At 45.1% G+C, this 60,948-nt stretch overlaps 1 protein-coding gene across 1 annotated transcript; it reads right to left on the reverse strand.

Moving 5' to 3' along the window:
• Positions 1-18,993: 18,993 nt before the first annotated feature.
• On the reverse strand, positions 18,994-57,406 carry PXDC1 (PX domain containing 1). Its single transcript, XM_035126385.3, has 5 exons — positions 52,465-57,406; positions 33,468-33,559; positions 31,530-31,647; positions 26,107-26,218; positions 18,994-21,008 (listed from the first exon to the last, which is right to left on the reverse strand). Exons 1-5 carry the CDS (start codon positions 52,718-52,720, stop codon positions 20,891-20,893), a joined length of 696 nt encoding a protein of 231 aa, XP_034982276.1. The 5' UTR covers positions 52,721-57,406; the 3' UTR covers positions 18,994-20,890.
• Positions 57,407-60,948: the final 3,542 nt, after the last annotated feature.

Raw genomic sequence — 60,948 nt, forward strand, 5'->3', positions numbered from 1 at the left:
TTAGCAGCAATGCAAGCAGGATTATCATCATTTATGCAACATAAATGGAAGAAAGAGTGGATATCACAGAACAGAAATTAGATACAGATATGGATATAGACCTACTTGGTAGCATGCTTGGTTTTGCTACCTCCCAGAGGGATCAAAATTGTGATAACACATCAGTGATCAAAATCTAAATGTCTCTATGTCAGTTCAATATAGTTTAATTGGTATTACAGCCATTCCTAAACCCTGGGATCTTGGATGAAAACAATCTTCTGCAACAAATGATCAATTCTGAATACTGTGTTGCCAATCTGTTATCAGAGCCCTCTTTAGATGTGGGCTGAATCTACACAGATACAGTATTCAAAAATGCTGTGAAAATGCTTTTTTAAAAAAACGTACAGTAGTAAAGTACATACGGAAAATTTGCCATTAGCTGATCAGCACCATCTAGTGTCATATTTGTATAATGTACTTAAAACACACTTAAAACATTATATTTGCAACTGTATAGCTGAGTGCATAGAAGAAAATAGTGTATGCATAATCAGGTATACATATTGGCTGCAGTGTGAAGCCTCTGGGTTGGCTGGGTTGAGTACAAATACTAGGAGCCAGGCCTACTGCCTTTGCCTGATCAGCTCAGTCTGCTGAATTTCAGACTCCAGCCTTTGTGACAGCAAAAACACATCTCCCACCTTGGGAGACTTGGGCTGGAGACCACACATTCAAGGTATGGATTTATGTATTGCTGCCCATGGTTCCTCCAGCCTAGTACTGATATTGTGGATATTCACATACAGATTCAACAATTTGAGAATCTGAGTGCAAAGTACTTTTTTTTTGTTTCTGTACATTAATAAGCAAGAACTGCCAATAGGTTTTGCTGTAAATATTAACCCCTGAAACTTGTTTGGGTGAAGGATGATCAGGGTGAGCAGACACCTACTATATATTTTGAGAAATAGTTTTGACCCCTTGATGGGCATTTTGGACACCTCTTAGGATATTGCAGCTACATTTTGTATTATCGTTCCTGAGATTAAGGGGCAGGTTTGCAGGACTGCAGAAAGCAATCTGGAGCAGTCGATCGTTTCCCAGGTGTGTAATCTGGCAGAAAGCATTTCATTGTATGATAATTTCTGGTTATCTATGAGAATAGCATAACCAAACGATATATCTGCTGTACTTTTTGTTCCTGATGGGGAGAACAAGGTTATATTTATGTCAAGGATGATTGACATGTAGAAGCACAGCCTTACCCTTTTGCTATGTTTCAATTAGGGAGGCAGATTAATGACAGCAGAGGCCGGTATGTAATATTCTAGGTATGTAATGTGGATTTGACTCCATTTTGTGATAGTGGCACAAGCACTATTATGCCCATAAGGCTTTTAGAATTTGAGCTATCCTTTTTTTCCCCATAGCCTGCACCAGGGAAGTGGGAATGTTAGATCCTACACAAGAAAACAAATGATGTGGTTCTCTTCTTATGCTAGCAGCATCTGCCATCTCCCCAGGACTTGTTCTTGCATTCCAGGCACCATTCTTCAGCTGCTTCAAACAGCTGCCTGTAGAGAAATGTTCTCTGTGACTTCCTTACGAAGATGGAACACCTTCCTTTTAAAATTACACTGTCCCTGGGCCCAGAATAGCATTGCCTTCCAAATAAATTTTATTTTTGCAAGTATAACAGGGGGAAAAACCATCGCCAGCTGTGATATTAAGAATAAAAATATTCCAGTGATCTTGACTTATTCTTAAAAATATAAATTTGTATAGGCAGGCATGACTATACATTCAGACACAGATGGGGGTTGGGGAGCTTCAGACCACTGAGCAGTGGGTGTCCATCCTTCCAGCCCTGTAGTATCTTTGCAAACTATAAGGTAGGGTTGCCATATTTCAAAAAGTGAAAATCCAGAAACAAAAGTGGTTGAGGAGGGTTTTTTTGGGGGGGGGGAACGCTACCTCCAATGGATAAATCTCAATTATGTCCATCTGTTAATCCCCACACCACAGGAATATAATTTAAGAGTGTGTGAGCACCTACAAACATCAAGGATCCCCCCCCCCAAAAATACAGTGGTACCTTGGTTCTCAAACTTAACCCATTTTAGGAGTCCGTTCGACTCCCGAAACTGTTCAAAAACCAAGGTGTGGCTTCCGATTGGCTGCAGGAGCTTCCTGCACTCAATCGGAAACCGTGTCGAACATTCAACTTCCGAAAAACGTTCGCAAACCTGAGCACTTACTTCTTGGTTTGCAGCGTTCAGGAGCCAATTCGTTCAACAACTAAGCCGTTAGAGAACCAAGATACCACTGTAAAGTTAATATGGAGAAAAGAATCTGACCAGAAAGGGGACATGGGACATGGGACATCATATATCTTAAAGAAGTGTTAATCAGCATTTCATTGCCAGCATCTGCCTGAACTAGGGACGCGGGTGGTGCTGTGGGTTAAACCACAGGGCCTAGGGCTTGCCGATCAGAAGGTTGGCAGTTCGAATCCCCGTGATAGGGTGAGCTCCCATTGCTCGTTCCCTGCTCCTGTCAACCTAGCAGTTTGAAAGCACCCCAAAGTGCAAGTAGATAAATAGGTACTGCTCCGGCGGGAAGAAGCAGCCAGAAGCAGCTTAGTCATGCTGGCCACATGACCTGGGAGCTGTACGCCAGCTCCCTCGGCCAATAGAGCGAGATGAGCACCACAACTCCAGAGTCGGTTACGACTGGACCTAATGGTCAGGGGTACCTTTACCTTTACCTGAACTAGCCAATAAAGGTGTGGTAAATTTCAGTATACCTGGAATGTTTACTTTTGTTGAATTAATCTTCATTTTAAATCTAAAGAAACAATACATAGAGATGCTAAAGTAACTTTCTATTGACTGAACTCAGTGAAACACTAACTCTCTCTAAGATCCTGAACATCCAATGTACAACATTTCAACAGATGTTTATAAACAACTATTCTGGGTTTTCCTTTCTGCAAAGACACTCCAGCAAAATAGGAGATGCCAATGAACTCAAAGCTGATGGTCCATAAATAGACATCTATATTGCTATTCATCCCTAGCAGGAAAGTGGTACTGTATCTAAATCACATTTTCCTTTGCCTGATTCAAACCAGAAGTGGGAGGCAACTGAGGACAGGGACAAGAACTCAGACTGGAAGGAGGGGTTCGGGGTGAGACTATGTGGCAGACCCCTCTTGTCCCCCCTCTGCCCCTGGACATGCCTGTACCAATTGTTGAGGCAAAAGACCCAAAGGCTGCTCCTTCCCCACCTTGCAGAGGTCAAGAAGGGCTCGGGGGGGGGCAACTGGCACTGATAAGAGAGGGAGGATTCAGAGGGGGAGGCGGGTTTGGTGCTGTCTCCCAGGGGGAGGTGGCACATCAAGATAAAAGAGAGGAGTCCACCTGCAGGCCAGGAATTATTGCAGGAATGAGGATTCTTGAGAGTAGCTGGGCATTCTCCACCTCTGCTTAAAATCTTGGCAGGGAGGTGCAGAAACTCATTGGGACAACTGCACAGCTCCCAAGCAGTCTTGGAATTCTTATTACTAATCTTGGACTCCTGGATCTCGGTCCTTGCTTCTGGGATGAACTTACTGTAGTTATTCCTTTGTCTTGTGATAGTAGATTCTGCTCTTTCCTAGCTGCTGAGTGTGGACTGCTAGACTGCTGTAATGCAAGTTTACCTCTTTACTTGCAAGCAGGTACACCTTGGGGTCAGAGCCAAAACACCTACATATGTTAATGGAATGCTAAAGGAATATCTTACAGCACCAGGAAATGACAAATTATCACAGTTCTATAAACGTTATTTACACTTATTAAAGTTAAGAAGAGGAATGATGCAACTCAAGATGCCTAATTAATTCTGTTTACACACAATCTCCTCTTCTAGTAGTTGGTGATGGCTGATATTTTCAGAGCTGAATGTACTTCCTTTCATGCATATGAATGTCTAAAATGTTCACTGATTAGTTGAAGAGGGGAAACATGCTTTACAGAGTTGAATATGGACTTAATTGCTGTTACATATTCAGCTGCTCTCCAAGGCCAAGTTTTCCTCTCTTTTTTCTTTTCAATTAATTAGCAAGCTTTGTTACACATTAGCTTTACAGGTTCTCAACAACCTCGTTGTTGCTTCCCTTTCATCCTGATGATTAAGGCTTTTACGTGTTTGTAAAAAAAAAAAGCCATTGGTATTTCTTCTCAAAATGAAATACAGTATATACATTTTTAAAAATAAATCATCACCACTATCATATTCCAATGAGGCGCTTGAGGAATACCAATGGGAAGACTCCAAGGCCAGCTCAAGACATTTTGCTGCCTAAGGCAAAAGTCAAGATGGCGTCTCCCCACAATTCCACATACAGTGGTTGACTGGACTGGCAATTACCGTACTTTTGTATGTAAAAGGCTATGTTTTTCCCAAAGCTATGGAAGAGGTGCTGCCTGCAAGAGGCACATCAGGGCGAACTGCAGCCCCAAACCCCGCCAAGGAACTAACCTGAGGAAGTCCAGAGAAGAACCTGGCCTGGCAAGAAAAAGAAGTGACCCTAGCTGAAGTGAATCAGTTCTTTACTGACCCTTGCTTGACCCCCGGCTTGTAGCCAGGTAAGCCCACCCACCCTCAGTGCACGTAAGGAAAAAAGTTTTTTCTTCTTCTACAATACTGTCTTATTTATTTTATAGTACAGTACATAGATTATTGCCTTCTTTTTATGGATCTATGGTCTCGTTAGACAGTAAAATACATGTTAAATTGCTGTTTTAGGGGGTGTTTTTCATCGTCTAGAACGGATCAATTCACTTTTCCATTACTTTCTATGGAAAAGTGCACCTTTACTTACGTACATTTCTAGTTATGACCGGACCTCTGGAACGGATTATGGTTGTAAGTAGAGGTTCCACTGTATTCCCACATGCAGCAGCAAGAATGCATATGCAAGAGGTGTTCAGCTTGATCAATGGCAGTGTTGAAGGGATCAGTCAGTCAGCAGGTTTGGGAACAGTAAGATGCAGTGCAATCCTATGTATGTATACTCAGACATAAGTCTTGTTAAGTACAGATAGAATTGCAACTTTAATGAGAGTTTGGAACCAGTGGCGTAGCGTGGGTTGCCAGCAACCGGGGACACACAGAGGGCGAAGGTGGGAGGGAAGGAGGGAAACAGATGGAGTACACATGTGCATCTAATTGCCTGACGTCATCTGCATCACCCAGGAGATTGCAGCTGCAGAGATAAGAAAAGAAGAGTCTTCTGTTGTCTGGAGAAGTAACTTCCTGGATCACATGGAGAAGCCGTTTTCAATAGACGGAAGTGCACAGCTGTCTGAGGCAGCTCCGGGTGTTGAAATTTTGTGCCCCTAACAATTTTGCGCCAGGGGCAAATTTTGTGCCCCGATGCCCCTCCCCAGGCTACACCACTGTTTGGAACTAAAATCCAGAGAGCCATGCACATTGCACAGCAACCCAACTTACAGGAACCAAAGAACACATTTCCTAGTAGCACCAGGCAGTTTGCAGTATTACTCGTAGTGATGAATAATGCACTCTCTTAGGCCATCAGTAAATGCCTGCAGAACAGTCTCTTTATCAGGCAGATGTTACCTCCCTGAAGGATCATTCATGGACAGTCCCTGTCAGGCAGCAACTGCAGCTCCTGATCAGCCGGAGCAAAAAGCATCAGGCAGTTTCCTCTTCGTCTTCATGCATTCATTTATCAAAGCTATTTGAAGCCATCATTTCTCAGCTGCCGAGCAAAGGCTGTGCAGTTGCTAAATATTTCACATTTGCATAACGTTACAACATTAACACAGTCAATGCTTCTTATGAGAAATGAACATTAAACTGTTGGCAATGCGGAATCTGTTAGCACCAAATGACTGCTCAAAACCTACAGTTTTAATGTTAGCATTCATAATCTCCTGCATGCACAAACACACAAAGAACCTTCATGCCCCTGAATTGAAATGTTTTTCTGTAACATTCAAGGCTGAAGCTAACAGAACGATGAGGAAATTAAGGGAGAAAACAAAGTCACTCAGTCCTCCGGGTCTCTGTCTAAATGACTATTAATGTCTCTGGTTAAATCTCTTCTAGTACCGGTAGTTACATCAGCCATCTATCTCCTCAGTCCCTTGATCATCTCGGCATCATCAACATGTCATTTCCTCTCCAGCAAACAGATTTTCGGCTGTTTGTGGTGTTTCAAGAAACAACAACACCTCAACCCCTGTTTGACTAGAAGTGGCAGTGGGACAAAAGTTTGTTAAAAGTTTGACAGCAACAGCCAATAATTAGAGCAGGTTCCATTCATGCCTTGAAAGTTAACTGATTTTGTGATGTATAGATGGTATTTAACACCAGTTAAATTGGCAAAAATGTATAGAACAAGTAGCAAAAAGTGTTGGAAATGTCAAGAGAAAGATGGTGAATTTTATCATATGTGGTGGACATGCGAAATGGTGAAAAGATATTGGGAAATGATATATAATGAATAGGAAAAGATGTTTAGATACACCTTTCCCAAAAATCCCGAAGCTTTTTTATTGGGTATAATGGGAGGGGAAATTGCTAAAGAGATTGTTTATGTATGCTACAACCGCAGCAAGAACTTTATTGGCCCAAAAATGGAAATTACAGGACTTACCGACAGTTGAGGAGTGGAGGACGAAGATGATGGACTATGCAGAACTAGCTAAGTTGAGCCACGGGATCCGATACCAGGGGGAAACAAGGTTCCAAAAAGAATGGAGTAAATTCGTTGAATACATGGAGAGGAACTGTAGAAGTTTAAGGACACTTGCAGGACTAAAATAAATCCTACGAATTGACTTTGAATAAGTAGGTAAAAGAAACTGCAGGATAAGAGTGGAAAAACAAAGCCGAAGGATGGGAGGGAGGCAAGTCTTAGCTCAGCGGAGCAAATTATATTAAGACAGAAGAGTATAAGATGCAAGAGGTTGTGTTATGTGTGTATTTTGTGTGTGTGTGTGTTTGTTTTATATTTGTTAATTTGTGTGTTTATGTGAAAACCAATAAAAATCTTTAGAAAAAAGAAAAAAGAAAGTTAACTGATTTTGGCAGCAACCCTGAAGATGGTTGAAGACTGCCTAAGGGGCTTTAGGAAGCCACATCAGTGGGACATCTACACCTCTAGAGATCCCTCAGTACATTCCCAGAAAGCTTTGCCTGTATAGATGTCCTAAGAGTGGCCATGGGCCCTCAGTCTCCAAAGCCACCTCACTACCCTGATCCTGTCAGTTTGCATTTCTTAGTGCAGAAAGTATTGATCTGATGTATAGAGATCTTTCCTATTCTACTTAATTCAAAAGGGTTCTGGAAGCTTCTCTGTGTGAAAGAAGCAAGCAGAAGGTTCCTGTTGTTTGGGTTATTCCTTCAGAGAAGCTCAGGACAGCTGGCTTAAACTGGTTCTCTTATCTTTTCTGTCACGGGCATGCTGACTATAAAATGAAGGCCAGGAGGAGCCTGGGTTTCACTTCTCTTTCTATCTCTTTTCCTTCTGTTGTGGTGTTCTGTACATAGTGTGCTTAGCGTTAAGGTTTAGACTTATTCTAAGTTATTGTTAAATTTAAGTTAAGTCTGCTGCAACTGGATTTCTTATGGACAGTGCCAGTCCTGAATGTATTGGATTTGTGACCATTCTGCTCATTTGCCTTCAGTAGCAGTAAAGCTCTGCTGGATAAAATGTGATCGCCTCTGGTCTATTTTTTTGGAAATCCTGCAACGTGTTTAAGTTTTCGCTCTGCTAACTATGCATTGGAATCTGCTCCGGATCAATATTGAGTAGAATTTCATGACACACACACACCTGAGACTATGAGAAGGAAAAAAGAAGAATTCTGCCCACCTCCTCCCACCCTGGCCACAGTGAACTGGCAGGGCTAGGAATATAGGACAGCATCTTGCATTGAGTCAGACTACTGGTCCATCGAGCTCACTACTGTTGATAATGGTTTACAGCAACTCTCCTGGGTATCAGACAGGGGTTCTTCAAATCCCTATCTGGAGATTCCAGAGACTGAGCACGCAGGGTATCCCAAAATGCATGCAAACCCCCACAAAAAAAGAATTGTGTCTGTGGCTTGTATATTTGCTCTCTAGGGATTCTTTATTACTAGCACAGCCATGTCCTGGTTACCATGGCAACTATTGCTCAGTGTTAAATTCCATCAAAGCACAAAGGCAGGCTGAGGGGAAAGGAAAGAAAAAGGAGGTTGCATACAAAAAACTGGAGTGTGAAAGAACTGGAGTGTGTCTTATCTCCACCCCCCCTCCCTCTTTTCTATGTATGCGGTGAGTTCCGTATTATGCCAGAGGAGCAAAAAAGAAGTTATAATGCAGAAATCCCAACCGTGACAAAAAAACAAAAGGATTCTAAATTTAATTTTCCCAGTGCTCTCCTCAACTCCATCTCACCAAGCTCTTCTGTTCATCTCTTTTGACCATGATATAGCTCATGATATATCTGCTGCATTTGGGAATAACGATATTTATATACCTCAGCATTATATGGTATATGGAACAAGCTGAGTTACAGAGCATCTGTTATGGAAGTCTGGGTGTGTAGCGTGGAGGGAACCACAATTTCCTTAGCCCTGCTGGCCTCACGCCAATCAGGGTGGAAGAGGCGGGAGAGGAGACGACGATGGCAGCACCAAGACTGGCATAGCCTGTCTGCCTTGTCAGAAACATGTCCGTGGAATGGGAGAGTTTGGATCCTGTGGATTCACGGTCACTCCTGATGCATGGCTGGTTCTACCATTAGGGAGAGTGAGGCAAGCACCTGAAACAATAGATAATGTAGGTCAAGGAGTGGCAGGAATGTGTTGGAGAGCATATCTGTCATATGAATTGTCCTGTGCTCTCCTAAACTAATCTGCTGTCCTCAGCCACATTTAAGGACACTTTCCCATCACCATGGTTGATTCAACTGCTTCTGAACCCACCAGCTTGTTATTCAAGCTGGACTACTGCAATGCGCTCTACGTGGGGGTACCTTTGAAGGTGACCCAGAAACTGCAATTAATGCGGCAGCTAGACTAGTGACTGGGAGTGGCCGCCGGGACCACATAACACCAGTCCTGAGAGATCTACACTGGCTCTCAGTACGTTTCCGAGCACAGTTCAAAGTGTTGGTGCTGACCTTTAAAGCCCTAAACGGCCTCGGTCCTGTATACCTGAAGGAGCGTCTCCACCCCCATCATTCAGCCCGGACACTGAGATCCAGCACCAAGGGCCTTCTGGCGGTTCACTCATTGTGATAGGTGAGGTTGCAGGGAACCAGACAGAGGGCCTTCTCGGTAGTGGCACCCGCCCTGTGGAACGCCCTCCCATCAGATGTCAAGGCAATAAGCAATTGTTTTACTTTTAGAAGACATCTGAAGGCGGCCCTGTTTAGGGAAGTTTTTAATGTTTGATGCTGTACTGTTTTTAATATTTGATTGGAAGCCGCCCAGAGTGGTTGGGGAAACCCAGTCAGATGGGCGGGGTATAAATAATAATAATAATAATTTATTATTATTATTATTATTATTATTATTATTCACTTCATGACACAAAACGCATTGTTTCCTCTGCTGCTGCTACTACTTCTCCTCCACCCAGGCGTGTAGCAAGGGTGGGCGTGGGGGGGGGCTGCCCCAGGCTCCACTTGAGGGGGGGGATCCACTCAGGGGCGCCCCTCCCCACCCCTCGCCTCTGCCCGCCCGCACCTTACAGACATACCTGGCCCGTGCCGGCTGCCCCGCGAGCGGCACCCCATTACAGGCCGCTGTGTGTGAGCAGCGGCCCGTGGGACCGCCGTGTGCAAGCAGCAGCGCGTACTGACTGCACATGTGCAGCATCCCGGCGCATGCGCACTCCATGCACCATTCATCCTGACACGTGCAGCGTGGCGTCACGGCGCAGGCATCAGGACACCCTGCCCCCAGGGGGCACCTCCGTGTTTGCCGCTCTGGGCAGCCAAGCGGCATCGTTTGCCACTGCCTCCACCCTCGTTGTTAGTTTGATAATTTATTTTTTCAGTCATTAGACTAACTTTTATCTTATGTTTTATTTCTATTTTGTTTTATTTCTATTTTGCCTGCTTAACTTAGGCTGGGTTTCTAGTTTAAGATCTGCTGGGTCCTGGTTGAGCTGGAATAATAATAATAATAATAATAATAATAATAATAATAATAATAATAATTTTATTTATACCCCACCTATCTGGCTGGGTTTCCCCAGCCACTCTGGGTGGCATCCAGCAATATATAAAAATAATAATAAAATGACAAACATTAAAAACTTCCCGATACAGGGCTGCCTTCAGATGTCTTCTAAAAGTTGTGTAGGGATGAGGGAAATATGCTGGCATAACTCTGTCTGAGCTGAGGATGTGGGAGTTAAGCTGCCATGTAGCCTGTTTGTGCCAAGAACCTCCTGGACCTACCAGAGATCTTCTGGATCCTATCTTGCTCATCCTGATGGATCTTGCTATAGGATCACTCCCTGCAAGTGCTTAGACTTACAGAGTTTGCCAGTTGAAAGATAAATAATCAACCAGTCAGGGAAAGAGGAAAACAATGATTTTTTTTGTGGAAACAGACTGTCATTTTCATCTGGCAAATTCCTTAGACAAGTGAGTTATTGTCTAGGAAAGGTTAATTTGCAGGATCCCCATTTTGTAGGGCTGACAGTTGAGCAAGCATGTTTATAAAACAAAGGCACTGTGTATATGATTATGTCAGCTCATCTCAACGGAGGCAGGTTTGGATCTATAGACTACAGTAACAACTACTGAAAAAGATAAAGGAAGGACTTTTCTGGCATTAGAAACTTACACAGCTTTGCAGCAATAGCTTCCATTCCATCCTATCTTCTAGCTGCACCTGCTTGATAGATACCATTTCTATTTTCTCAGGCAGCTTTATTGCTTTTATCTAAAAATGAGGAATTATGAATATATTAGAAGTAGTAATGTCTAGATTAGAGCACCTTGCCATTGTGTGTTAGTTGCTCCATAAGAGTTCCCCAGGGCACAATTAAAACTAAATTGCCAGACTTGGAAAGAAAAACTGTCATTATACATTGCATCATATTGCTATAGAAAATCTTTCGTATGTTGAGGCTGTTTTCATTTCCTCAGCCCTTCCATGATGGAGCCTTATCCAAATGTGCATGTTTGACAAACCACCGACTTTGTTTTCCAGACCTGGAGAGAATTGCACTTGTATGCCTAATAATCTGGAGATGAGTTTGTACTCATTCCCACCTTCCAACACCAGTGAGAAGTCAAGCTAATCCAAATCAATGGCGCATGATGTGTATGGACCCGCATAATGTAGCGTTGCCAGTGTAATAGTCCCATCTCCAGAGTTTGTCACAGATTTAGAATTATTTCCCAGTTCCTTGTTGGCTCGTTGAGCTATATATTTCTCTGTACACACACACAGAAAGAAAGAGAGAGAGAGAGAGAGAGAGAGAGTTTGGCTCATTGGAACAGAATATATGATCGTTCTCCAAGTCAACATTTCAAACAGCTTGAGATGAATACAGAACACACATCAAGTTCATTATGTACTCCTGGAACATCTGTAGTCATCCTGGAGGTTTTGTCCCCCCCCCCCCCCCGCTAACATCTTTTCACAATAATAATCAGACTGCCTGCTGTGATTTTAGTTTCATAACTAATGTCTTGACCCCTGCTGCCTACACTTCTTTCATTTTTCATTCATGGTTTTGCAGATTGCTAAGCATCAGGGAATCAAACGTCATTGCGGTAGATATCTAAAATTGAGGCAACGCTTTGAAACTTTCAGCACACCTCAAATCCTAAAAGCGTGATGGTGATACAAACAGCTTGTGAGACTCTCTTATAAACTCTGCCTAGCACAACCCAAGGTGGGGCAAATTAAGGAAAACCTCCTCTTATAATATTTGTTTCTTCCAGACCCAACATTCCCTTCTAGGTAGGCATAACTGTTTGTGGCATCTCTCTTCTGTCTGTTTCCTCTGGGTCTTAAAGTCTGCCTGGTTAGAAGAGAGAATTATGTCAGGGGCAGCTCATTATGCAGAAATTGGGGGGGGGGGGGTAAGTTTACCTGCCAAAAGGAAGAGTGCCTATGATTTTCAGCTGAATATGACCTCTTTGAGGGGGTGGCCCCCACAAATATTTTGTTGGAGGTGCCAAAGGGATCTTGGTCCCGAGAAGGTGGCTCCTATGCCTGCATGTATTTGCATGTGATTTTGACAGGAGCTACGATGAATGCCAATTTCACCCACCTCTGCCAAACAAGAAAAGAAGATGCAGCTATTTTTGAACAATACCTGGTAGTGAAATTTGTGTGTGGTGGTGGGAATGACACCTAGTGGTTCTTGTTTTCTGAACCAGGCTCTGATTCCAAGCTGAAGCTTCTGAAGTACTTCAGGCCAAGGCAAGCTATTTCCTGAAGTGCCAGGGGCCAAACCAAACTTTACGGCCACTGTAATGCCATGTAACCTTCCGTGTGCCTCTCAAAATACCCTGCTGCCCTTAGGTACCATGGAGGATGAGGTGCCGCCCGTGCTGGAATTAAGATTCAACTCACATTGCAGTCAACATCTCTATGTGGTACCACAAAAGCGGGGGGGGGGGAGAGAGATTTTGCCTACCTCAGGCTGCCAACAACAAAATGTATTTGCTCAGGCCTGCTTGCAAAATTAGTCCTTCGGGTTACTTAGCTCCTTCTTCCACACCAGACCTACTTACAGCTCAGTTAGAGAAGAACACTGACTCAGCAAGAAAGCAAGGGAAAGCTTGCGGATAACTGCTGGAAAAGAGAAAAACTCATCAATCAACCCAAATGTTGCTCGTCAATGGCTGCTTATTTACTTAGGACTGCATTAATTTATTACGTTCTTGTTCCTGCATGTAACTGCCTACATATATATATATATATATATATATATATATATATATATATATATCAGCATCAGCACAACGTTCAAAAGGCTCACTAGGGTAGAGAGCAACCCTGAGGTCATTCACGTTGTACGGTAATAGCAGGCTCCTATTTTTTTCCCCCCTCTGGTGCAATTTTTATTCTGAATGTTAATGGAGCCTCAGTGGGGAAGTATTCAGCAGCAGCTTGTAAGATGCAGAGTAACAAACATATATTCCCTGTGCTAACACACACAACTGGGGAATACTAACAATGCAATCCTAAGGATGTTTACTTGGAAGTAAGTCACTTTGTGTTCAGCAGGGCTTAATGTGAAGTGAATGTCCATAGGTGATTTTTCTGGCAGAAATTGCTGTCACTACATATTCCCTTCAATATTATCAAGTTCTGGTATTGACTTTTTGCGTGTACAAATCCATACACACTAAATAGATCAGTTATGTCTCATACAGTCATAGTATTGCAGAGTTGGAAGTGACCATGAGGCTCATCTAATCCAACCGCCTGCAATGCAGGAATCTTTCACCCAACATGGGGCTTAAACCTACAACCGTGAGATTAAAAATCTTGTGCTCTGCCAACTGAGCTAGCTCCACCATCTGGAGACAGAATCTTGACTCACAGAATCTTGACCCAGCTCTCTTTCTCCTGCAGTCCTGTCCATTCTGCGGAAGACCAGAGATACACGTCTTGTGCCAAATCAGTGGAGAATTATGTTGTGCTATCAAGAGAGATTTATTATGGCACGGGCATTTGTGGATTCGAGCCACTGTCATCAGATGCATGAAGTGTCGTCCTCGGTTGGCAGATATATGCACATCCGGGTGTAGAAGGGAGGGGTGGCATTGTAAATTGTGGGACCAAACAGCCATGAAATGATAGATAGACCATCTGTGGCAATGCTGTGCAATGCTTAAATGTACAGCTGCTGCACTTGGCAGCACCTTTTAGGCGAGGCATCCCCAAACTTCAGCCCTCCAGATGTTTTGGACTACAATTCCCATCATCCCTGACCACTGGTCCTCTTAGCTAGGGATCATGGGAGTTGTAGCCCAAAACATCTGGAGGGCCGCAGTTTGGGGATGCCTGTTCTAGGTGATAGGACTGTCTGATCCTGGCAATGGCGGGAAGAAGGAGCAAGCATCCAGGCATCAGAAGCTTGAAGTGTGTGGCTCAGCATGTCACCCAAGGCACCTGTTGCTGCATCTGGGTTCTCCATCTCTGCCCTTGGGCAGTGAAAAGTCCTCCCATCTTCAGGGAAAGCGAGGAGGAAGCATTCAGTAGGAGAATTATTTGCCAGCCATTGAGAGAGTGAGATAGGATGGAAGGCACTGGGGAAAGCCACAAGGATCTAAGAATAACCGGGAAAGGATGTGCTACCCCGGAGCGATACTATGCATCGTAAAGGAGTAGAAGCCGTCCTGATGTAATCAGATTTCATTATCTGATGTAAACTGCTTTGGGGTTTCTTCTAGATCTAAAGGTGCAATACATATAAGCAGAAAGAAAATACAAGATAAAAAACATTGTCCTATATTGAAAGATTTTTGGCAGAAGGTAACTGAAACCATCAACAGAACTTTGCGGAACAACCTTACATTTAGAGAGCAAAATATCCTCTTGAATTATATACCCAGCACATGGAACCTTACCAAAGGACAATATGAGTGGACTCTCCGTGCCCTTACCACAGCAAAAAGACTGATACTGATGAACTGGGAAAATAAAAATGCGGCTCTCTTCTACTATTGGATTGATGACTTATACAAACTTGCAACATATGAACAACTTGCATATAAACGCAGACTTGCCATGGACAAATTCAATGGTATTTGGAATCCATATTTACAAATACTGTAATAGGTTAAGATCTGGTGAAATACAATAACAACCTTGTAAAATATACAGTTTTGGGTTTTCCTCCCTCCCTCCCTCCCTCTTTATTTTCCCTTATACAATACACAGGTGCTGTTTCTCTCTCTCTCTCTCTCTCTCTCTCTCTCTCTCTCTCTCTCTCTCTCTCTCTCTCTTTTATTTACGTCTCACCATGTTTAGTGCACATATAACTATGTATTTTTTGAACTTTCAATAAAGATGTCGGGGGGGATACAAGATGTGCACAGTGACCATTTCTTTCCAGCAAATGTTGGACTATGGATGCACTTAAGAACCTTTAACTGTCTAAGGCAGGCATCCCCAAACTCGGCCCTCCAGATGTTTTGCAACTACAATTCCCATCATCCCTGGCCACTGGTCCTGTTAGCTAGGGATGATGGGAGTTGTAGTCCCAAAACATCTGGAGGGCCGAGTTTGGGGATGCCTGCTCTAAGGTGTGAGTCCACAATCTTTACATGTTATTGTTGTGCCCCAAAGAGGGTACACTTTATATTTTTTTTCTTTGCTGGTTTGCGCTATATTAAAAACTGAGAAGATGATAGAATGCTGACTTAGTTCTTCGAATACAGCCTTACTGTGAAAGCGAGAGAATATTATATAAAGAGAAAGAGAGATGTGGTTTTCCAAACCTCTCTCTAATAGGAGGCGGTTTCAGCTTCGGACTTCAGACTTTGTGCAATTGCTTCTTTCTGGAACGATGAAAATGGCAGGTGGGTTTTCAACAGTGTTGAATGGATCTTGGTAATACTCACCATAAAGAGATGCTTGACTGAGTGACACACTGGCCCTTTTGACACCTTCAAACCACGCTCATCAAACACATCGGGGCAGGGATCGATCATGCTTCTTCTACCACCTCTGCATATCTAGCAGGAGGCATGAAGGACTTCTCTGTGCATGTACAAAGTGTACATACATAGACTGTGCACAGTTGGAGGCCCAGATTGTGCATGGGTTGAAAATCATGCCCCAAAGCCTCTGTACAGTATATTTAGGTGTGCAATACTCCTTGACACTTTCTGTGAGCGCAGAGAGATTTGGGGTAGATCTAGCAGGCACAATCCCACCCCGTTATCATCCATGTGTTCAGTGAATGCTGTTTGCAGGTTCACATGAACAGAGCTCCCATTTTGTAGGTTACAGTGGTATCTCGGTTTAAGTACACAATTGGTTCCGGAAGTCTGTACTTAACCTGAAGCGTACTTAACCTGAAGTGAACTTTCCCATTGAAAGTAATGGAAAGTGGATGAATCCGTTCCAGACGGGTCCGTGGAGTACTCAACCTGAAGCGTACTTAAACCGAAGTATGAGTGTAATTGCTTCTGGAAGTCCGTACTTAACCTGAAGCGTACTTAACCTGAAGCGAACTTTCCCATTGAAAGTAATGGAAAGTGGATTAATCCGTTCCAGATGGGTCCGTGGAGCACTTAAACTGAAAGTACTCAAACCGAAGCGTACTTAAACCGAGGTATGACTGTACATGCTTTGGTCAGCGAGCACAACTTAAGAATCTGACGGCAATGATTATGATGTAAAATGCATTCCTTAAACACATAGATGTGACTCTGTCTAAAGCAGTTGAAACTGACTGTTAAAGGGAGTCAAGGAATCACTCCCACAAAGGGTTTTACTGATATTATGTTGTTTTCCAAGGAAATGTATGCAGTGAGGCTGCAATGATACTGATGCGATGCACCTGCTGCCATTCTGATGCCATTTCAGCGAGACAAAAGCAAGCGGTTTGTTTCCAGGAAGTTATTATTACTTCATAGAATCGTAGAGTTGGAAGAGACCACAAGGGCCATCCAGTCCAACCCCCTGCCGAGCAGGAAACACCATCAAAGCATTCTTGACATATGCCTGTCAAGCCTCTGCTTAAAGACCTCCAAAGAAGGAGACTCCACCACACTCCTTGGTAGCAAATTCCACTGCCGAACAGCTCTTACTGTCAGGAAGTTCTTTCTAATGTTTAGGTGGAATCTTCTTTCTTGTAGTTTGAATCCATTGCTCCGTGTCCGCTTCTCTGGAGCAGCAGAAAACAACCTTTCTCCCTCCTCTATATGACATCCTTTTATATATTTGAACATGGCTATCATGCTGTCATCAGCTTCAGAAAGCAGCTAAATTCATCTTTTGAATGGTTTCTTTGGAAATAGGAGTCTTGGGTGGCTGTTTTTGTTTTTGTTTTTAAAGTGACATCAAGTACAGTAATGCCCTTGTGTAAAAATGACGGCAGATGCCGAGCTGTCATACGCTGATTTCTGTATGTTGCAGAGAGGGAATACATTTAGGTTCTGAAAACCTAAATGGGAAACAACAAGGGATTTTACTCCAGGGGCTCAAATGAGTCCGCAACATGAATAGACCACAATAAAAATAGATTCTTAAGATGACCAAGAGTTATTACCACAACGTATGTTAAGCACTCAAGCAAAGGAGCAGCTTTTACAGGATGATTTGATAATTACTTTGCTGGCACTGGCTACGGAAAGCCTTTTAAAACAAACACAGCAGCCAACATACTTGGACAATCTCTGGCATAAAGGTACGTAAAAAATAATCCCTGCCTCACTGGATTAGTCAAAAGTGTTGTAATTATATTGCTAATAGTAGCTAGCCAGGTACCCCTAGAAGTTTACAAACAAGACATAGAATGAGATGGTTTCCTCCTCTTGATCATTCCCAGCATGGCTGTTAGGAGGTAGAGTGCTCTTGTACATGGAGGGGCAATGGTGATTAGCTGCAGACAGCTATATCTTCTGTGATTTTTCCTAATCCCTTTTCAAATTCATTATTAAAATTATAATACTTAAGCTAATGGTCATCACACCTCATATTTGCTTAAATTCCACCAGTCATTTCTATGCTGTGTGGAGAAAAATATATATAGCTCCTTTCGTTGTCTTGAACCTACGGCCAATCCCCTTTATTGTATAATTCCAAATTCTAGTCAGTATTATAATGGAAGAAGTCTTTTGCTCTCTGTGCCTTTGTTTGATTGCATTTTTTCACGTTCAAGTCTCTGTCCTCACAAGTCAGCAGAAATAAAACTTTCAATTTCTACAAAGGAGAAGGGAAGCAAAAATTAACCAGTGTGTCGTTTTATTAAGACTGTGGCAAGTCTCCCTGCTGCCGCCGCTGCCGCCCCCTTAAAGAGCTGGAATTTAGTAACATGATTTGACTCGTAATCTGGACATAATACTTAATTATGTAACCGAACTAATGGCAAGAATTGACATAACTTTATAGGTTACAATTGGTTAGTTCTGTACTAGAAACAGCTTGAGGGCAATCCCCAGATTGCTTCACCAAAGACAGTACAGTTAATCCATCTCAACATTTGGTATTGAGAGCAGGATTTCCTTTTGGGTATTAATTACATCGCAGTGCCATTGATGAAGCAGAGAAAACGTGCAGCAAGTTGCCCTATCAATCCCAGGAAAGAAGTAGCTCTGGGTTCTCAAGGGATCATTTTTAGATTTCTCTCCCACCAAGCAAATACATTGTTAGACCTGGGAGACCCAGGCACAAAGCCCTGCTCAGCCAAAGAGCCAGTCGCCTTTGCTTTTTGTAGCATACCTTGCTGTGGGGATGAAATTGTGTAGTACAGGGACAAGGAATCTGTGACCCTTTCAGGGTTGTTAGACTGTCTTTCCCATCAGCTGCAGCCTTCCTGGCCAGGGCTGATGGGAGTTGGAGTCTAGCACCATCTAGAAAGCTGCAGGATCCCTATCTTGAGCATTTCTGAGAAAAAGGGCATGTGGCAAGTGCAAGCCATGGTCCAACTGTCTAGTGATCCAGGAAGAGTGTTGGACAACCAAACGAATACTGAAGGTAGACCATGTTACAAAAATAAGCAACTCCTCTTCAATACATGGCAACCTCAACATCCCATCTCTCTTCCAAGACAATGTGTTGACACTTCTCTGTGTTAATGGGGTCCTGCTTGGTGCCACGATGATGTGACACTCCCATGATGCTGCTCTGTGTTGGAGCGTGCTGGGTTTGCCTTGTTCCTCACAGCCATTCTGTCCTTTAGAAAGCTACTCCCATTCAGAGCAGGAAATACTGTATCAGACTAGACGGACCAAAGGAATACGGCAGTTTCATATGCCAAATACCTTAAGATCACGCTCAACACCAGGTGTTACACGTACAATAATGAGTAATATTTTATTTCATTAAAATATATTGGAAACATCTCTTGCAAAAGAGTTGGGTTCTCAATAATTTATTACTATTTACATTAGCAAATTTCGTTTTACAATCATTATACAAAAGAATACTGAAAGGTTCACAGGAGAAGGGGGAAATGTACCATATTCTTCGGAGCTTGGAGGGGGGAACAAAAGGAGCAAGGAACTTGGAATGTATTCTGTTCTTCATTTCCTACACACAACTTCTGGCAATTCTACTAAACACCTCTATCAGTTTTTTCCTCAGTTTAACCACCATTTCCAGCTTCCTCTGGGAACTATAATTTTCAGTGGGTGTTGATAATACTCTACTGGAGCATGGCTCACAGAAATACAGTTCTTCATATTCCCCCTGAGTAGAAGGAACGACAATTAAACCATTTGAGGCCTATAGTTTAGATGTGCCTTTATTAAGCAGCTTCATCACAGTATGTGGCTGAATAAGCTGCGAGAACAGGTGCTTTGCCATCCTATGAGCTGGAGCCAAAACCAAGCTCAACGCAGCACCATTCAGTAGTTAAAAAGCTTTGAGGCCTGCTTCTGCGGTTACCCCAAATGCTTCATGTTAACAGAGCCCACTACTGTCACCACAGAACCAGTTCTCTCTTCTCATCCATGCCATTCAGGCCTACAGAACTTGTCTCTGTGCCATGCCCTCCTTCAGGGAATGCAAGAGTTGTTTACTCTTTCCCCCAGGCCAGTGGCAAGCAGAAGTGACAATGTGGCTGTCACTTTCAAGGACCTTCGAAATTGCACTTGTTTTCTTAATAGCTGTGCATGGAAGCTCTTTCGGCGCAGCTTTTCCAGGTCCAAAACTTTGCCTGCTGTACAGCTATTTTGGTCAAGCTTCCAACCCCCGAAGGCAAACAGAGGGGGAGGGCTAGAGTCAAAGTGGGCTAGTGGATTTTATAAGGGTGTAGTTGTTGCTGTAGCACAGCTTTAAAACGTCCACATGTAGATGGTTGAAGCTTATTTCTGAATGCATGAGAAGTAAGGGGCCATAGAGGGACATCTGACTCCCATCAGTCCCATAGACTGGGATGATGGATGGATGCTGTAGTCCACAAACATATGGTGGTCCACAAGAGCCTCATTCCTGCCCTAGACAGCCAGCTGACAATTCTAGTGGAAACCCTGCAATAGTGAGAACGGCGAAGATTTCCTGGTTCTAAGACAGGGGAGAAATCCTAACAGCATTTCTAGCAGACCCATCCAAAATTCAGGTACAATAAAAATAAAAAAATAACAATTATGGATTACTTTCCCTTTCCCCCAACTTGGGATGTAACTTGCTTGTTTCCTTTATAATTATTTTTATTATTAATTATTATTTCAAGTGAAAAAGACAGGCCCTTGGATGATTAAATAAAACCACAGGCTTAGAATAAGTTAAATTAATCAATCCATTTATGTGCTTATTTCCTGCAGGCACGCATGACATAAGGCATCTTTCAATGAATGAACCACCATGACATTTGTGAGAAGTTGTCCCTCTGAGGAATGAAAACTGAACACAGGAGGCCTTTAATTGGAAAAGGTTAAGAATGTACTTATGGTACGAGGGAGCTCGAGGGAGAGGAAATGTGGTTGGTCTTTGCAAGTTCTACCGTATATCAGTAAGAACCGGCGCCACTGATTTTTGCACATTCACCAATGATTTGTCAATGGCATGGTTGCTGCTGATTCGGCTGCATGACATAGTTCCTTGGCCTATTACGCTCCAGGTGTCTTTGCTTCATTCCCTTTGGCAAAACAAATGTCTCTTTGTCCATTAGAATAGAATGATGGTGAACCGCCATGCTTAAAGACCGCCCTTCTGATGTCAGCCACAAAGTTCGCTTGGCACTCTTAGTCCAAAATATCAGTTTCAAATGGAACCAGGTGGTAGTACGACAAGTTGGTGACATATGCTGCTGGGTCATCGCTGCCCTCCAGCTCAGAGGTAAATTCGCCAACATTTTCAAACCTAGAATGGGACAAAACAATGCGTTCATGTCATTCCTGCTTGGTCATGCTACTGTATTAAAAAGGAGATGGAATGCACATAAGTAAACAGAAATTAAGCTCCTGAGAAGAGGCAGATGCCCTTGACAGAAAGCACCATGGGCCTCCAACCAGGGATAATATATGGCATGGGTAGGCAAACTAAGGCCCGGGGGGCGGATTTTAATTCCGGCCCACGGACGGTCCGGGAATCAGCGTGTTTTTACATGAGTAGAATGTGTCCTTTTATTTAAAATGCCTTTCTGGGTTATTTGTGGGGCATAGGAATTCGTTCACCCCCCTTAAATATATATATATATATATATATATATAGAGAGAGAGAGAGAGAGAGAGAGAGAGAGAGAGAGAGAGAGAGCACCCCCCCCCACAAGGTGTGAGGGGCAGTGGACCGGCCCCCTGCTGAAAAAGTTTGCTGACCCCTGAATATGGTTTTGTTCTCCTAATCACAGTGCTCAAAAACCATCAGCTCGTTCACAACAATACCAATGGTGCTAAAAGCCTTTCGCAAGGGAGATAACAATTGGGACATGCCCGAGTTTTCTTTGTTGTCCCCAGACATTCTTACGGTAGTATAGTATGGCTGGATTACTTCAGCTGTTCTTCTGAACTAATATAACTGCAGCGATTAAAATACCCGGACGGCTGCAACAATCAAGCCAATCTAATGTTCCACATGCATGCAAACTCAAGAGGAGAGACTGCCACCTACTGAATCAGAAACACCTCCTTCTGAAGGATGTTAGAAATATTTGTCTGCTTCCTGCTTAATTGAAATTTAAACCAATCCCCCCTGCTGCCTTGATCACCTTTCAAGACTATATAGGTAAGGTAAGGTAAAGGTAAAGGATCCCTGGATGGTTAAGTCCAGTCAAAGGCAACTATGGGGTTGTGGCATTCATCTTACATTCAGGCCGAGGAACATAGCTGCCAAGTCTCCCATATTCCCCGGGAAATCCTCGTTTTTCCAGCTGTTCCTAGCTAAAAAATCAGATTTTTTTGTTTTTCCCCGGTTTATTCTGGCGCGGCGGCCATTTTGGAACTGGGCGGAGCATGCTCAGAAGCGACTTTTGATGCTGCTCTGCCCAGTTCCAAAATGGCTGCAGTGTGACTTCTGGCGCGGTGGCCATTTTGGAACTGGGCAAAGCAGCATCAAAAGTCACTTCTGAGCATGCTCCACCCAGTTCCAAAATGGCGGCAGCGCTACTTCTGGTCTGCTACTTCTGCCCGGTCCCTTATTTCTCCGACAGCAACTTGGCAGGTATGCCAAGGAAGCCGGTGTTTGTCCACAGACAGCTTTCCAGGTCATGTGGACAGCAGGACTAAAGCACTTCTGGTGCAATGGGACACTGTGACGGAAACTAGAGCGCATGGAAACGCCGTTTGCCTTCCTGCCGCAGTGGTACCTATTTATCTACTTGTACTGGCATGCTTTTGAACTGCTAGGTTGGCAGGAGCTGGGACAGACCAACGGGAGCTCACCACGTCAAGTGGATTCGAACTGCCGACCTTCCAATCAGCGAGCCCAAGAGGCTCAGTGGTTTAGACCACAGCGCCACCCACGTCCCTACTATATATTCTATGTGCATAAGCGAGTTTGCCTGCTTCAAGCCCCCACTGAAGCTCATCCAGTGTGACTTCTGCTTCTGCCTCTGACATTCATTCATATGAGCAAGAGTACAGTGGTGCCTCGCTAGACGAAATTAATTGCTCTCTTGCCTGCCTGCCTACCCCACCGCCTGTCACACGAAGATCGGCTCTGTCCCCCGATGCACTATGGCTCGGGGAAGAAGGCAGGGAGACGGCAACAGCCCGCAGCTTCCCGGGCTGTTGCCATCTTCCTGCCTGCTTCCCCGAGCTGAAGCGCCCGGGCAAGCCCGACACAGCGGGGGATCCCGCCTGTCACGCAGCGGGGATCGTAGGGGGCTTCTCAAGCCCTCTACGATTCCCGCTGTGTGACAGGCAGGATGGGGGGGGAGACAGGAAAGATCCTGCATTTCCCCCCCATCGCGCCCGACACACAGCAGAGGATCGTAGAGGGCTTGAAGCCCTCTACGATCCCCCGCTGTGTGTCGGGCGCGATGGGGGGGGAAAACGCAAGACGAAGCGGTGGCCATAGAAAACCTTGTCGTATAGCGAGGCAACCTCCGATCAGAAAATCCTTTCGTTAAGCGGAATTTTCGTCTAGCAGGGCATTCGTCTAGCGAGGCACCACTGTACCAGGGGAGGATTTAGCTGTGTGGAATATGATTGCACAAGTGTTGCAAGATCCCTATGGAATAGCTGGCCACTCAGATTAGAGTATGTATACAACGAGATCCTTGCATGCTGCTAAGACAAAAACAGGCCACTGCTGTGTGCAAGGATCTGAAGACTGGCACCACTAGATCTAGCCCAAGAATGCTGGAAACCAACTGTTGCTCCATTTTATTGTCATCGTTTTGGTTTTCAGTCTTTTCTTTCCTCCTCTTTTCTCTTGTCTTCTGTCTTGACGTATGAAGAGTTCAGTTTTCACACTGCAAATATTTAAGTTCTTGAAGATACTGTTATCTGAAGCTAATTAACACGACTTGAGGTGACTCATCAGTTACCTGCCAGAACAGAATTTCCTAGGGATCTTCTGCAGCGAAGATTGTCAACATAGCTGCCTTTGAAGACAGCATTTAACAGTTTGGTTTGGTTGCTATCTGTAAACTCTTCTCCTGACACAAACTCTTATGTTAAAGCAGGATAGAAAACAATATTTGCAGTGGAGGGGAGAAGGAAAAGAAAAAGAGTGTTTTCAGTACTATACTAATGCCAAATGTGATTCAGCATTAGTAATATAATAACCACCTGCCTGACTCATAGTAGCTGGATTAAGTGTGTGTGTGTTTGTGTGTGTGTGTAAATAGCCCACTCACCAGCATGATTGGGTTGGGTTTTTCTGAAGGTTCAATACACAACCCCAAGCAATTGAAGGGAAGTTCGCAACATACAAAAATATATTCAAAGAGAAGACAACAAAAAACTGATCACACGATTGGAATCTGTTGCTGCAAGGGAGCAGTTGTGCTGATAAAAAAAAACCCTAAAGGATGGCTCTTGTGCTGGACTGGTACATTCAATCCATAATGACTCTCTGCCACACAATATAATGGAAAACGCTAAGTCAGAGGAGTCCCACTTTGTATGTTAATTTATACAGGAGATTCAGATCTACAAGCGGCTCATTGCTTGTAAATCTAAATTTCTTATGAATGCCCAAATAAATTCTAGTCTTCAGATGCTCAGTCTCATCATGTTACCGTGGTAATGGGATAAAGACTGGCGTTTCAGAACTCTGCCACTGGGATGGGTGACCAAATTATATTCAGCTAGGTAAAGGCATATAGGGACCCAGGTGGCGCTGTGGTTAAACCACTGAGCCTAGGGCTTGCTGATCAGAAGGTCGGCGGTTCGAATCCCTGTGACGGGGTGAGCTCCCGTTGCTTGGTCCCAGTTCCTGCCAACCTAGCAGTTCGAAAGCACGTCAAAATGCAAGTAGATAAATAGGAACCGCTACAGCGGGAAGGTAAACGGCGTTTCCATGTGCTGCTCTGGTTTGCCAGAAGCAGCTTTGTCATGCTGGCCACATGACCTGGAAGCTGTACGCCGGCTCCCTCGGCCAATAATGCGAGATGAGCGCGCAACCCCAGAGTCGGTCACGACTGGATCTAATGGTCAGGGGTCCCTTTACCTTTACCTAGGTAAAGGCGTATAGAATTTCATGGAATTTCATTCCTTGACCCTGGCCGTCTCCTCTCACTACCTACCCTAGCTCTGCTTTGACTCTCCTCTCCAATGTCTGCCACCATTCAATACCTCCCTCATGCTTTTACATCCAACCCAATCTTGGTAGAATGGAAAAACATATTGTCTAACACTGGGCAATACCTGGTTTTCAAAATTGCATTATAGCGCCAGCTAAACATCTATATATATCGATATACAGTGGGACCTCGACTTACGAATTTAATCCGTTCCGAATGCACACTCGTAGGTCGAAAACTTCGTAAGTCGAGTTTCCCATAGGAAACACAGTTTCCCATAGGAATGCATTGGAAACGAAAAAATTCATAAGTCAAGGAAACCGCATCTAGCCGCGAACGGGTTCTCCGTTTGGATGTCAGGAAAATCGTAAGCACGTGGCCACTTTTTTCGCTCGTAACTCGAAAACGTTGGATGTTCAATGTCTGAAATAAGGATGGAACTATGTAGAGGCAAGCAGTAGGGCTGGGTGATGCCTGGTTTTCAACATGGTGCTATATCGCCAGCTAAACATCACGATATACTGATATATCACAATGTCTGAAATAAGGATGGAGCTAGTTTTCAAGATTGTGTTATATCATCAGTTATATATCATTGCAATATACTGATGTACAGTGCTTTTTTTTCTAGAAAAAATAGGTGCCGGAACTCACCATGAAGTTGTTACAGTAAGTCCCACACTTTTTAACAACAACAAAAAAGAAGTGCCAGTACTGCGTACCCTTGCATACCCCATTTAAAAAAAGCACGGCTGATATATCACAATGTCTGAAATAAGAATGGAGCCTTGGAGAGGCAATTGGCTGGCTTCACATTTTCCCCCACATTGTGATTTTTGCATAGCACACACACACACACACACACACACACACACACACACACAATATATTGCCAGGTCAAAATTTATGAAACTGCTATCACAATATGGACTTCAAACCAGTTTTGGACAATATATCGCCCAGCCCTAATATTGTTCCCTCCCTGTCATCTTCCACCTCAATATTAGTTCTCAGACTTGTATCTCCAGTCTACTTTTCCTACAGATTACGCTGCTCTTGGTAGTATGGGAGGCATTGCCCCATGGTAAACTCTCACCCCAAACTTAGATCCTGCTTGAGGTGGGGCAGGGGAAAGAGGCAATATATTTCATCAAACAGCTTCGTCTAACATTTTGTTTCTTGATCAACCCTGGGATGACACAAATATGATGTTAAGAATGGGCATTTATGTTTACGGGTGGAAATATTCATTCAAATACCATGCATACTTACAAATGTTCCGCCGAATCGACATCTAAGTGCTTTTCTTTCCCGTTTGGTATACTGTGATCAATGACTATTGTTTCAGTGTTGGCTAAACAAAATCCATTAGATCGCATGATTTCTATGGAAGGAGAAAGGAAAAGGGGAAACATCAATATATGAGGACTAATTCCGGAAAGAAACGTGTGCCTACTTAACAAATGAGATCACAAATCAAACATTATTTGAGGAAAAGGAGACATAAATGTTTCCCCACACAAAAGAATACACTTATACAAATTTACTGTAAGCATCTCTGATTTATGGATTAAGCCTTAGCTAAAGGAAATTTATGGGCCATCTCTTGGATAAACAGCCTCTTTAGAAATCACTGGCAAATTCCAATTGTTCTCAGACAGAAAGTATCTTATGGTCATTCTAACTGTAAGACGTCAGTGATGTAAACATCCTTGGAGAGTCTGCAAGGGGAAAAATGAGGGGGTGTATTACCACAGTTAAGTGAAGCAATTGGTATTTAAATAACCCTACCTCCTGATAAGATCATTAAGCCAAACTGAATCACAGGACAGGCCCAATCAGACACCCAAAACTGAGCCTGGATAGCTGAAAGCATATTTTAGGGTACAATGTCACCCCCACCCCAAGAAATTGAATTGGTAAGTGGAATCTATTGAAACGTTAATGTTGTGAACCTCTCACTTGTTTCCACGTATAGCTCTGATGGCAGCGACCCAGAAGTGCTTTATTTGCTAAGCAGAATCAACAAGGGCAAATGAGAACACTGACTCCTGCTGGCTATATGTGGCATTTCAATCTTCTTTGGGTCAGCCTGGATAGCTTAGTTGGTTAGAGCATGGTGCTGATAATGCCAAGGTGGCAGGTTCGATCCCCGTAAGGGACAGCTGCATATTCCTGCATTGCAGGGGGTTGGACTAGATGATCCTCGGGATCCCTTCCAACTCTACCATCCTATGATTCTATATAATGTGTGTAACTAACGCCAGTGACCTCCTTCCAAAGAAACTGGATCCTGCACGAGCACCGTACCCATGGAATATCTCCCCACTCAGAAGTGGGATGCATATGCATAACAAGAAACATTTGACTTTTGATTCCTCAGCTGTGACAGAAACAGTTACGATGAGGATTGCAAACTTCTCAGTATTCAATTAGCGCGGGAGGCTGCAATTCTGTTTGTCTTGAGCTGAATTTTGCCAAGCAATGACAGCCTTCAGTAACAGATTGTCAATGGGAGGGAAGCGGGGGGGGGGGGAGAGAGAATGAAAGGGCTCTTGTACCCTACACGCCAGTGCTTTGTGCAAAAATAACAGAGAACCCCTCTAATTAGGTACAGCATTTTAAAGCCAGAAACTTTATTCTGGGAACCCCTAAAAGATTTTGCCCACTTTGCCACACTAACCTGACTGTGCAAGACGAAACTAGACCGTCTGTTATTTTTGGTTTTAAGCATATTCTCATTATCTTCACTCAGACACAACACTTGAGCAGAAGGGTGATTCTCTTTTGCCTTTTCTGAGCTTAGTATTGTTAAGTTTTCTATCCGTTCCCTGTCTCTGCTGCCCTCCTTCTCCTAACCCACGGGTGTCAAACACAAGGCCCGGGGGCCAAATCCGGCCCGCCAGACCTCGTCATGTGGCCCGCCGAGCGCCCCAGCCAGCGGGACCCAGCAGTGGGACCTTGCTGCTGAAGCGCCGCGCCAACAAAGCGCCGACAAACAGCTGGGGCCGGGGAAATGCTTTTTGCCCCTGGGTCCCTTCGCGCTCTTTTCTGGCGCTGAATCAAGGCGGCGACCCCCCCTTCCCTTCCTTTCTTTCTTCCTCTCTCTCGTTCTTATTCTTTCTTTCCCTCTCCTTCCTTCCTTCTTTATCTCTGTCCTCTCTCCCTCTTTCTTTTTCTTTCCCTCCTGCTCCCTCTTTTCTTTCTTTCTTTCTTTCTTTCTTTCTTTCTTTCTTTCTTTCTTACTTACTTCCTTTCTTCCTTCCGTCCTTCCCAACTTTCTTCCTCTCCCTCATTCTTATTCTTTCTTTCCCTCTACTTCCTTCCATCTTTCTCCCTTTCCGTCTTCTCTCCCTCTTTCTTTTCTTTCCTTCTTTATTCTCTTCCTTATTTCCTACTCTTCTTTCTCTCCCCTCTTTCCTTCCTTCCTCTCTCACTCCCACTCCCACTCCCTCTTTCCTTCCTTCCTTCCTTCCTTCCTTCCTTCTTTCCTTCCTCCCCTCCCCTCCCCTCCCTCTCCCTCTCCTCAGAAACATAGGATGCTGCTTTATACTTCTGGCCCTTAAACCCTGGAACCAGGAGAGCAGCTCCAGTGAGTCAACCTCAGCCAGTCCCTTTGGTGAAGGGTGGTGGCTCACTGGCAGAACATCTGTCCTGCATGCAGAAGGACCCCAGCATCTCCAGGTACCAGTAGCTCTGCAAAGCTCCTGCATGAAACCCTAGCGAGCCTCCACCACCCAGTGCAGTTACCAAAAATCATTTTTCAATAAATTGTACAATAATTGTACATTTGAATATCTACTTGCCATTATTCTGACTATGTTTCAGCTTTCAGAGCTAGTTATTACTTACATTATTACATAAAACAGTAATAATTGAATGCAGTGACAATAATTTATGATAATAAAGAGTGGACACATAGTCCTACAGATACAACCGGCCCTTTGAGGGTGACCAAACTGCTGATGCGGCCCCTGATGAATTTGAGTTTGACACCCCTGTCCTAACCCATCAGGAAGTGCACTTAAAGTATGACTCATCTTCTGCAACAAAGGATTGTGCTGCAGACTGAGATGTAAACTCCAGACTCCGAGCCTCTTACCATCTGGTATACTTTCCTTTCCTCTTTAATCTGGAGAGAGACTGTTTTGGGAACAGGCTTTTCTTTATTGAATACAAAATATGTCTGCCCTCTCCCCATTCCAATCTTCTTTGGATGATAACAAATGGCCAACAAACAAAACCGCAGCAGATCCAATGTGAAATATGACCGGAATATTATTTTGCTTTGCTTTTCTCCCCACACAGAATCATAGAATTGTAGAATTAGAAGGGACCCTGAGCATCATCCAGTCTAACCCCTGTAGTGCAGCAATCACAACCCAAGCACACCATGCTGGCCATCCAAACTCCACTTAGAAACCTCCAAGGAAGGAGAGTCCTCCACCTTATGAGAGAACACATTCCGCTGTCAAAGAGCTTGGAATCGCCTTTCTAGCAATTAGAATCCATTGGTTTGGACTCTAACCTCCAGAGCAGGAAAAACTTGCCCCATCTTCCACGTGACATGCCTTAGATATTTGAAGGTGGCTATCATATCTCCTCTCACTACCTGTGGATCACCCAGTCAACAGAATAAGAAACTCTTAATTTCAGGGTTGTGGGTTCGAGCCCCACATTGGGCAAATGATTCCTGCACTGCAGGGGGCTGGCTTAGTTGAGCATTGTGTCCCCTTTCAACTCTACAATTCTGTGATTCTTATTCAGGCTAAACATATCCAACCGTTCCTCATAAGGCTTGGCTTCCAGACTCTTCTTGATCATCTTGGTCACCCTCCTCGGCACGCATTCCAGCTTGCCGCTATCCTTCTTAAATTGTGCCTCCCGGAACAGCACACTGTATTCCACATGTGGTCTGACCAAGGCAGAATAGAGTGGGATTATTGCTTCCCTTGATCGTGACACTAGACTTCTATTGATGCAGCCTAGAATAGCATTAGCTTTTTTTTCTTCTTGCATCCTTGAGACTACAGCTTTTCTCTTCCAAAGGTTAAATACTACCTTAGCAGTTAGCTTTAACATTGTTCAGCCTAGCAAAAACACTGGATAATTTTACCCTGCAAGATTCTAGGAACATAGGAAGCTGCCTTATACTGAGTCATCCGTGTGTCTAGCTCAGTGTTGTCTGCACTGAATGACAGCTGCTCTCAAAGGTCTCTGATAGGGATCGTTCCCCCCCCCCCCAGTCCTACCTGGAGATGCCAGGGATTGAACCTCAGTTGCTTCACCAGTGAGCCACAGCCTTTCTGAATGGGATGTCAACTTTCAAAGGAAAGGAGAGGGAATATACAGACCCTATCTCCCTCTCTCCTGCCTGAAGTAAGTGGACCTCTGCCCCCCCCGCCGCCGCCGCTGCCTCTTTCCAAGTCCTTCTTTAAATGGTTTTTTTGCTTCAGTTAGCTCTTCTTCTTCTTCTTCTTCGGCGTTCCCTCATAGCTGAGTAAGATTGTCTTCCATGAAGACAGTCTTAACAGTAAGTCCATCAGTGACTGTGGAGGCCAGTTCTGGATCCACACGTCCCTCCACAGTGGGGACATGGGTTTCCAGGCAGGAGTTGATCACAGTGAGGGTTTGCCAAGCATGTTTTCCTCTTAGCACTCCTTTCAACACTCCTCTTTCTCTCTTGTTAGCCTTTAGCTCTTTCTTTCTTTCTTTCTTTCTTTCTTTCTTTCTTTCTTTCTTTCTTTCTTTCTTTCTTTCTTTCTTTCTTTCTTTCTTAAAAAGGAGTACTATCTGCTTTTTGTCCCTGGGCAATTCGGCTCCAGGGACCACACATTCACTCCATAAGACACACAGACATTTCCCCTTACTTGTTAGGAGGAAAAAAGTGTGACTTATGGAGCAAAAAATACGTAGTTGCTTTGGAAGACGATAATAATAATAATAATAATAATAATAATAATAATAATAATAATAATAATAATTTATTATTTATATCCCACCCATCTGACTGGGTTCCAACAAAACATTAAAATACAGAAATCCATCAAACATTAAAAGCTTCCCTAAACAGGGCTGCCTTGAGATGCCTTCTAAAGGTCTGGTAATTGTTGTTCTCTTTGACCTCTGGTGGGAGGGCATTCCACAGGGTGGGTGCCACTACCGAGAAGGCCCTCTGCCTGGTTCCCTGTAACTTGGCTTCTCGTAGCGAGGGATCCGCCAGAAGGCCCTCGGCGCTGGACCTCAGTGTCCGGGTAGAACAATAGGGGTGGAGACGCTCCTACAGGCATAATCAGGCATCCGCACAACACGACCAGTCCAACGAGGTTGATGTCGAAAAACCATTGCTTCTTTATGATTTTTGCTTCAGTTAGCTAAAATGTATGACTGAATCAAACAAAGCTTCTTCACATTGTGCTTTAGAATCAGAGAACTGTAGAGTTTGAAAGGACCATGAGAGTCATCTAATCCAACCCCCTGCAATGCAGGAATCTTTTGCCCAATGCGGGGCTCAATCCCATGAATCTGAGATGAAGAGTTTCATGCTCTGCCAACTGAGCTGTCCCAGGGAGTCTTTAGTATGATGTCTTTGAGAAGCCTTAGAGTGGAAATGAATCTCTTTTGAACCATATGGATGAAGATGGGTAAAACAATAATATCAACTATCGTCGCTAAAGCAGGTTGATAACTCTTACCTGATATTTTAACTGGACTTTGAAAGCTTGGTTGAATTTTATGGACATTGTCATTTTTTAACACCTGATCTAAAGGAGATCTTTCGAAGAAGGTGAGGACGACTTCTGATCTGGAGTACTGGAGAAAAAGGATAAAACAGAAAATTATTATTACAAGAGCTCGGGAATGGGAGGAAATCTCATCTGGGAGCTCATTTCCATGGTTGCCTTTATTTACTGAAGGAGCACGTTCTAAGCTTGGGGCCGCAAATGTCAGGGTCAACACGACACAATAATGGCAGCCATGCATGTTTAAACATGGAATTGCCCCAATAATATAGGAAGTGCAAGAGTGGGATCTGGTTTTAACCACAAAGGCAACACACAGATGAAGGGTCCAGGATCCCCTCTGGGCTTGCCACCTACTTCTTTGCTGCCCCTAGAGAGAAGAAATAAGGAAAGCCTTCTGGGTCACGTCAATGGTACATCTAGACTAGCATCCTGTTCTCACAGTGCCCAACTAGATGTTTGTGGGACACCAGGGAGCAGAACATGACCACAAAAGCATTCTCCCCTCCTGTAGTTTGCAGCAAATGATATTCAAAAGCGTTACTGCCTCTGACGGTGGTTGGTAGGCATCCGTAACATTATCCTCCATGTCTAATCCACTTTTAATCCAAGTTAGTGCCCTTAACTGCCTCCTATGGAACCAAGTCCCATGGTCCTAGATCAGGCATAGGCAAACTCGGCCCTCCAGATGTTTTGGGACTACAACTCCCATCATCCCTAGCTAACAGGACCAGTGGTCAGGGATGATGGGAGTTGTAGTCCCAAAACACCTGGAGGGCCAAGTTTGCCTATGCCTGTCCTAGATCTTCCAAAATTCAGTCCATGGGACCTGGTGTCATGAGAGAGAGAGAAAAAAACTTTTCGCTATCCACTTTTCTCCATACCGTGCCCAGTTTTAGAAAGTTTTCAAAATGGATGGAAGCTGATTTGAGAGAAAAGGCATCCAACAGCAGTTTTCCCCAAGAAGCTCCAGGATAGATGTGGATCGTGGCTACTGTTCAGGAGTTTGTGGCTTCCAACGCTAGTGCGGGGAAAGCATTGGCGGCAGGATAAATGGTACCCAGCCTACATCCCCCATGAGCTATACAGCACACTGGATGCATTCTGTCACTCCTGTTGGGTCAAATCCTTTTACGAAGGGGGAAGGGAAGATCGGCCCCGTTCCCATAACAGCCCTGCTTCTGTGTCAGCTGTAGATCTACAATGTTTCTCCGCATTTGCTTGATGGATTTGTTTCTGCATTTCTTAGTGGTGACAAAAAGGTGGAATAAACTCTCCCACACAGTATGCACACATAACAACCGCTAGCATCAAGCAAGCGTCTCTCTCAAATTACAATGGTATTGATTTCAATGGGCAATCATTGCAGTGGATGTTTGATTCAGTGTTGGACTGAATCAGACCACTGGTACATCAAGTTCGCGGCGGTCTGCATCCGTTGGCAGTGGTTTTCTAGGGGTTCAGGCGAGGAGGATTTCCCAGCCCTACCTGGAGAGACTGGAGATTGAAGTTGGGACCTTCTGCATGCAAAGCAGATGGCGCTACCATCAGGCTACATAGAATCACAGAGTTGGAAGAGACCACAAGGGCCATCCAGTCCAACCCCCTGCCAAGCCCTTCCCCAGTGCAGGCTGCCCAATGGATTGAGTTTCACATGAAAATAAGCTATTCACTTATTACCTTTGACAGATTTCCATGAATTTTAAGAAAGGGTGCAGCTGAATGGAATGTGTGATTTATTTAGCAGAAAGAATCAGAAGCCCGGAGACCAAAACAAGGGAAATGACCCATGGGGAAGTTAGAGCTAGTGCATCATAGCTGTTAAGACCACAAACGATAAGGTGGTAGCCCCAGTTTTCATCAGTAAGTCTTTGCATCTGCTCCACTTACCTTCCAAGGCATATTTATAATATTCTTGAGGAGCTTCTCTACTTCGTTAAGCCTGGCTTCTATGTCGTGAGACTCCTTAATGGTGATTAGTCCTGGAAACAAAGGAGCTCTGTAAGGAACGTGGGGTGTGGAGGGACCAAACACACAGCATCTTATAGAGCAGGCATGTCCTACAGGTATATCATGATCTACCAGTAGATCACTTGATGTCTGTGGTAGATCACTGGCTCCCCTCAAAAAAGCTCAACAACTTTGTTTGACTCCCCTAAAAAAGCTCAACAACTTTGACCTGAACCCCTAAAAAAACTGGCTTTCCTCCCTAAAAAAAAGCTCAACAACCTGAACCCCCCCAAAATGGGGTAGATCACTGCCTCTTTTTAACTCTGTGAGTAGATCGCAGTCTCTTGGGAGTTGGCCACCCTTGTTATAGAGCAGGGGTCCCCAGACTTACCGGGCTTCGGGCCGGTGCCCGCCGCGCCGACCGCGCCGACCGCGCGGCGGGCCGGAGGGCAGGGGAGTGCACGCGCAGCGGGCCGGAGGGCGGGGGAGTGTGCGCCCGTGCGCATGCGCACACGGTCGAAAAAAATCGCCGAAAATCGCTTGTGCGCATGCGTATGGGCCTCCCCCGACCCGGAAGTGCATCGGAAATGACCTCTTCTGGGTCGGGAGAGGCCCATACGCATGCGCACAAAGGATTTTCGGCGATTTTTTGCCGATTTTGAAGATCGCCGCCGCGCAGCGCGCCGTAAGAGCGGGCGGCGGCAGCAGGCGGCGGGGGTCGTCGCGGGCCGGATTGGGAGGCCAATTGGGCCGCATCCGGCCCGGGGGCCGTAGTTTGGGGACCCCTAGTTTGGGGACCCCTGTTATAGAGGAACCAGTTTTTCCTTTTCTTCAGTTATATGCATTCAAGTATACATTTAATGCTGAACCTATCCTAGCCTGAGGACTTCAACATGGCTAAGAATCGATTAGGCAGTTGATTTTATTAGAAGGCTAGAATGCATATTCCTCAGCCCTTTGCTAGATTATCTAAGCCTGCTCCCCCCTCCATACATCATTACCAAATGGCAGCCTGAAAAGATATATATTAGGTCTTATGAATGCTCCATTTATCATTGGCAGAACGCACAGAAAGCAGTACGAGGGAGGTTCAAAGGCCTCAGGCATAGCTGCCAAGTTTTCGCTTTTCTCGCGAGGAAGCCTATTCAGCATAAGGGAAAATCCCTGTAAAAAAGGGATAACTTGGCAGCTATGGCCTCAGGTGTAAAGGATTTCTAAAATTAATCTAGATCAGGCATCCCCAAACTGCGGCCCTCCAGATGTTTTGGCCTACAACTCCCATGATCCCTAGCTAACAGGACCAGTGGTCAGGGATGATGGGAATTGTAGTCCAAAACATCTGGAGGGCCAAAGTTTGGGGATGCCTGATCTAGATTTTAGCTTTGTGAAGTGTCCATACAGTTCCACAACTACAAGGTCACCACTGAGAAGGCCTCCTATTATTGATGCTAAGATAGGGTTGCCAGACTCAATAGAGGACAGGACTTCTGTGCCTTTAATTGCCCTGCTCTCTTTTGAGTCTGGAAACCTTAAAGAGAAACCAGCAGACCCTTTGCTTGGAAATTAAACAAAGGGTCTGCTGGTTTCTCTTTAAGGTTTCCAGGCTCAAAAGAGAGCAGGGCAATTAAAGGCACAGAAGTCCTGTCCTCTATTGAGTCTGGCAACCCTATGCTAAGAACATAGGAAACTGCCTTCTACTGAGGCAGCCCATTGGTCCATCTAGCCAGACATTGTCTACCCTGATTGGCGGTGGCTCTGTGGGGTTTCAGATGGAGGACATTCACAGCTCTACCTCGAGATGTTGGGGATAGAGCTAGGGACCTGTTCCACGCAAGGCAGATGCCCTACCACTGAGCCACAGCTGCTCCCCACCCTTGGTTGACCTTTAAGATTTCCCTCCCCCATGTTTCCATCCTGGGTCACTACTCTGACTCTAGGGAATAGCCGCCTCCATGGAAACTCATCAATGCCAATTGTTCTGGAACTTCTAGAGGCAAATTAAGACTTAGTTTTAACCAATTCCATTGAACATATATCAGATTGTTATTGCCTTCTTTTAAATGTGTGTGTTTTCATGTGTGTGTTTTAATAACTGGTTTATGTTACCATGAACTGGCAATACACCTACCATTAGGGAGATGTCTCTGTGTGAAAGTCACGGTATCTCTGAATGTGCTTTATTTTAATCCATAGGAATGAATGAAAGCCACTCATTAATATGAAAATGAGGGGTGATACTGAGATAAGTTTAAGCCTGTTTTCTACTCTAGTTGTCCCAGCCATGTAATATCAAATTGTTTGAGAGTGAAGCCTGATTCTATCTGCACAGTCCACCCTGGGTTCTGTCTCTTCATCGCTCCAGTGTGTGGCAAAATGCTGAGAAACGGTCTTTGAAAAAAGGGTATCTGTTCCTATTATCTAATTATGTATCTTTTCTTATGATTTGGCATGCATTTATTGTACTTAGTTGAAAGTAAAGCTGCCTTGATTTCACTGTTAAAGGAACAGGGGAAGTTCAGGAATCAAAACGCAAAATAAATTTTAGAAAGTGCTGTGACGATTGCATGTGCCCATAATGGAGAGGCAGATTAAAAATGTCAATTCCACGGCAATTTCCAAGACATCCAGCAGAGAGCAGCATAATGCCACATATAACCTAGAATTACCTCATATGGGAAAGGCAGCTACTGTATATAATATGCAAGCATCCTGAGATCATTTGGCAAAACCATCTTTTTACTAAAATAGTCTCGAGTCTGAGGTATTAGTAAATGATGGTGATGGTATCATAGGGTTCCACGTAGCAATTTTCTGTGGACTTGGTGCTGTTCATGTGTGCATTTTTACAGCATCTGCACAGCAACATCCTCTACAAAATGACACCTCATCCCCATCAATTAAATCCTGATTTACCATCTCTCTGTTGTTGTTGTTCCTGCTGCTGCTGCTGCTGTTTAATTTAGCAGATTTTCTGCAGAAATGATCAACCCTAATTAAATGGGGAAATAATATGAGATGAACTATTCATGAGGTTAAACCACAGCGCCTAGGGCTTGCCGATCAGAAGGTCGGCGGTTCAAATCCTCGCGACAGGGTGAGCTCCCGTTGCTCGCTCCCAGTTCTTTCCCACCTAGCAGTTCGAAAGCACATCAAAGTGCAAGTAGATAAATAGGTACTGCTCCGGCGGGAAGGTAAACGGCATTTCCGTGCTCTGCTCTGGTTCGCCGAAAAGCGGCTTTGTCATGCTGGCCACAGGACCTGGAAGCTGTACGCCGGCTCCCTCAGCCAATAATGCGAGATGAGCACCGCAACCCAGAGTCATCCACGACTGGACTTAATTGTCAGGAGTCCCTTTACCTTTACCTTTACTCATGAGGACAACACCATGTTGATGCTGTGAGAATCCTCCACGCATGAGCAGCACAGAGTCCACAATAAACTGCCACATGGAAGCATCATAATCTTCTCATTGCTCACTTTCTCCTTTTGGACTATTTTAGTAAAAAGTCGTTGTTTTGCCAAATAATTTCACAGCACGTATCCTTGCATATTCAAATGCACACTCTGCGCACACGGTGCCTGACGAAACAGTATCATCTTTTTGATTATTTAATGCGAACCACAATGAGAACCTTTGACTGAAAAGTGATGCAGGTGTTTAGGAAGTAAATGAGCAAGCAAGCAAAGAGCACAGATCTCTGCCCCAAGGAAATTGCAGTCTAGTTGACGGTGCAGGAAACAAGGAAACAGAGGCTGAAGGAAAAGAAGGGGAGGGTAATATGCCAAGGTTATATCTCACACATCTGTTTCACCTCGAGACACTAATAAAGGGCAAAGTTGTCTCTAAGTGAAAGCTGCCTATTTATAATCAGACTGCCACCTGGCACAAGTGCCGTTTCAAGAATTCCCTACATTGTGGCATCAAAACCACCTATAGAAACTTTGTTGCATTAATGAAATAGAGCCAGTAAGTGCTAAAAGTTAATTTTTCCACTCCAAAAGCCATAGATGGGAAGTACAGTGCAGTTCACAATATACCACCCTCAAATTATGCTCAAAAAGTAAAAATTGAAAGGTTGTTGCGCTTTCTTTAGACAAACCCAAAAGTTGTTGAGTTTGACTTGCCTAAGATTCCAGCAGCCCTAGCTGTATCTAGATCCTAGGCACATTTGCTGAATAGAATATCCCAGTGGTCCCTTTTGAATGCAAAAGCCCCTTCCAGTGAGGGCTCCTTAACACCATCTTCTCCAGCTTTTCTGACCATTGAGCTGGGGGGAAAAGAGAAAAAGCCTTTTTAGTGGTGGCACCCTATTTTTGGAATCTCCTCAGAGTGGCCCACCTAGTACCAATAAATACTGTTCTCTTTTCAGCACTAGTCAAAGGCATTTTTTCTTTCCTCAGCTTTGTTGTTGTTGTTGTTGTTTTGGTTTGGTTTGGTTTTTGCGTATTTATGGGGCTTTTAATATGTCTGGGTTTTGTTTTTGTTTTGTTTTGTTTTTTAAAAAATGAAATTTCTATTATCTTTGGAAACAGCTCTGCTGAAGGCTTTTAAATACAGTAATAATAAAAAGGTGTCCACTACTCAGAAATTTCCAGGGTTCGTTGAACAGAAGCAACTGCAATTAAACTACAAGCATGTCCTAACAAATGTTAGCAGCATGTTTGGAAAGAATTTTCCCTTAGGTTAGATTAACTGACTGTGGAAGGGTTTTGGAGGGGTGGGGCCGCAGGTTGGCCTGTGTCATAGTTACGTGCTTGCTCAGATATCTGGGTGGGGTCATTTAAGTGTGTCTCATTAGACTTATGCCATGATCTGCATGCACACTCAGACTGCTTCTAGCTTGCTATAATCTCCAAGATGTGAACTATGTTTGGGTTGTTGAATTGGAGGAGGACACTCAGTTTTACAGACTTTGGCTCAGAGCCACCGCAGCCCATTAATCTACAATACATTTTAGAAAGTGGCTTGTCTGTCTCTTCATTTGGATTCCGCACGGCATTTTGAAGGGACCCAGGTGGCGCCGTGGGTTAAACCACAGAGTCTAGGGCTTGCTGATCAGAAGGTCGGCGGTTCGAATCCCTGCAACGGGGTGAGCTTCCGTTGCTCGGTCCCAGCTCCTGCCCACCTAGCAGTTCGAAAGCACATCAAAAAAGTGCAAGTAGATAAATAGGGAAGGTAAACGGCGGGAAGGTAAACGGTGTTTCCGTGCGCTGCTCTGGTTTGCCAGAAGCAGCTTTGTCATGCTGGCCACATGACCCGGAAGCTGTCTGCGGAGCGAGATGAGCGCCGCAACCCCCGAGTCGGACACGACTGGACCTGATGGTCAGGGGCCCCTTTACCTTTACCTACATCATTTTGAATTAAGATGGCAGACCAAAATGTGGCTTTGGTATGACTTCTCCCAATTTTGGACATGAAGGGTCCAAACTCACAAATTACACTATTCATTATTATTTTTCACCACAGTTTGTTGGTTTCTATGAAATCCCGGGCAGCACTCGCATGGGCATAGCCAGGATTTTTGTTGGGGGGGGTAGAAATTATGTGATTGGTCAGTTAGTTAAGTATTTCTATTGATTTACTTGATCTGGGGGGGGGCAGATGCCCCCCTGCTCCCCCTTGGCTACTCCCATGGCACTGGGCACTCCTGTTAGTACTATTAACAAAGGTCTTATATGACCACCTTCTTGCACTTTGCCAAATTCTGGACGGAATTTGAATAATAATAATAATTAATAATAATAAATTTTTATTTATACCCCGCCCTCCCCAGTCAAAAACCGGGCTCAGGGCAGCTGACACCAACAGAATTACAATAAAACATAAAAACAATTAATTAAAATACAGTATTAAAATTTAAAGTGCAGCCTCATTTCAAGTAATCCATAAATCCAAGCCATGAGGGAGGAAAACACAGGGGTCAAGCTGAGTCTAACCCAAAGGCCAGGTGGAACAGCTCTGTCTTGCAGGCCCTGCGGAAAGATGACAAATCCTGCAGGGCCCTGGTCTCCTGGGAAAGAGCGAGATGCAAAGAGTGAGATGCAAAGAATTGTCTGGTGAGAGTTCCTCTCAACCCCAGAACTTCAGTTCCCAAACACTATAGGAAGAGGGAATAACTGCTCAAATCAAGCTAAGAATGCAGTCCTGAGCTCATCTATCAGGAAGTAAGTTTCACTGAGCTCAAAGGGGCTTACATCTGAGTAAACCTATTTAGGATTGCAGTGCACACATATAGGCATCAGTGAAGCTGATGGCAGCAGTGAGCAAATCCCCTCGGAAAGAATAAGTGGCAAGTGTATTTGTTTGCAACACTCCTTCTTGACTGGCGACATCAAATTACATCATACAATTGGCAGGTGGAAAGTGTTTGGTAGAAATGGCTGCACAGGCCAAATGAGGCATGTGGTATGGAGGGTCATCACCCCCTGTTGTTGTTGTTGTTGAGTCGTTTAGTTGTGTCCGACTCTTCGTGACCCCATGGACCATAGCATGCCAGGCACTCCTGTCTTCCACTGCCTCCCGCAGTTTGGTCAAACTCATGTTGGTAGCTTCGAGAACACTGTCCAACCCCCTAGACCAGACTTTCAAAACAATGATGAACTTCAAGGGGGAAATGATAGCTGTAGCGTTCATATAGTTACAAAATAATAAAGTGACATCTTTACGAGCAAATCGCTGAAATTTGTTTCCAAGTTTACTCCCTAGTAGAAACAATCTTCCAAGAGAAACAATCTCCCAAGCTGTGAGCAAAAAACAAACAAACCCCCCAGAGGTCTTCTTATATTAAGTACCTAAAATTAGCCACCCTTTGGTCAGATAGCTTAGAAAGAATAAAACTGCTTTGACATATACGAGTATCCGTCTCCAAACTGTCAAACATGAGAAATGCTACCCAACTTCATTGTTACATGGGTAAAACTTGCTGAAAGAGCAAGAAGAGAGTTGTGTTGTTCTCTGTGGGCATTTTGTCTGGAAGAAGATTACAGCATTTACAGCTGTCATAGGAAATTACAGTTAACAGCTGTCTTTGAAACTGCAAACTTCTTCCATACCTCATAGCCTCCTCTATTACATATAATTTCAGAAGTGTGAGGAACTATGTTTAATGTCATCACGCTTAGTCAAACTTACTGTGGCGCCAAGTCATCCCCTAATCATGAGAAACACCACATCAGCTTCACGTCCCTCTTCTGGGCAAAAAACCCTTGCTCTTTTAAAGGTGAGATTCTGAAAATGCAGAATCCCACCTAATTCCATAGTTCTGCAACATATTTAGAGAACTCCATGATACAGAGCCCTGTGGATTATATAGGTTCCCATATCATTTTTGCTATGATCATTTATATACTTGCAAGGTAGGTAAAGGTAAAAGGTAAAGGACCCCTGGATGGTTATGTCCAGTCAAAGGCAACTATGGGGTTGCGGCACTCATCTCGCTTTTCAGGCCGAGGAAGCTGGCATTTGTCCGCAGACAGCTTTCCAGGTCATGTGGCCAGCATGACTAAACTGCTTCCACAACAGAACACTGTGACGGAAACCAAAGCGCACGGAAACGCCGTTTACTTTCCCGCCACAGCAGTACCTACTTATCTGCTTGCACTGGTGTGCTTTTGAACTGCTAGGTTGGCAAGAGCTGGGACAGAGCAACGGGAGCTTATCCCATTGCAGAGATTCCAACCGCCAACCTTCCGAACGGCAAGCCCAAGAGGCTCATTGGGTTAGACCACAGCGCCACCCATGTCCAACACATGTGTGCACATGTACAGACATATACACAATTTCCAATTGCTTTTCACATGCCCTGTTGCCTACCTTAAATGTACAGAGAGCTGGAAAGCTGTGAAGTCCGTAGTTTTGAGTTGCGATCAAGCATTCATGTGACCAAAATGAAATTAGGAAAGGGGTGCCACAGCTGATCCTTAGAATGGTCAAGATGGCTTTAAAAGAAAATTCATGGAGGATAAGGCTATCAGTACCCACTAGACATGATGTCTATGTTCCTCCTCCGCTGTACGCCTCTGAATATAAATTGATGAGAATCACAAGTGATGCTGCAAACAGGTCCAGTTTGGGGGCATCACATAGGCATCTGGTCAGATGCAGTGAGAACAGAGTGCTGAAGTAGATGGACCTTAGATGTGATCTACCCAGGGGCATCTTAGCCATAGGGGCTAGTGGCACCATGGCGCCAAGTTCTGGAGGGTGCCAGGGAAGAGGCGGAGGCTGGACGCGGTGCCTCCCGGCATCAGCTCGCCACCCTCGTCCGCCTCCGCCATGCTGCACCGTGCCTGGAGCCTCCTCTCTGCTGCCCTCCAGCCCCTCTGACAGCGCCACCCTCGCCCACCTCCACCATGCCATGCCACTCCCAGAGCCGTCCCACTGGAGGAGCTGCCCTCCAGCTGCTGCCCGCCCGGAGGGAAACATGGGGGGGGGACGCCGGAGGGATCCTTGCACCACGGCGCCAAATAATCTTAAAACGGCCCTGGATCTACCAGGGCTTATCTTGCATTTCTTTTAAGACTGGATTGAGATGGGACTCTGAAAGGCTTTTGCAAGCCTACTCCCTCTTCGAAGGGAAGAACTTCGAAGGAACTTCAAAGGAAAGAGGGAATAAACCTGCAAAAGCCTTTGCAGGCCTCCCCTGCTTTCCCCCAAACTTGTGCCAATCCTCACTCTGATCTTTAATTTTCGCTCATTAGCTGATGGAAGAAGAGTAAACCCTAGGCTATGAGATCCTGTTCCCAACGGGATAAAACCCTGCCCGGCTCTCACCTATCAGCTGGTGGGCAGAGTTTGGGGAAATGGCCTGGCAGGTCGGCATCGGTCCATGGACTCGAGATTTTCCAGCCCTGTTATAGTGGGATGTTCCTGCAAGCACCAGGAACAGCTAACTGAAAGGGGGGGGTAGATTTGCTGCCAGGGGGAGAGGTAAGGCATGACGAAAGCTTTGCTGTGGAGTGATAGCGGTGCTTCTCTTCAGCAAGGTTAAATCAGGTAAGATGCGCACTCTTTGCCCAGATCCAATCTTTTGCATGCGCTAGGCATCCTGCATGCATGGAACAGGTGCACTGTTCACACAGAACCTTACAGAATCCTGCTATGAACTGGGAAACAAAAGCAGATACTTGTATTCCGTGCATGGGGACACATGAGATCTTGCTGCAGGAGACAAGCGAGGCCTGCAGATTCACCGCCCTATTATTAATTGTTATTTATTTATTTATTCCCCAGCCACACTGGGTGGCTCCCAACAAAAGATTAAAAATACATTAAATATACAATGTGAATGCATGATTATATTTAAGTACTACACACAGTAGGAGTTTTGTAAAGAGGAAGGTGCATTTCTATGACCCAAGTACTGTATCTCAGCAATTGGATACTTCGATAGCAGCCGCTTCTCATCGCTGTCAAAGACACTAGGACATTTTCTGTCAAGGCTGAAACTTAATGGGTAGGGTAATTTGATGGAGGAAGCATTGGTCCAGACAGTAAGATTGTTTTAATGGTCACGTGCCAATTTAACCGAGGACTTCATAAACCCAGAATTTCACTGGCTTTCTTCTGTCTCCTTGGTGAGTGCCAAAACTCTTCTAATTGGAAGAGAGGAAACTGAGTATGTTGACACAGTGTCAGCTCACTGAATTAATTTTGAGTGACGGAATAGCAAAGAAATGAATTCCGAATAAAACACAGCATTCTACATTGCCTGACTGGAATGCACAAGTGAAAATTTGTAGCAGTTGGTCATTATATAAATGGGGTCTGAATATTTGTTTAAGTTCTAATTCGGATCCATCGACGAGGAATGAATATCCACAAATGGAGTTTCATGCTCAACTGCTGCATTTTATGGATGTGTTTTTGCACCCAAGTTCTCAAAACAGCTGTAGTTTGCTCTGGCAGGAGATTCGGGGCAGAATTCCTCCACTTCTGTATTATCTGCACTCACTGGAAAGTCAGGTGACTTCTTCTCACCAAGTTAACAGTCCAGTGTACAGAAAGGGAAGTGCTAAATTTACATGTCCTCCATCAACTGTAATCTCATACTATGTCCCCTTCCAATTCCTCTTTGCAGGGGCAAAGTTATATACTAAAGGAGCAATCCTAACCATGGGAAACCATGGTTGCCCTAAGGGATCTCTAATGCAGTGTTTGAAATTAGCCAGGCGCATTTTGCTTCTGGAGCGGGTCCAATTGCAACTACGTGGAGATTTCTGGCCGACAGGTTGGCAACCACAGTTTAAAGACCTCTGCCTTAGTCCATAGTTAATGCCATTTCCATTTCCCCTGTGTGTGTTTCTGCTTCTTGCATACTGGGACAAGTGAATTGTTGTAAGAGCAAGCTGCAGTCAAGCAATGCATGTCAACTCACAGAATCATAGAAGGGACCCCGAGGGTCATTTAGTCCAACCCCCAGTAAATAAACATTCCGTTGTGGTGATCGGTAACCTACCGTAGGTTTAATGTGCCATTTGGCGCCTAGCTGATATACCTGAGTTTCTAACACTGCTCTAAGGTCACCTCTAGACTGTTGGTGTTTTGCAGGATGGATTCAAGTGCATATTGGGAATTTAGGTTTGCAGCATTAAAGTGGATGATAGCACTCTGTTGTCCTGGTGCAACAAATTCCCTTTAAAAAAACCAGCAACAGACTTTGTACAGTAAGGAAAGTGATGGGGGGACACAGTGAAAAGGATGGAGTAAACAGTTGCTTAATAGGAAGGTGCATAACCACCACACAAACAAATCAGAATGGATAGAATGGATTCAGGATGAATGCTCACTATCCTATCACCTCCCTGCAAACAAATCAGAGCAAACGCTCAAAAAAGATTGGACACAGTCCAACCAGTAGGTAAGCTTTGTGCAAACAAATCTGGATTTACTGCCCCGTAAACAGGTCATCTAGGGGAGCCCTGGATGCGACAAGGGAGAGGAATATTTCACTCTGGAGACAGAGAACTTCCTTCTCCATCTAGGATTGCCAAATCCTGCCCCTGAGAATGCCGCTGTATCTTTGGGAGTTGAATTTCATCAGAATTTGGAGCAGAATTCAGGCGGTCACTAAAAACTGCACATCACAGCAAATATTGTAGATTTTGATAGCTTACCTCAGACTAGGACAGTGGACGCTCGGGTTGCGAACGTGATCCGTGCAGTACTGCGTCTGCGCACGTGCAGGTTGTGATTTAGCATTTTTGCGCATGCGCGAGCGCGAGCACCGAAACCCGGAAGTAACCCGTTTGGGTACTTTCAGGTTCGGCACAGGACGCAACCTGAAGCGTCTGTAACCCAAGGTATGACTGTAATGTGAGTAAAGATTGTATCCAAGTAACTCTGCATTGAAGCTTTCTAAACATTTGTTCTCTCTTTTTTCCATTTCAGGAAACTCAAGCCTAGCAATATAGTGGGCACACAGCTAGCTTTTTTTAAAGGAGGAGGAGGAGGAGGAGGAGGAGGAGGAGGAGGAGGAGGAGGAGGAGGAGGAGGAGGAGGAGGAGGAGGACTAGTAACCTCTGTGACGTTGTTTTGCAAGCCTGGCTTAGTTACAAAGTCAACGTATTCAAGTAACCGTGTGACAACGTAAATAAGCTAAAATAACTATTGTCTTGTTCCCAGTAAATTCAAAATGATTGGCAACACATCAATAAGATCTTTTTACCAGGGCGCTTAAAAGCAAGTAATTCATAACAAAAGATACAAACTGGCTCCTTTTTCGGCAAGCCGCACTGCCAGGGTGTACAGCCCATGCCATATTAAAAACAACAACTCCTTGCAAAGGAGAACGAGGCAGCCAAAAACTTACTTTCAGCTAGATAATTAAAGAGTCAGAGCCATTGTTTGCTGGACAAAGATTCTGAGCAGGCTCCGTTAATGCACTGTTGACACTGCCGACAATAAAATGTGTCACAGCTGATGTGGCACATCAATTGCAAAACTATCTTTACTGCCACAGCATAGCAACAGCAGCCGCTGCCTTTGGAAACGCTTGTTTTGCTTTAACAAAGTTACAGGCAGCCAGGAAACAAGGAGAAACCTGTAGACCAGCCTAATGCATATGTACAAATGAATGCTCTTCACTACTATGGAAGAGCCAGATTTTTTCTTTTTTGGAAGAACGCCAAAAAAAAACCCATGATGTTCCAGGACCACCTTTCAGAAATTCCCTTCAGCCGTCAATTCCACCTTTGAAATCCAGGTAATGTCCGGGAAAATCTGGACGTATGGCAGCCCTAACTTCAACTATCCAGGAAAACATTGTAGTACTCTGTCGAGTTGACTCCTTAACTGCTGTGGCAAAAAGTCACAATTCAAATTCCAGGGTAGCAGAGTTGTACTTTTGAGCAGTAGTGGCAGCTGTCCTGGATATCAGACAGGCATCTTTTCTGAGCTCTACCTGGAGCTGCTGGGGATTGAATTTACATGCAAAGTGAACAGACCTACGGCACTATTCGATGATAGTACATGGTATGAGGCCGCATGCAACTCACTGGCAAATAAGACTTTTCCCCCCCAAGGAGACCAAATACACACCCACAATCTGATGTGCAAATGGTAGAACAGCAAGAATGCTTGCAAAGTATTTTAGAAAAACAAACCCGTTTGGGTTCGTCTCCAGGTCTCAGCGGCAGTGCTCCAGAGCTGTCTGCAGGGGGCGCGTCAGGACAGTGAGTCTCAGCCAAATTCCTCCCTCCCTCCGGCTGCCAGCAAAGCACAAACCAATGTGGAAACAACTTCACATTTCCAAGATCACCAAAAGGAAACAACAGCCTCAAAACAATGCAGTGAAGATTTAAGTGGCAGAAGCAGAGCAGAATGAAATAGTACAAATACTTGAGGGGGTGGGAGCAGTAGCGGTGGTTAGGGGAGGATTCCATTCGAGGCAGAGAGTGAGGAAACTTGACTAGTTTAAAGACCTAGGGAAAGATGGAGAAGTTACGGTAGCTGAAGGCAATACAGCTTGGCACCGGCAGAGCATGCCACAGCTTCTATGGTCCACGAGCCAAAAAGGAACAGAAAAGCTGGCTGAGGAATTTCTCAGTAGGCTGGTTAGCCACCTATGGCTGGGTGACCTGGGGCCACTTCATACATCCATGTACACCCCTTGATTTCTCTATATTGATTATTTAATGCACAAGGCTCTTTTGCACAGTGGCCTCAGTGCAAGGTGACTTCCAGGAACATGTGGAGCTGAGAGCGATCACGGCCTGCCTGGGATCATATGCTTGCGAGTTTTGGTGGAATTAACTTGAATGGATTTGCACAGAGGTGAACGCTGGATGCCACTGGACCGCAGCTCCCATCAATCCCCAACCAATGGCCATGTTAACTGCGGCTGATGGGAACTGCAGTCCAGTAACATCTGGAAGGGCACATCTCTGGCTTAGAATGTGAGCATAAACTCATCTCAGGGTTGTTTCCATGGAAGTGTCTAAAATATGTAGCCTGGCTTCAAATCAGTGCTGTCCAGCGGGCTTTAAAGGTAAAGGTAAAGGGGCCCCTGACCATCAGGTCCAGTCGTGTCCGACTCTGGGGTTGCGACGCTCATCTCGCTCTATAGGCCGAGGGAGCCAGCGTTTGTCCGCAGACAGTTTCCGGGTCATGTGGCCAGCATGACTAAGCTGCTTCTGGCGAACCAGAGCAGCACACGGAAACAACATTTACCTTCCCACCGGAGCGGTCCCTATTTATCTACTTGCACTTTGATGTGCTTTCGAACTGCTAGGTGGGCAGGAGCTGAGACCGAGCAACGGAAGCTCACCCTGTTGCAGGGATTCGAACCACCGACCTTCTGATCAACAAGCCCTAGACTCTGTGGTTTAACCCACAGCGCCACCTGGGTCCCTTTACTAGAGGCTTATGGGCAGTGTTAGAAACTCAGATATATAAGCTAGGTGCCAAATGACTCCTTAAACCAAGGCTGCGGTCACCAAAACAGAATGCCTAGTTGCCCTTTGGGGGCAAGGCGGCTCTAGCGTCTAATTTTTTGAATGCTGGACTGACTGTGATTGAGTCTCAGTTGAACATCTGGCTAATTCAGATGGCAACCTTGAGCTAATGTTAAGAGCTTTGAGAACTTAAAGAAGAAAAGTCCCATGATCCAGGGACAGTCCACACATACATATTGGCCGATTCCAACCTCTTTCTCTTAAGGATGACTGCTCCTGCTCAGGCTGCTCAGAAAAAGCATGTTGGTTCCAGAAATTCATTCTGACTGTGCATATAAAATATAACGAACAGGATTCTACAGGCTGGGGTATTAGTGTGTGGAAACAGTCCAGATCCAAGGATCCCCAGACATGCACCTCCAGGTGGTGGAGACGTCAGACGCCACCCTGGCAATGAGGCATCTTCATTGGGTTGCAAGTGATCGAAAGTCAGATGCAAAATGCGCCTGTCCAATTTCAGACACTGCTTATGGCAGTGATGGCGAACCTACGACACGCGTGTCAGACGTGACACGCAGAGCCCTCACTGCTGGCACGCGCCCCATCGGCCCATTCGCGCTGTTGCCGTTGTTCCCCCCCCCATTTGTTTTCCTGCTCCTCCTACAGCTTGTCTCCGCTGTTAAAACCCAGATCCTTTTGTTGTTGTTGCTGCTGCTGGTAGCCAGAGATTGGTTTTTTAACCCTTTCTGTGCTGTTTTTTCTGGCACTTTGGCAGACTATGTCGATGCTGCGTTTTAGTTCCAGTGAAGGTATTATTCGTCTTTTATTTCTGTTCTCTCCCCCCAAAAAAAGTGCAGCACCTTTGGGGCACCCCCCCCAAAAAAAACCTCCAAAACTTTGGTCAGCAGCTCCCCCCAAAAAGCTCAACAACTCTGGGCACTTTGTGATAAATAAGGGGTTTTTGGTTTGGTTTGGTTAAATAATTAGTTTTTGGTTTATTAAATACAGTTATATATTACAATTATACATTTTTGTTATTTAAACTATAAATATCGCAAAATTATGGTGTTTTTTCTCGAAGTGACATGCCACCTGAGTTATGCTCGGGGTTTTTTGGCGAATTTTGGCACACCAAGCTCAAAAGGTTGCCCATCACTGGCTTATGGGATATTTATGGCCATCACGACTACAAATATGAAATTCTCTATAAGATGGCGACACATAGCACAGGGTGAGACTGCCAGATTCTTTTCTTTTGCCGTCCTAGTTGCAACAGCATCCAGTAAAACCTTCAGCAGACTCTGAGTTCCTCTGTCCAAGTAGATCAGTCCCTGTTTTGAAGTTTGATGAAGGAGAGGCAGCCATCCAGGCTCTTCTCTGTGCCTCTCTTTCCCTTGCCTGCCTGCAATTGTACTCAGAGTCTCCTGCAGTGTCTAGGTGCAGCCTGTGTACATAGAGTTTGATTGCCCAGTTCAGTTTCCCAGCAATCAGAGCCAAACGATGACAACAGATCCCCTACTGCCTGCCCAGTGTTTCCACGTGACTTTTCTTCTTGACATCCAGCTGGCATATGCATATATATATACTGTATGGCTTGATGCAGTGTCACACAGGGGACAGCCAATACCATTCACTTTGCAGCATTTTCCCACCCCAGCTGACCCTTGTTGCTTTTCCTGAAAAACTTCTTATTTATTTCACTTTTACCCCACCTTTTCCTCCAAGGAATTCAAGGTGTCATACATGCTTCTCCCCTCCCCACAGCAACCCTGTGAGGTAGGTTAGATTGAGAGGCACAAGGTGACACAGTAAGCTTCGTGGTTGAAGGCAGGGAGGATTCGAACCCTGGTCAACCAGGTTCTAGTCCAACACTCTAACCACTACACCACACTACAGTTTTAGAGTAGAACTTCACAGAGCTACAGTTCCCAGCACCATTAATAAGCTACAGTTCCCAGGGTTCTTGGGAGGTGCATGCGCTTAAAATGTATTTTAAATGTATGGTGTGCACGCACAGCCTTAAACTGAGATGTAAGGCACAGCTATGCTTTTTGACTCCCCTAAAACAATTGCCAAGAATAGCAACAACAATAAAAAAAATACTAAAGCAAAGCATTCTCCTTGGAGCACTGAGTTTTCTGTTATGGGCAAGCAGCTATTTCTCACAGAAAGCAAAGCTAAAAAGACAACCCACATGCCTAGGAAAGCTTGCAGTGGGAGTGAATTTCAGAAAACACACGGGAGTCCTTTTCTACATCCCAAACTTCCAGTGCATAAAAAGTGAGAATGTCAGCAAAAGGGAATCTAAGCAAGTGTCGTTTTTCATGCATGCCAATTTTTCTAAAGTGGTACAATTCCAGAAGTGTTTATTATGTGCTTTTCATTATGTGCATAGATTGGCTATAAGGTTGCCGTAAAACCACTTTTTCTACTGTACTGGGGGGGGGGAGGTATACTTCATTCCAGATAGTAATTACATGCATATGCCATCAGTTATATTGGGCAAAAAATGACTAATACTATAATTCACATGCTTAAGTCCCAAGCCTGCCTTTCTCCTTCATTTTCTTTTGCCCTTCACTTTAAAGAGTCCTCAACACAATTAATGAACCTTAGTTTATGATGCAACCCTGTTGCACTTGGGACGTCATCAGCAGAGGATCAAGGTGCTGTATCACAGCAGTGACAGCTCACAGACTTGTTGCAAGGATAAAAGTGGCTTATGTATTGAAAGTGTTGATCAATCATCTTTGCATTTATGAAAAATGCATTTTATTTTATTTTTGTAAATACTGCAATTTGTTGGCATCAATTAAAAGTGCTGTGCTAGACTCTCAGATACTGTGACCCTTCAGACTGGATTTTTTTGGGGGGGGGAAGGTGTGTTCTGCAACGTGTTATGGACACAATAATTGTGCCCATTCACAAATCATTCCACTTTATTAGTTGTCCTGAGATTCATCCCCAACTTTGCTGCGTGACTGCCATCTGAAGGGGCACGCTTGCAATCTAGCACAGCAAAAGCGACGCCAAATTGCCCTCCCCTCCCACCCCTGAAACATTTGTGGTATAAAAAATTACGAGAAACTACAAGACATGTACCATTTGGAAAAGAAGCAGTATGTCCACACCAGAACTTTTGCAGGCACAAACAACATTGACTCCATATACGATCATGAGCAGAAATTATGAATGTACAATTGAAAAGATGGGTTCTTAGTTCATAGATCATAGAATTATAGAGTTGGAAGGGGCCACAAGGGTCATCTAGTCCAGCCCCCTGCAATGAAGGAATCTTCCACCCAAAGTGAGGCTCAAACCCACAGTCCTGAGATTAAGAGTCTCATGCTCTACTAACTGAGCAGACCTGCTGAGATTCATGGGCCTAAGCTAGCCATGTTCATTAAATTCAGTGGATCAATTCTGGGTAAGAATAGCATCCGATACAATCCAAAATCAGGGGTGGGTGGGTGGGTGGGTTTGTTGTCCATTATTTACCACACATTTGCAAGGAAGTAGAACAGAATGCAGGAGAGAGCCATAGCCATTTCAAAACCAAATGTAAAACTTGCCAACATAGTTATTACTTCTGAATTGCAGTCGGGAAATGCATAACTCTGTATAATTGTCACTTGTCAAAACAGCCTCACAACTTCCTGTGGGGCTGTTCCTTCCTGATTATTTGGAAGAGTCACTCAGCGTTGAACGTGCAGGGCCAATGCCCCATAGTTCTGGAGATCAATCTACGATACTAACATCTGTACTGCCATCCCTAGGCCATCCCTAGGCACAAGCCGCCTGCCTATCAAAAACGGAGAGAGGTTTTTCCAGGCACTGTACCACAGCTGTCTGACTCCCTTCCCCCGGAGCCTTGCAAATGTTGAAGTTCCAACATCATTCACACCCCACTCTGAGACTAGGCCATCTGAGATAACTAAGATACGCTGGGTGGAAATGGGGCATTTCTTAGGTTGCTGCCTATACTTATTAATATTGGTGCCAAGTCAATCACCCGCCTGGAGTCTTTAAGACTGGAAGGTTTAGAAATCTGAAAGACTACAGTAGACTAGAATGGACCAATCAGTCCTCCTACACTTCGCAAGATATAGGATGCTCTACAAATTGGCCTCCTGCCTCTGCCACAGATCACTGGGCAAGATACCTTCATCTCAGGCTAGTGACTTGACTCACTTATCGGCATGTCCAAAGACTGTTTGCACACATTTGATGTCATTTGCTGAATCAGCACAACCCAACACTCACAAACGTACACAGGGCCAGAGATCAGCACTGGGAGTCGAAAAGGCTATCAGTGATCAACGTGGTGCTTCTTATTTGGCACAAGTGTCATCTAAAAGCATGCCAAAGTGCCAGCAGAGCAGACAGGTCCAGATAAATGCAGTTCCTCATACAGCAGCTATCAGAGCTACAGCAGTTTTAAGAGTTAATTCTAGCAATCGCACCCCTAGTGTTATATGCATGATGAGAGTCCACAGGATTAAAGGGGCAAAGACAGTACGCAATCTGGGTTCACACCGTCGTCATCATCAGCAGTTACTTTTCTCATTATCAGCAGTTACTTTAGCACATGCTCAGAGGCACTCTGTACAAAGCATCCCATACATCCCAGGAGTCAAAGCAGCCCTGCAGCCAATCCCTGAGGACCCTCGCCTCCAATTAAGCCTGGCTATTGGATCCCCACCCATTCCACTCTCTTCCTTATCTCCCTTCCTATGTTCCTGCTGGAAAATGGAACTCGGGACCTAGGGCGTAGTCCGACTCCTGGCTGTAATCCTGCCCTGCAGCTAGAAAGGCACTCTGCACATGCTCGTAGTGAAACCCACCAGCAGCGGATTGAAAGGGGAACTAGAGGAAGAGGACCACCCCCACCTCTCCCCAATTCGGAGGGAGGAAGCTCCGCTCTGATTTTAGTTCAACTCCCTTCCGAGTTAACGGAGACGAGGCAAGGAGCGTAAAGCAAAACGAGGGAGAGAGATAGAAGGTGGAGAGGGGAGAGAGGGAGAGCGGGGAAACCCGTGCCAACCTTGGAGCAAGGGGGACTGTGACAGCTCGGGGCGATCCTCGGGGAAGGAGTCGAGCAGGCGCTTGAAGAGGCGGCCCAGATCCGAGTAGCTGCGGTGCAAGTAGAGCACGTTCCTGTCCGACCACTCGGTGCGGATCTCGAAGAACTCCTCCTCGTCGCCTTGCCGGTTGATGATGAGCCTCCGGATGCCGTTGACCCAGCAGCCGCGCACGAACATGTTCACCAGAGAGGTGCCCTCAAACACGGCCGAGGCCATCCCGCCGCATAACCCCTCCGCCGGCCGGGGACTGGACGGGAGCGGACCGCCTCCGTCCTCCCAGGCGCGCCGATTCAGTGGAGAGGACGGGAACCCGCCATCGCAGGGCTAGGCGGTGTCGCTTTCGGCCAGGCGCGCTCCCCTCGGAGCTGCGCGTAAAGCGGCCGGGCGCCTCCTCTGCGCTCTTGGCCCGGGAAAGTGGGAGGTCTCCGCCCTCCTCCTCCGGCTCCTCCTCGCTTCCACTTGCCTTCCTGTGTGTCCACCAGCACGGGATCGCGCCCGGAGAGTTGCAGTCGAGCCAACCGGCCCCTTTTCGCTTTGGGGACACTACTCGAGGCAACGGCGAGGATCCAACGACGGCCCAACCAACGCCACGGAGCAGCGCCTTAGTACGTGGTGTGTGCGCGCGTTAAAAACTCTTCCCTTTCTCTCTCTCTCTCTCTCTCTCTCTTTTTTTGCAATCTGAGCTTCCGAAGAATCCGAAATACTTCGCAGGCAGGGCAAAGAGCTTGTTGCAAAACACGCACGCAAAAGGGCGGTTGGCTGAGCGCGCGAAAGGTGGCTTCCGATTGCCCCAATGCAACAAGTGGAAGGAAACTGGGAGACAAGCAAGCAGCCCACCACTCCCCGAGAGTCCCTTCCTGCGACCGCTGCGTGGATCAGCTATCGGTCGGATATCGGTAGAAAACAGTGGCGTATTATTATTATTATTTAACGTAACTGAGAAACTGGCGGGTGAGATCGGAAGCAGCGACGAAAAGCAGCGGATTCCTTGCTTGCGTTTTCCTCAATCTCGGCCATCCTTAAGTTTCTAGTCCTGGGGGAGAATAGGATGCCAAGGAGGAGGGTTCATTTCCCCCCAAGAGGTTTTCCTTGCAAGCAAACTGCAGCTGGTTTTGGCGAAGATAAGTTCAGCGATTGTTTTCCCTCTCCGGAGCAGAGCGGGTTTGCCTGTCGAACAAGCGGCGAGTTTGCAGCATCCACGCGCGTGTTTGTTTCGACCCAGTCCTGAGTATGGACGGGCGTCGAAAAAGCCGAGCGTGGCGCAGCTTTGCGCGCTCGCGTTACACTATTGGGGCTGTTCCGGAAAGGGAGAGAGAGAGTCCAAACTCTTTTCTCTCTCCCCGCCTTCGCAACAGCTGGAAAGGGCGGGGCAGATCTGTCCAGAGAGCAAGAAAAAAGAGAGAGAGATACTCTTCTAGCACTTCCTACGACAATCCTTTCCAGGAGCGGCAGCCTGAAAACAAAGCAGCAGCCGCACACAGAAGGCGTCTCCGATAGTTTTAAGAAGCTGCATAATAGAAATCCTGTTCCAGAGCCGGCTGTATGTCTGAGGACCTCGTTCCAAAGCGCCCGCTGGCGGTGGATCCTGCGTCCACCCGTGGATCCCGGTCACGGTGGGCTTATTTGGACAGCTGGGTCTAGTCACCATTCATATTTCCCACAATACTCCTTGGAAACGGCAGCTAGACCCAAGCAGCCGCCACTTGCTAGGAAGCAAGCTGTAAAAGGCACCCTGCCAGAATGGTGAGGGCCTAGTGCCTGCCCCAGGGGTGCTGATGGGTGCTGATGTGGGGCTTGCCCTATTCGGTCAACATGTTTCCATGAGTTTCCACAAGCGTGCATTTAAATGCTCTTAACGCTTTTGCACTCTTATGCCAGCGAAGTCTTTTTCTTCCTTTGCTGGAGTGGAGCTTGTGCAAAGGAAGAGGAGGAGGAGCAGCACATAATTCCTAGCTCTGAACCATGTGTCCATGTGGGCCACAGCAGCAGAGGCAGGCCATCATAGGTGGTGGGTCTGAAGTTGCCATTAAGGGCAATGTGCCAGTCAGTGGATTTAACCCAGGGCCAGAATCCAGAATGATGATGTATTGAATTTATATACCGCCCTATTCCCGGGGGTCTCAGGGCAGTTCACAGAATAAAATCAAGATATAAAACCACAAAATACCTAATAAAAATAAAAACAACAACCCAATACCCCCCGAAAAACACATTTTAAAAGGTCACAGGATGTCAGTATTTTTGCCTGACGCCTAAAGGTGTATAATGAAGGCACCAGGCAAACTTCGCTGGGGAGAGCATTCCACAGACAGGGAGCCACTGCAGAGAAGGCCCATTCTCGTCTTGCCACCCTCCGGACCTCTCAAGGAGGGGGCACATGAAGAAGGGCCTCAGAAGATGATCTCAGGGTCCGGGTAGGTTCATATGGAAAGAGGCGGTCCTTGAGGTGTTGTGGTCCTGGACCATTTAAGGCTTTATAGGTCAAAACCAGCACTTTGAATTGAGCCCAGAAACTAATTGGTAGCCAGTGCAGTCAGATGAGGATCAGTGTAATATGCTCAAACTGTCTTCCTCTGGTGAGCAACCTGGCCGCTGAATTCTGCACTAGCTGAATTTCCGAATGTAGCCGAGCATATGGCTTAATGAAATGAACACAAACACAATCTTGGCCCATATTGATTAGGTCACTTGAATATTCCTCTAAATGTCCTTCTAAATTTTCCTCTAAAATGTCTTGGATAGGCCTTGAATTACATTTAATGGGTTCACTCATCCTTACCCTTGTTCCTCACTGAGGTACAGTTCCTTGCATGATAGCAGGGGAGTCAACTTGAATAACATAATTGGGGCGGCAGGGAAGCGCCGCCCCATGTAATTGATCACATGACATGGTGCACACCATTTGAGTGGCAATGCCCATTAACTTGGGGGACTGGTCTGGTCTCCTCAAATATTTTATTGGGGGGGGGGGGAACGGACGGACAAGGAGACCTCGGCCTCCAGAAGTTTGCACCTATGCATGATAGAAAAACAGAAACAAGAACTGGAGGAGAGCCCCACAGGGCTTTTACTAAATATGAAGCTTGGCTTGAAGCATCCAAAAAAATGAAAAAAGACCAGCACTCACCTGCAATTGAAACTTGTGAATAGTACAGGTGTGCAGCTCTCAGTACTCAGCAGAGAAGCCTCTACTGCTGTCGGCTGCTGCTGCGTGTTCACAGGAGTGCAGCCTTGAGTAGAAATCTGCATGATTTCACAGACAGGCTGAGAAGGGATGATACATTTCCTCCTCCTTGCCTCCCATTGACCCCCCAAAGAAATGATTAATCAAGGGAGTGAAAGCTTCCCCACCTCCGCCTCAGGCAAAGGGGCCTAAGGGAGATGTCTCATTAAGTGCAGCTGTCTGCCACCCCACCCCACCCCCTCCGCACATCCTTTCAGATAGAGGCAAAGAAGGATTTGTGTTGTGGAAAAACTGATGTGGGAGGCAATGGCTGCAGAGAGTCACCCTCTCGAGGGAAGGCTGGCTGGATGAGGGCACTGTGTAGAAAGCCTGGGGTGATGACAATGCTGAAGGAGCAACCGAAAGGTTATATATTGAGAACAGTTATAATACGTCCAAAATGTGGGAGGAAAAAGAGAAGTGAGACAGTTTCGTCTTGGAAGAGGGTGGGTGGGAAGGAAGGAAGTGGTGTGTTTTTGCTGGATGTGAAGCCATACTTAGGCTGCATTCTCACTCCCGTCAACACTCACTGCATTTCCAAAGCTGGTTTTTTAATCTGTGTTCACACTAGGCTATCCAAAGTGCACACGCATCCTGTACTTTGTTATAAAATACTGCTGCATTCAACAAACCTTTTGATAGCACAAAGGGGTTTCCACCTTCTCCTCTCTCTCCACCCATGTGTACGTTGTGCCATTGCCAATTCTGCTCTGGGGGGTTGGGGGGAAACCCAGAACAGATTTAGAGGAAGGAGAGGTAGAGAAGTCTCTGTCAGGCAAGGAAAAATCCTTGTGTTGGTGGAACCTTAGTCCGACTGTCCCATTGAATGTAACCCTCTGTGGTGAAAGAATATATTTTGTTGGGTTTCTTGCCTCCACCCTTTTGTATGAAAGAGTGAGGAGTTAAAATTCTCCCAACAAACAAAAAAGCCACCCAATTATAGCAACATCATAGCAGCAGTTTACACCCCTCACATTCAGAGGAAGTTTTGCATTTTATTTCAATGGGTGGTGAATTGTGTGCCCCTTGGTTTTAATTCTCGGTTTGTATAAGCAATCCCTCTGCGCAACCAAATTGTTGCATCTGGATACAATTATATCACTTTTAGCCATAAAACATGCTGCACATCACATCGCTGCTCGGCTTTCTAATGCACTGCGAAGTTACAAAAAGCACTGGTGTTTCTTTGCAAATTACATAACTCTGAGTAATTATGTCACTACGAAGCAGTTTTCAGACAAAAAGAATGAATTTCTGAAGACTGTCGCAAAGCAGATGAGTCAGAAAAAAAATCAAATCCCTTTTCACACACTTAATAAACAAAAACACTGCAGCTGTTTCTGAATTTATTTGAAGTGCCATATAATGTTCCAGAATCTAGCAAAGAAAGTCTTGTTGAATTGTGCTTCTAGGGGCAGAAACTCTTTTCTATGGTGCCTCTAAGTCAGTTTGCACTGACTCTGTGCATTGTAAGGAGAGAGCTGTGGACAGGTGTGATTGTGATTTCTGTGTTACACTACACTTGCACAAGCAGTTTTCTGCAAACGTTGCCCACCACCATTTTGTTGGAAATGACATATATCTGGGTATAAATTCCATGGAATTAATTAGGAATTACCTCTGAATAAGCTTGGATCCGGGACATGGGTGGCGCTGTGGTCCAAACCACAGAGCCTAGGGCTTGCCAATCAGAAGGTCGGCAGTTCGAATCCCCACGACGGGGTGAGCTCCCGTTGCTCGGTCCCTGCTCCTGCCAGCCTAGCAGTTCGAAAGCACGTCAAAGTGCAAGTAGATAAATAGGTACCTCTCCGGTGGGAAGGTAAACGGCATTTCCGTGCACTGCTCTAGTTCGCCAGAAGCAGCTTAGTGATGCTGGCCACATGACCTGGAAGCTGTACGCCGGCTCCCTCGGTCAACAGAGTGAGTGAGATGAGCACCGCAATCCGAGTCGTTCGCGACTGGATCTAATGGTCAGGGGTTCCTTTACCTTTACCTTAAGCTTGGATCCTGCTGGATCTCACTGGATCAATTCACATATGCCAAGTTACCTACGCAGGTCACATATTTATTAGAGGGAGGGAACAATGTACACAAGACATAACCACATGAAATGAAATATATGTGTCTGTTCCACTGTGTGTACACTTGATTATATGCATTCCTTGCCCACAACACTTCTCCACGTGGTGTTGCAGAATGGCTAATGGTCTGAGCTGCACAATGTCTGGCACAAATTCACTGGGTGGGAAATTAGTCTGAAAGGGAGAAAACACCTTGTGGAGTGGATGTGGGTGTGAGTGGGAGAAGAACAGTATTCTCTTGCTCTGCTTTCCCCAGTTTTCGTTTATTTCTTTGTTTGAAAACAGATCTCTTGCCATTATAAAGTGGCTAACCGTATAAACAGTTCAGCATGTTCAGACACTCAAATTTAGTCGCTTTGTTTATGAAGACCTCGATCTGCCACCATCATGTGTAACTGTGCTCTTCGACAAGCTGCTTTTCCATCTATTGATGCCATCGGAACAGGAATTTTGGGTTAGAGGTCCAGGCTGTATTCAGCAGAATGAGCATGAACCCCACAGCACCACAACAGAACTGGCTTACCAAATTTTGAATTAAGTGCAGTAATACATGTTCCATCCAAAGCAGCGGGGTCTGGACTATTAGGGTGAATGGGGTCACCGCCCCATCGACCTTAGTTGGTCCTCAGCTAGCCTTCATCTATCTCGCTTCTTATAAGCAAGCAGTCCAGAAGGTAGCATTGGCTTTCGGCTTGCTCCTCCTCCTCTTATATAGGGTGTCGCTCTTCACTCAGTGTTGCTCTTTTCTCAGTAGGGTGAAGGATAGGAGCAAAACTAGAATTAGTTGGCTCTGCCTATCATTGGCTCTGACTTTACCTACCTTTGACCTCCTTATCTTCTGCCCCACCAACCCTAACAGGCACCAACCACCACCAATCCAAACAGTGCAAGACCTTTGCATCCAAAGTCCGAAGCTACCTAACCACACCACAGATTTCATCAGCCTCATATTCCCCCACTCTCACAATATGAGGGTGATAATGCCAGTCTACCATACAGGAATGTTGTAAGGATTGCAGAGATCATGCATATGATGTTCTTCAAGAGCCAATGTGTTGTAATGGAGTTTCAGACCAGCGTCCTAGAGTGATCTGGCTTCCGATCTCTATCCAGCCAAGAAACTCACTGAGCAATCCACTATTTCTCAACTTGCACTATTTCATGGGATTCTTATCACTACCCCGGATTCGGATTACCATCACCATGAGTGCACTAGAAGAATCCATCTGTCATAAATAAAATTCATGAAATGTGCTATATATAATGTAGTTTTTTTAATTGCTGTCAGGGAAATCAACATTAGGGTGCAACCCTAGTTAAATCCAAGCTATGGTCAATAGATATAGAAGTAAGCCAAAGTCAACAGCAAATTCAGTTGCCCAAGCTGACATTGGCTCTGATCAGATGTAATGACAGGCCATAATTATAGAAACATAACCACAGTTAGGTGTTGTGTCCAAATAGGCAAGCCATGAGTTGTGATCAGCTTAGCTACAAGCCAACATAAGCAAGCTTGGTTTGAGGCAGGTTTGCAAGCGATGATTAGTGTTACCTATGGTTTGTGATGACATCCATTCCAACAAACTGAAGTATGTGGCAGAGGACCACCCACTTCTCAGAGTGGCTTGTGGCAAAGGCTTTCGCACATCCCTGACAGAGACGAGACTTCTCTTCTGTATGAGTTATTAGCTTTTGGGAATATTCAGTGTATTTCAAGAAAGAAGGATTGATGTGACCCTTTGTGGCGTAAGAACAACATAACATGGCTCTTTTGTTAGGGGGAAGCTTTTGTAATCTCTCTTGTTCCTATACATGGTGGTCCCTCTCGGGCTCTTCAAGGGAGGAAGCAAAACAAAAAGAAGAAAGAACTTTATTTCCGACAAGTTGCTGTGGTAACCCAAAGTGAATGTGCAGTCATAGGTCTCGGCTAGTGTGAATACAGTATGTCGATCCTGCGTCTATATAGCGAGACAGCAGAGACTGAAACACCGCATAAGAGGTTAATTAGAACTAGGTGAGGGAAAAAAATATTTTCTTAAATGAAAGCTATTTGGACAAAACTAAGGAGTTTAAGTGAGTGTATTAACTCTTAAGCAAATGCCCCGTTAATTTTTGCCCATGATACTGTTGTTGTAAAGTGAGTAGGATGTCATGAGGCATCTTGCCTCAAAGTAACTGTCGGAACATGACATCCCAGTGATGACTCTACAAGTCTTAGAGCCCCTTACAACTTAACATTAGAAAATGTCGAAATAACAGCAAAAACAACAATACCACAAAAAGGCACACAACTTCTTTTTAAGAGAAACTCCAAAGTATCTTTGACTTAACATCTGAGGCAAATAAGGGCCGAACTACACATTACACCTCATGTACGAGAATATTTATTGTGTCTAGAGGATTCTTGAACAGCATCCACTGAGGATAGCATCAGCTGGGGAACAACAGTTCAGGAGTGTTACTCCTTTCCTCAGTACCACAGCCCTAATGAAAAGCATTCCACCCAAGCTGCTCTTGAGAGCCAGTGTGGTGTAGTGGTTAAGAGCGGTAGACTCGTAATCTGGGGAACCGGGTTCGTGTCTCCGCTCCTCCACATGCAGCTGCTGGGTGACCTTGGGCTAGTCACACTTCTCTGAAGTCTCTCAGCCCCACTCACCTCACAGAGTGTTTGTTGTGGGGGAGGAGGAGAAAGGAGATTGTTAGCCGCTTTGAGACTCCTTCGGGTAGTGATAAAGCGGGATATCAAATCCAAACTCTTCTTCCTCCTCTTCTTCTCTTTGATCTGAAAGAGAAGCTGCGCATTGACACCACTGACAGCTTCCCTCCTACAGACCAAAGCTTGGTGGGTGATTTCACTGGGACTGAAGTGCAGGGGGAGGATTAGCTGCCCATCCCATGGAGTCCAGATCACCTCCCACTCCAGGGCTACTTTAAAAAGCCAGACACATTAAATCTGCATATTGAATATAATATGTAAGCCCTGTTCTGTCATGGAAAAAGGGTACTCAAATCGTGTGAATTCTCCTGACACCTGCAAGAATAGGGCGGTATACAAATTTTAATAATCATAATCATAATCATAATCATAATAGGCCACATTCCCACCACTGCATTGCTGGACCTGCCCTCACTCTGTCCAC

This window comes from Zootoca vivipara, chromosome 8 (assembly GCF_965207765.1).
Source record: "Zootoca vivipara chromosome 8, rZooViv2.hap1.1, whole genome shotgun sequence".
Taxonomy (NCBI): domain Eukaryota; kingdom Metazoa; phylum Chordata; class Lepidosauria; order Squamata; family Lacertidae; genus Zootoca; species Zootoca vivipara.

Excerpts from the sequence above, each read along its gene's own strand:
- PXDC1 (XM_035126385.3), bottom strand. The coding sequence starts at position 52,720 with ATGGCCTCGGCCGTGTTTGAGGGCACCTCTCTGGTGAACATGTTCGTG. Across the intron at positions 26,219-31,529 it reads AAGTCCAGTTAAAATATCAG|AAATCATGCGATCTAATGGA; the intron begins GTAAGAGTTATC and ends CTCCTTCCATAG. Across the intron at positions 21,009-26,106 it reads GTCGATTCGGCGGAACATTT|GTTTGAAAATGTTGGCGAAT; the intron begins GTAAGTATGCAT and ends GTCCCATTCTAG.